General features: G+C 38.9%; 2 long non-coding RNA genes across 2 annotated transcripts; both read left to right on the top strand.

The window, feature by feature from the left end:
* The first annotated feature begins 13,036 nt into the window (after positions 1-13,036).
* LOC115426445 (uncharacterized) lies at positions 13,037-20,410 on the top strand. The gene is made up of 3 exons (XR_003936345.1): positions 13,037-13,047; positions 19,242-19,247; positions 20,274-20,410. It is a non-coding gene; the product is annotated as an uncharacterized LOC115426445 (long non-coding RNA).
* A 7,939-nt stretch (positions 20,411-28,349) lies between these two features.
* On the top strand, positions 28,350-42,092 carry LOC115426180 (uncharacterized). Its single transcript, XR_003936318.1, has 3 exons — positions 28,350-28,360; positions 33,292-33,296; positions 41,963-42,092. It is a non-coding gene; the product is annotated as an uncharacterized LOC115426180 (long non-coding RNA).
* The last annotated feature ends 28,142 nt before the right edge of the window (positions 42,093-70,234 follow it).

Below are 70,234 nucleotides of genomic sequence, written 5' to 3'. Positions count from 1 at the left end.
AAGTGTGTGTGTGTGTGTGTGTGTGTGTGTGTGTGTGTGTGTGTGTGTGTGTGTGTGTGTGTGTGTGTGAGTGAGTGTCTCTGGCATCACACAAAATTCGGACAGAGCTGACTGCTGCAGTTTGGCATACATATATATTTTGGGTCAAGGAACAGACTAGTGAAAATGGCAAGTTAATAGGACCAATATTTTGGGAGATATTACAAATTCTGGAATATAATAGCCTTATAATCATGTTGCTATGCCCAGAATCACGTGAACACTTTGTCAGTGACTGCTGGACAAATGTGGTACAGCATGCATGAATACACAACAAATATCTGGGGGACTGGGATGTTGCCCCTCAGGGTCGGGATGTGGATTTTTAAAACACCCCCCTTTTCGCACCCCACCTTCGGTATTGACAATGGTGAAGTCCAGGATCTAGAACCCATGGTTCCCTAAGGGTCTTGTAGTTCTAGTTGTAATTCAAGTGGTCTGAGTGGACATGAAACAAGAGACTTTAACATATCCTTGTTTTTTAATTGATCTTATGTAATATTTTAATTTTCGGTAAGCCATAAACATCAAAATTTCAAGAAATAAAGGCTTGAAATATTTCACTCTATGTCCAGTGCGTCTATATAATATATGGGTTTCACTTTCTGAAATGAATGACAAAAAACATTGAACTTTTTTAGGATATTGTAATTTTTTGAGATGTACCTGTAGTAATAAGACTCTCCAAACATCAATCAAAAACCCACTTACAGGTTATATTTGAGCTGTGTAACATCTCAACCACAGTGTTCATTCATTCATTCATTTTCCGAGGGGTCATGGGGGTGCTGGCGGTGCAGGTGGGGTACACCCTGGATGTGTCACCAGTTCATCATAGGGCTGATATATAGAGGAGCAACCATTCTCACATTCACAGCTATAAGCAATATAGAATGAGTTATGAATGTGTATGTCTTTAGATGGTGTGAGGAGGCCGGAGTACAAGGGAAAAACCCAAGCAGACATGTGGAGAACATGCAGACTCCACACACAAATATATAGTTCCATACAGATTGTTTCTCTATTTAATGTCTTTTGATCCAGCATGAAATACATATCTTTTTTATTTGGATTTCTTCAATGTAAGTACCCAAATCAACAAAATATATATCACAGACTTAGTTGTTTTAAGATATCCCGATGATATCCCCACTCAAAGGCCTTTGCTGCTTCTGAGCTCATTTTCTCACATTATGGGGACTTTACGTGATTTACTCAGATTTCCAGATACACCCAAATACACACCCAATACAATTCATCTGGACCCCTGTGTATTATGCTCATCATAAACAATCACACACTTGCGGCCAAAAACATGAAGTGTAATGTTAGACAATCGACAAAAGAAATGAGACAAAACACAAAGGGCAAAATAATTGACAATGCATGGATTTGTGACTCTTCTAACATGTGCTTTTATTCAGGCTGATGAAAAATCTCAAGTGCGGCACCGTAGTGTGACAAGATTTTCACATGGATCCTATCAAATTAGCAGGATGCAGTCAATTCTACATTTTTGAGCTCTCTTCAAAAAACGCACAGCAAACACATTAGATCTCACGGCGACATACGTGTCAAAGGAAGCGGGGCTCGTGACAGCTCGTGTTTTGTGCTGACCAGAATGAAGAGAACCTCAATGTGACTTTAATTAAGAGCCTTTGGGTTGTTTCCTGTAACAGTCACTTGAGAGAAAAAGTTGGCTGAACAGGATGGAAGAGCAGATGAAGAACAGTTAACATGCAGCACCAATGCACCATCTTTTAAAAAGCTGCAAGGAAACATGCGTGGCCAGCCTCATGTCACTCCCTAAGCTTTATGCAATTAAACCCATGGGTCTAATGCCTAATAATAATCCAATTATAAAGTGCTTTTTCTCCAAACTCGTCCATGAGAGCTGGCACATATTCAATTATGTCCCATGGTCTTTTGCAGAGGGGGCTTTCCTGAGTTTTAGTCTAGTGACCCAGGAGCTCACCAAAGAAGACCATTGTGTACGATACAATGGGGGCCTTTTGGAAATTACGGAGGAGTGGTTGTGTCAGGACCTCACATCAACATTTAGTAGCAGAGGCGCAGACAGAGATGCTCCAAAACACCCACGGATTTTGGCATGTGATCAAGGGAACACACTGCAGGGCTTAAACAAGTTTTATTTATGTTTTTTTTTTTTTTTTATTCCTTCATATGTCATCCCGGTGACATATTGAACTCATACGTTTGCTGCAATTTGATCTGAATATAATAAAGTCTTTCAGATGAAGTGATCAGATAGGAGATACTCTGGCAAATGCAGCTTGCCTTAAATATAACCTCAAATGGAATTTAATGCACCTTTCCAAAATAGATAAAAGATATCATTTTATATTTTGGCAAAGACTATGCTCCATCTGTTCACTTGGCGGCAGGAGGGTAAATCTGTCAACAAGCAGGAACAATAGAGCTATGGTGCATCTGCAGACTGGGATGGACGTAGGGCTTTATTTCATAATGATGGAATGAGTAGATACATAAATTTAGTGCTTGTTATTCACTGTTATATAGTACCACCAGTTAAAACACGGCAGTAAATGGCGAGACAGTGTCTCTATCAATGTGGAGCTGTAGTAAAAGTGTTGACCTGTTGTCTTTCTTGATTGGTTGTTTTCCATAAGTCCTGTGACAGTAGACCCTTATAATTATGGTTGCATACTTAAAATGCCAATACCAGTGTTATGAGGATTGGTTTTACAGTATATTTCACTCCAAATTGTGCAATAGAGACCCTTAAATGTCATTTGTAACATTCTATACTTTCATTATTTTAATTACTTCATCATTGTAATCGGCAGTGTCAGTGAATGTGGCGTTGTGTTGCCTAATATGAAGGAGTGACTGTACAGATGTGCATTATATCGAAACACACAAGCATTATAATACTATGGCAGCAACAAGGATGAAGACCCCACGTTTCCTTGACTTCTTATTTTCCAAAGCATCAAGTTAAAGTAAAAACAGTTAACAAAGATGAAAATAAAGCAAATCCATGTTTCCACAGTGGAACATTGTGCTTTCACAGTTTCCAAAGGGCATTTTATCACCTTGGAACTAATTTGCTTAAAATAAAAAAAGGAAACAGAGAAGGCAGTTTTTAACTTTTTTGTTTGTACACAGAAGAAAATGAGTGAAAAAAAATGTACTCTACATACATGATAATACTATGAATATTAAATGCATCCTCTTGTGTTTGAATATGGAGGTTATAAAACATGTATAGTTTACTATAATGCAGAATTATTTTAAATCAGTAGTGAGAGAAATACTGATGCCTCTTAAACTGCTAGTGCAGAATGTGTTTAAGTAATACATGAACTGTAATGAAAAAAAAACACTTATATTTTGCATTTTAAACACGTGTATTATGTTGCTCAGTGTTAACTACTGAGTGTAAAGATGGACATGATAATAGCATATGAACTGACATCCTGCAGAATGTCACTCAAAATTGGTTTGTTCCACTAAACACCTTAATATTTTCCACCTAGTTTGGTTGATATGTGATGAGATTCCTGAACGATTTCATCAAGATGTTGTTGAAATTCAATCCAGGAACTAAAGTGCCTCAGCTCAAACATGATAGTGATTACTGTCAGTTTCCACAATACACATGAACAAGAGACAGAGTCTGAAACATTTTGGAACAATTTAGACCCAAGCTAATGGGCTCTGACACTTAAATGTAAACATCCAGCCCTGTGAAGAATGAACCTATTATTCGTAATTTTGACCAATTTAACACATTTTATCTTCAAAATCTAAATCTAAAATAAAAGGTGTTGGTGCAAGATTGGTAAATTGTTTTTTTACCCAACATATAACTCCAAACCCTGATGCGCTGGAGAAATTCTGATTCCATATTCCGAATCAGCACACCCCGTTTAGTTAAGATCAAATGATTTTGTTGTTGTTGACCAGTGTTCTCAGCTGATCATCTGATGGATTCTGGACAGGGATTGGTTATTACAGCTGTCAATCACCCATATTTGCAATAGCAAGTAACAAACTGATGAGAAAAATGAGGATTTCAAAAAACATCTGTCTCGTGAATTTTACTTAAAAAGACAAAAGCCCTAAACCTTGAGGGAAATATTTGTTGGGAGTGTAATTTGACGTTTTAGTTTGGCCAAAGTTCCACAGAAAAACAGATCTGGGATTTATGACCCACACTGCAGCCACCGGGGGAGAACTTCGAAGTTTAGGCTTCAAATGAAGTGAAGCTGAAGAAAGTATATGTGTCATCTTTATATCTGTGTATAGACTTTACATACGTTCCGTGGTACTGATCATCACTCTAGGTCTCATTGTAACCATTGTTCTCTGAGTGCAGAGATTATCTCCACCCAATTAAATATTCCATATGGAGTTTGGGTGGAGTGATCTCAATAAATTAGAGGATTCTCCTGTTACTCACTGCTACTGCTACTATGTGATGAAGTCAGAGTCAAGAGGCCAAATGTTTATGTTGTAAATTGTCTGAACTTATATTATATTCTGTGATCTCACCTATTTGATGATGCACATCCACTTGTCCAAAATGACAACGGAGACTTCGGATCCACAGCCAGATGCTGACGTATGGATGCAGTCAGTTCGTTAGAAGCTCAAACAGGGAGAAAGAAGAAAACCTAGACCGAAACCATCATCTTTGGTTTCATTCGTTGTTGAGTTTGCCTGTTCTGGTTGTGTTGTCTGGGTCTACATAAAAAAAAGATATACATATGTAGAGACCGAATTTCCCTGTTGGGATATTAAAGAGAGCAAATCTTTTAACCTTTAGTATCATATCTAAGCTTTACTGATAATATATATTTACTGGTACTGATAATAAAGTGAGTTCACCTCAACGTTTCCTTATGAAAGTAAGAAGTGGTAATGAGAGTTTACAAGGCAACCACACACAGCGTTAGTGTAAGTGTATAACTGTAACAGGCTTCTATTTTGCCAAATCTGTTTTTTGGGTTTGGTCATAATTTGTTGTGGTTATACATATCCTTATCTATGTGTCTATTACATGTGACCACTGACCCTTCAGGTACTATCTGTGGATCTGCACAATTCTCCTCATTCGGTTTCCAGATTACGTGAGGAGAGGTAAGACTTATGAGTGTTCCTGCTTAAAAGGTGTTAAAATAGGACATGCTTTTTTATGTGCTTTATACAGATAATCCCGCCCCCCATATGCAAAACAGAAGTCCTTCTTGTCTCATTCCTAATCATTCACAACCACAAATCAAAGCATTTACAACATTAGTGCCTTGCACCCATGCCAGGTGCTCTTTGGAGGACCAGCTCAAAAAAAAAAGGCTCTTCAGTGAGACAGTCTTTTCCCAGAGGATGCTGCAAGACTCTGCTCGGTTACAATTTTGTGATCCCAGTGAGTATGCTTGGGTTAAGATAATTCTTTCAATGCATCATGGATATGACATTAAAGGCTGAAAGATTAACTCACCTTACTATCCCTGTAGGTAAATGCTGTACAACAGCCGCTTGGCTTGAATTACATCCTGCTCAGTCATTTGCATCTGTCATTGTCACTCACTTGCACACTTGTAAAAAGTCACCTACTACCCACTTGCTACTTTATCATTATTATTGCTACGTTTTGTCACTTTAGTCACTTTAGCAAATTTGTTTATCTTTTTTTTTTTGTCTTTTTTATTTTTCTGTTGTATTTGATGCGTATTGTCTTGTGCTGTTGTACACACTTAAATTTCCCCCTTGGGGATCAATAAAGTATATCTTATCTTATCTTAACTTATCTTAAAATACGGTTTGTGCACTCTACCCATCAGAATAGACCCACAGTACCTAGCATTAACATTAGCACATTAGGAGCAGTGAGCTGCCAGTGAAGATGTATATCCCAGTTTTTGATGGTTAGGGAAATATGACGTGGAAAGAACATGCAAACTCAGCTTCCCATGGGATGTAACATACAACAATGTTGGTTAAAGTTAGTGAAAATTCATACTTTCAGTAAAGTAATAAATCCATCAGTTTTTACCCCGAGGGGTATTATAATCGTTTTGTTGTCTGTCCATCTGTCTGTCCATTCAACAATATAATTGCATTATCTGAAGAATGCACTAAGACATCTGCACCAAATTTATACTGTGGATGCATGTTGGCATGGAGCAGAAGCCTATTGAAAATCAGTGACCTTGACCTACTTTTTTTAAGGTCAATGACGATATGTCTTTTTAATGATACTTAAAATGCCAATACCAGTGTTATAAGGATTGGTTTTACTGAATAGTTCACTACATATTGTGCAATAGAGACCCTTAAATGTCATTTGTAACATTCTATACTTCCATTATTTTAATACTTCATCATTGTAATCAACAGTGTCAGTGAATGTGGCATTGTGTTGCCTAATGTGGACCAATCCCAGGAGTCACTGCACAGATGTACATTATATGGAAACACAAAAGCATTATGATACTTTGGCAGCAACAAGGATGAAGACCCCATGGTTCCTTGACTTCTTATTTTCCAAAGCAATGACATAATCGTATTATCCGAAGAATGCATTGACGTATCTGCACCATATTTATTCTGTGGATGCGTCTTGGCATGGAGCTGAAGCCTTTTGAAAGTCAGTGACCTTGAGCTACTTTTTCAAGGTCAAATGTCCTTGTGCCTTGTGCAGTTAAAATATCTGAGTACTTTCACATGTAAATATGTATGTAATAAGTTTTACACAAAGACACTCTAATCTAAATTATAGAGCAGTAACTTTCAACAGAATCTTACAGTATATTTGGCTGAGGGGGATTAAAAGTGCGCAGCATGTTACGTTTAATATATGTATAATGGTCACTGCATAGACCTGCATGTCTTTCAGGCCTGTTTATCCAGGGTTTCTTTATGTTTCTGTGCATGTTGAATTGTAGGCTGTGCTACATTTAATATCCTCCCATCTGTTCTGTTATTACTGTTGTGTTTTTTGTTCTGCTCCAGCAATGACCCATCTTCCCCACAGCAAGGTTTCAATTTTCATCCTAGCCCATCAGCTCACTACAAGACAAGTCTAAATGTTTTCTTTATGGGCGTCTCAGTTGCTGAGTAAACACGCACACACATTACCCAGAAAGTGATAAATTGGTCTCTCTCTGATAGTGGAATCGCTTTGTCTAAATTTTCCAAGATTTCTCTGTCTGCACAAAACAACAGTGATGACTCTTACACCAAACAGCTCCCAGGAGAGACAGAAACATGGACTTCTCCAAAGAGAAACCCATCACTAAAAAGGTACAGATTACTTCCAGACTGCATTTACATTGGCAACACCCTCCTCTCTTATTTTTGAGAAGCAACAGAATAAATAAAGATGTCTGTATACGTGTTTCTGGGTTCAGCATTTGAATGTGTTGGGATGAGAAACCTGACAGTGGATGTTGTGTTTTAAGGAAAAGGGGAGATATTCTTGGTTTTATGCCAATAACAATGCACTGCAGGATTCAGAGATGAACCACCCAAAAGAAAAGGCCTTAATACAACTCCACGCAGCAACATGGCCCATCCAAACAGCTGCCCTTGGCTGGCACAAATGGAACTATGGCACCAGAGCGACTTCAGCCTCAGTCAGACCCGTCATCCGTCACGCCGCCCCGCCTGATGCCAGACGCCAGCTCCACTGAGGCCACTCTGCAGCTGTTGGGGGGGTAAGGGAGTGTTGAGGTGAGGAAATGGGATTGAATTGTTTCTAAATGTCAGGAAATTCAGTACAGCTGTCGAACAAATGAAGGCAGTGGACATAGGAGGGGGTATTCCAGGCTAATTAAAGCTGGGCTTATTGTGGAAAGCCTGACTTCATTACAGTTGACTCAGGTTTAGGACGTTTTATAAAAACAACTCCAAGCTAACATGAACAGAACTGAGTCGACACACATCATGTTCACAAAGATTGTGTTGGACAGCCTGTGTATTCACAGCCAGAGGTTATTAAAATGATGGAAAAACTGTAAATAAAAAAAATAAATCACAACAAACAAAATTTCCAGTACAGAATTTTATCAAACAGACATTACAGAGCAAAAACACTAATGATTTTTTTGTTCCAATTGTAAAAACACGTAGACTCAAGGATCTCAGGAAGAGACTGTTGTTCCAATATTTTTCATATTTGTTCCACCGGAAGTGTAACCTTCGCTACTTTAGGAAACGTCTGCGTGATGCAAAGGACAAAATGGTGTCTCTTTATCTGCCCAGGAGACCCATAGAATCTAAGGAGCCAGGGTTAAAACCCCAACTGCTGGGAATGGGGGGTACCCCACAATTTAAAAGGACTTACCACTTGAAGTCAGTGTCGGGGAAACACAACAGGAGAATGAAGAAAAAGTCACCAAGAGAAGGGTTGAGTTTTAAAAAAGTTTAGTACAAAATCTGGTTTATTAAAACAGCAAAAGTTTACAAAAAAACAAAACTTGTGAATTATCAGAGAAGGCAGTTTACCACTAGTATCTCTATAAAACACACACTTGTCAAAACAAGAAAACCCCCCAGGGCGTCTCCTTCATTACGTTTTATAGTCTTTAGTGATTGTTGGAGACTCCCCTTTCTCTGTGACCTCATTAATACAAGACTCACAATTGGTTAATAATAACACATGGGCAAAGCATATCCGTTATACGTCATTTGTTCAGCATTATTTCTAAGAAAAGCTTATAACAAAAGTTCATCTAAGTTCAGCTTGTGCTGTGTACGCCTGTCAATCAACTTTGGTTAGGCATCTAAGCCCAAAACATAAAATAACTCTCTTTCTACATAGTCTAACTGCATGCGATCTAAGTCTCAACACCTGCACTGTTAGGCTAGCATGTCTTGACCACAAAAATCGCCTAGTTCGTATTCAGTTTTTTCCGCTCTGTACTCTCTTTACCACAACTACTTTCTAAAGATGTAAAAATAGATCTTTTAGGTAGAATCTGACCTCTGCTCTTAGTTCATCGCAGGCAGGTGTTAGTTCAATCAAAACCACACACACACACACACACACACACACACACAAATCAAACCTGACTGTTCAGTACCTCTTAAAATAAAAATACAACATATAGTTGGAAAATATAACTCAGAATATAACTGAAGACTTGCAAAAATAAAAAGACTCTTCAAGCAAAACAACTTTGTAATGTAAAGATTAAGCAGACAACTAATGATGTTACTTTTCCTCTCCTCAATTTTGGTTCATGATGCATGATGTATGATATGCACCTGACATTAAAATTAAAAAATTAAAAATTAAAAATTTAAAGTCACATTCAACTACCATTTAAAACGATCCGTTTAACACAATGTGCTGATGCTTTTATTCAAGTAATTTTTCAAGCAATATATTAAACCTTTCATACGTCTCCTTAAAACCTTGAACCATGTATCTATGTATAAATATCCCTTCTGGCATAAAAAACCAAAAAAAAAAAAAAAAGGTACACTAATCATCAAATAATGTTTCAGCAAGAAAAAAAAAATGTAGATTTGTGGTTTAAAAGGACTCATTTGTGGAGCTACATCATCTAATATCACACACATACTAACATATCATATGTTTAATACAATTTACATTAAACACCATTTTTTCCAATGTCATTCAGTGTTTAAAGTCCATAGATAAATAATTGTGATCTTTTTTAATGGAGTAAAATTACCATGCTGTACACACTACTGTCAAATGTTGAAGTCAAATGTGAATTAATGCAGGTTCATACTTTTGATCTAAGACATCCCCGAGGCAAATGTTACTCTTTTACATTTGCTACATTTGTCTGACAGCCGTAGTTACTTTTCACATTGCAATTTTTCATCCTTTTTCCATCCAGTGAAAACAGTGTTTCTCCAAATGTCTTGATTTTGAGTGTTTGTGATAAACTGAGGGAGTAAGGACTGACAGCTTTATGTGGTGTCAAAATTTCCCTCTCAAGATAAATTAACTTTTTAAATCCCTTTGGATTCGGTGGACTGTGCATTGTCACAAAGCTGGAAACAACCCTGTTTTTCTGAACTCATGAAAAGTTAACATTTTCAAGATACATGCAACAAATGTGATCACATAGAATATGCTAAATGTTTATAGTTGAAGCTCCTAACAGTATCTAAAGCAGTCCAAATAAACTCATTGCAATAAAATCCAGAAATTCACCAGTAACAAGCTTAAATACTATAATAAATAAACCACTAACATTATATATTCACTAAAGTAAGGCATTATATGCAGAACCTTTACTTACAGTAAAGTACATTATATTCAGTGCGGTATTTAGTCATTTCACTTTTCTAATCAAAAAATAGCACAAGCAATAATTATTATTGATAGTATACATAAGATGCTTCAGGGTTTATGAATTTATATTTATTACAGTTGACATTTGCACTTGTTGCAGAAATAACAGCCCTGAGATACATATAATGAGCTTCTGTTTTAGATTTAGCAAATTCAAGTAACTGCAGTTATTGATTTACTTTGAGTAATGGCCATATGGTGAAGAACAGGAGCAAAAAGTCAGAGGAAGTCACTTCTTCCATTCTGATAAGAAGATGCCCCCATTAATGAATCCCAATGGCTGAGACAAAGCCCTGACTCTGCAGGCCTTGTTTGTCAAAGTCTAGCAGAGCAGAAACTAAACTTTGTGTCTAGATATCACCGTCAGCAAGGTAGACAATACCGGATGCTCTTTGTTTGGATTTGGCTGAAGTTACCATTAAAGCAAAAATCCAAGCCAAACACCAAAAGCCATGTTTTCAAAGTCAGTTTCAGAAAATTAGAGTGATGATGATGATAATGAAAATATGAAAAAGGAGGAGAAAGAGGGGAGGAGAGGAGGGAGGGGGGAGGAGAGGAAGAAAAAGAAAGTAAAGGCTGTCACTTGGATTTGGGATTTTGCTTTTTTTTTGTCTCTCCTTTTCCCTTTTCCTTTCCTTTCTTTCTAGCCTCTTTTTTCCCTTAACCTTCTTTCTATACCATTATTTAAAACCCTTTACTGATTTTTCACTTTTGTCCCTTGTACTTACTAGATTGTTAATTTTGTTTTCATCTACTCTTCTGTCTCCACCTGAATATGCCCAACCAGCACAAAATAACCATAAATAATCACACACACACACGCACACACACACACACACACACACACACACACACACACACACAAGCACATGCAGGCACTCAAACACACCTGTAAATAGCCCTCTGTTTGCACCCATCTTTGTTTTGCCTAATGTCTTATGTCTTATGAACTTTTTTTTTTTTGTGGTCTGTTTGTTTGTTTTCATTACCCCTGTCACAATTACGGTGGCCCAGAGGTGCAACAGGCCAAAAAATTATCCACTAGACGAAAAAAATTATCTACTACAAGAAAAAAAAGAGAACAGCCTAAAAAAATTATCCACTAGATGAAAGAAATTATCTACAACAAGAAAAAAAAGAGAACAGCCTAAAAAAATTATCCACGAGATGAAAAAAATTATCTACTATAAGAAAAAAAAAAAGAGAAAAACAGACATAAAAAATTATCCACTATAAGGAAAAAAAAAGAGAACAGCCTAAAAAAATTATCCACTAGATGAAAAAAATTATCTACTACAAGAAAAAAAAAAAGAGAACAGCCTAAAAAAATTATCCACTAGATGAAAAAAATTATCTACTTCAAGAAAAAAAAGAGAACAGCCTAAAAAAATTATCCACTATAAGAAAAAAAGAGAACAGCCTAAAAAAAAATTATCCACTACATGAAAAAAATTATCTACTACAAGAAAAAAAAAGAGAACAGCCTAAAAAAATTATCCACTAGATGAAAAAAATTATCTCCTACAAGAAAAAAAAGAGAACAGCCCAAAAAAAATTATCCACTGTAAGAAAAAAAAAGAGAACAGCCTAAAATAAATTATCCACTAGATGAAAAAAAAAATCCCCTATAAGAAAAAAAAAGAGACCAGCCAAAAAAATTATCCACTAAAAGAAAAAAAAGAGAACAGGCAAAAAAAAATTATCTACTAGCCCAAAAAATTATTCACTATAAGAAAATAAAAGAACAGGTGAAAAAATGTATCTACTATGAGAAAAAAAAGAGAGCAGCCCAAAAAAATATCCACTATAAGAAAAAAAAAACATCATCCACCTTTTCAATTACGGGGGCGCTGTTTACCCGAAAGGTGTCTTGCTTTAAAATTAAGACCACCACAAAAAATAAAAGGATAGGCTGAAAAATTTTAAGGCTTTCGGCTAATGTGGCTAATGCTAAGGAAGTACCCCACCGGAAGTGGAGGTCGTGCGCTAAAAAATAAAGTTATTTTAAAATATAGATATTTCCATTAATATAGTTTGCAAAGCAGTTAAATGATTAAATACGGTTCCAGTGTCTGCTCAAGGTTAGGCATGGGCGTTAAATGGTTAAGGTTAGGGTTAGGGTATGGTTGGGGTTAGTTTTCAGTGGTAATGGCCCTTGTGTGCACTGTGTGAAGGTTCGTTGCTAAGCTAATGCTAACGCGAAAAGTTGACGGCAACTTTGTGAACTACCAGTGCGAGTAAACAATTGTGTGATTACGGTGTTGAATTGTTCAACTGCCTGACATTCAATATCATTTTTGATGAATATTCGCTACAAGAAGTTCTAAAATTATTTTATTTTGAGAGGAGGAGAAGAGGAGCTTCCTGTGGAGCTCCACTATCATGGCATCGCCCATTTGTTGAGAGACAGCAAGTGCATATTGCGGCACCGACACCTGGTGCCGTGGCACCTCGGCTGGTGCAGCGAGGTACCGTGGCACCTCGGCTGGTGCCGCGACGTACTGCGGTACCACGGCTCGGTGCCAGGTACCCCAGCACGGCACCGCGTACCATGGCTCGGTACCACAGCTCAGCTCGTTGCCAGGTGCCGAGGCACTGCGGTACCACGGCACACATCTTTATCTCCACAAAATGTCCTTCTTGATCTAGTGTTAGTGAAGACACTCCGTTTGAGTTGAGGAGGAGAGGTCTACCTGCAAACAAATGGGCAATGCCATGATAGTGGAGCTCCACAGGAAGCTCCTCTTCTCCTCCTCTCAAAATAAAATAACACAAAGTTGCCGTCAACTTTTCGCGTTAGCATTAGCTTAGCAACGAACCTTCACACAGTGCACACAAGGGCCATTTACCACTGAAAACTAACCCCAACCATACCCTAACCCTAACCATAACCATTTAACGCCCATGCCTAACCTTGAGCAGACACTGGAACCGTATTTAATCATTTAACTGCTTTGCAAACTATATTAATGGAAATACCTATATTTTAAAATAATTTTATTTTTTAGCGCACGACCTCCACTTCCGGTGGGGTACTTCCTTAGCATTAGCCACATTAGCCGAAAGCCTTAAAATTTTTCAGCCTATCCTTTTATTTTTTGTGGTGGTCTTAATTTTAAAGCAAGGCACCTTTCGGGTAAACAGCGCCCCTGTAATTGAAAAGGTGGATGATGTTTTTTTTTTTCTTATAGTGGATATTTTTTTGGGCTGCTCTCTTTTTTTTCTCATAGTAGATACATTTTTTCACCTGTTCTTTTTTTTTTTCTTATAGTGAATAATTTTTTGGGCTAGTAGATAATTTTTTTTGCCTGTTCTCTTTTTTTTTCTTTTAGTGGATATTTTTTTTGGCTGGTCTCTTTTTTTCTTATAGGGGATTTTTTTTTTTCATCTAGTGGATAATTTATTTTAGGCTGTTCTCTTTTTTTTTTCTTACAGTGGATAATTTTTTTTAGGCTGTTCTCTTTTTTTTCTTGTAGTAGATAATTTTTTTCATCTAGTGGATAATTTTTTTAGGCTGTTCTCTTTTTTTTTCTTGTAGTAGATAATTTTTTTCATCTAGTGGATAATTTTTTTTAGGCTGTTCTCTTTTTTTTCTTATAGTGGATAATTTTTTTAGGCTGTTCTCTTTTTTTTCTTGAAGTAGATAATTTTTTTCATCTAGTGGATAATTTTTTTAGGCTGTTCTCTTTTTTTTCTTGTAGTAGATAATTTTTTTCATCTAGTGGATAATTTTTTTAGGCTGTTCTCTTTTTTTTCTTATAGTGGATAATTTTTTTGGGCTGTTCTCTTTTTTTTCTTGTAGTAGATAATTTTTTTCATCTAGTGGATAATTTTTTTAGGCTGTTCTCTTTTTTTTTTCTTGTAGTAGATAATTTTTTTCGTCTAGTGGATAATTTTTTGGCCTGTTGCACCTCTGGGCCACCGTACACAATATTTGTCCAGAACTAGATAAATAAAAGTTGAAAAAAAAAAAGTCAGATAAGGGCAGAATTTTATCCACCGGAGACAATTACAGAACAATGCCATTTAGGGCTTGACCACGCTTTGCTTTGCAGAGGCTATAAACCTCCCCCTTCCCCTGAGTACAATGTAATACTAGTAAAAAAGAACATCGTGTTCAGTCAGATGCAACCACTATCCTTGAATCATAATCTGTCCATGCAGTTCTCTAAAATATAAGCCAACTTTACAAGTTGTACGATGCTGTACCAAATAAGTAGCAGCTACACATTATTCTTGTTAGCCAGTGATGAAAAAAGTATTCAGATCCTTTCCTTAAATCAGATGTGAACTGGATGTGGTTCTTCTACTCTGTATCTCGACATGGAAGTTGAAAAAGTGGCAAAAATGTTAATTTCATCTGTATTTATATTTAGTCTTATGATCTGGACTAAGAAGAAAGAGCTGCAGAAGGAATGTTTATATTCAACTTTTTTTCTTGCCTAATTTTAGTATTTAAAATTGAATATTAATAACACACAGTGAAAGTACAGTGATTAGTATGTTTCAGTTCTAACAAGTTCTTAAACCCTAACTGATGCAGCGAGTAGCTTTTCATTTCCGAAACACCACTGATTGTCAACTCGTATGCCCATGAGCAGGGCACAGACCCACAGCATTACTTCAGGGGAACTCCTCTGAGCTTTGTTGATCAAGACCTTTGTTGATGCTTCATGGAACCCCAGACATACTTGACATTCAGCACAAAGCCAGTTTCTCCCCTGGCCTTGAGGAATGCTGGCTGGGTGACAGCGGCCTGGATCTAGGCTAATAAAGAATGTGTCCATTGTAATAACAGTCAGATCTTCCTTTTCTGTGGAGCACCACCACCGCCTGCTCCACAGACAGCTGTTGTCTGGAGGCTAAAGGCTATGACACATTTTTCTCCTGCAGGAATCTACTCACACTGGCTTTATTCATGGGACAATGCTTGTGATTTCGGCAGCATTTGAATCAGTAATAGCCATGATGAGAAATCTCATAAGATAAGTGTTGTGTGCTTACATGCAGAGGGTGACCCATCTTCACTCAGTTCAAAACACTCTGTAACCTCTGCACAGTAACTTAAATAGGCCAGTGATCCAATCCAATCTGAACAAAAGAAGGAGGTTATTATCATGTCTGCCATCAGACAGGGACCAGCATGATGGGTGTCATGTGTTTGCTTCATCTCCGAATCCCAGCAAAAACAAAACACAAATTTCCTTTCAAAGCAAGAGTTTATCTTGACCAAGTCGTCATCATGCAGTACATTCAGTATACTGAAATTGATAATCATCTTCCATTTCCTTCTTTTTGTTTTCCAGAAGACAAGATGTATCCAAGAACAGATTTCATTTTGTTCAATGTGTGAAAACTGAGACGGACATTCATCCGCCTGGTGATCTGAAGTTTTCCAGAATAAACTCGATGATAGTTACCAGCGGAAAAGACCACAACAAAGAAAAGAAAACATCGATCAGTTTCCAGAAAGAAACTAATCTGTGACTAATTTAAGAAAGTCAATTTAAAAAAAAAATTATTTTTATATTTATTTTCATTGTCAGTCATGTGTACATTTATATTAATTGTGTTCAAATTGTGATTGAATTGGGGGTTTTTAAGATTCTGTTGCTGCCAAAGTTAATAACTTGCTAAAAACCACAGTGTGACATTTATTGCAGTTAAAGATGGAGATTACACTAACTCCAAACCAGAAATGCTTATTGGTGACTGTTTAGAGCCCACTTGGATAAACAACAGGCCAGAATCCAATGGTTGAAAAATGGAAAATAAAATTCAAGATGAAAGGTGTGATTTATCATCCAAACCATACCCATGATGACAAACAGTTCAGTACATTGAATAACATACATGCAAAAGCCTTTCCAAACATTCAAGCATTAATCTTATATAAAAACATTAAAGGATTCTAAACATTAGGATTCTATATCTGAGAGACTGTGGTGTTAAAATGGTGTGAGTCTGGAAAATGTAGAGATGCTAAGAGTTTCTCTTTGAAATAAGAGGGTCTTATTGTTTTTATCCAAGTTTATCTTAGATGATACTCAATGTAAGTGCATTTAAAGATTTTTTCATATATTAAAAAAAAAGGTCATGTAGGTAATTCTCCTGTCAGTGTCCCCTGACCACGGTGCTGACGAAGATCTGGAGTTGGTCTCCAAGTCCCCTTAATGTCAGCTCACTGCTCCTAATGTGCTAATTGCTAATGCTAGGTATTGTGTACATTAGGACGAGTAAAATGCAAAGAGTGAATTTCCCTACAGGGACAATAAAGTTAACCTTTAACCTTTGAAAGGGACCACTGAGTTATTTGTCTCTAAAATGCACCAGGCTCCACTGGTCCTAGTTTTGGATGCACTTCCTGTGGTCTGGTGACGTAGTTTCAAATGCTCTTTATGAGTTTTTCCTACATATATGAAACCACTTTGGCACTTGATGAGAATGATCATGTCTTGTAATCGCGTGTATGTGCTAGTCTTATCTGTAAAACAACAGTGAGTGCATGAACCACACTATCAAGTGAATTAAATCACCACAAACATGACTCCAATGAATGGGAATGTCAACCTGTGTTTGATGAATATGGAAATAGGGCCTGTTTGCATGCTTGACCTTATGGCTTGTTCTGCAGCTGCAATGTGGACAGAATTTAGCAATGCTTCATCTAATGATGAAGGTAGGAATTCACTGGACTGCATTGTTACTATTTAATATATTATATTTATCTTCTGAAATATAGTGAAATAGGTTGTTGCCCTTTTAAATGATGATATACAGACTGTGCTCTTGAGAATAGGTTTCTATATCTCATTCTAATTGTTCTTTGGCTTACAGTCTTTGTGATGTGAAAACATGAAAAAAAAACAAAAAAAAAAAAACATTGCTTGCAGGTGAATGGTAAATGGTCAGTACTTATATAGTGCTTTTCCACACTTTCATGGTGCCCAAAGCGCTTTACAAAGCCTCACATTCACCCATTCATGCACACACCAGTAGGCGGCTGCCCCCATGCAAGGCACTGCCAGACCCTACTGGGAGCAATTTAGGGTTCAGTGTGTTGCCCAAGGACACTTTGACATGTGGACAGTCAGAGGCATGATTCGAGCCGCCGACCCTTTGGTTATTGGACGAACCGCTCCTGCAGCTGAGCCACAGCCGCTGTGAACACTGCAGCGCTATGATATCGCCCTTGAGAATGACCCACATTTAAAGGGACTCACTTCTCCATCCAAGTGTGGTCACACTCCTGTCAACAAATGTGATGCATCGAAGCCAACTGCTGCTTAAATCAATTTCCCTCCGGTGTCCAAAGGGGAAAACCCTGTGTAATCCCCTCTGGCCAGTTCACACTAACACCCATCCAGTGGAACAGATCCATTTCACCTCTGGCTCTGTTGAGGTTTGGCATTTTTAATGCACTTAATACCTCCAGTTCCATAGGGACGTGTCAAATATTCAGCACCTAACCCTCCTCTCACACATGTCAAATTACCAGACCTCAAAGTGCAGAGCTGACAAAAGACAACAGAGTGTTATGAAACATGAGGTGAGCTTCATAATGACTCATGTTTTGTTGAATGGATGGTGGAGGCTGATGTATCTCACAGCCTCTCCTGCATCATGTTCCAAAAATATTGTTTACATTTGTCATCATCTGCGCTCAAGATGTGGTTAATTTGATTAGTAAGGAATGCAATTGACACCCTGAAAACACATATGGTGGGTTTTGAAAAACAAAGGAAATCTTATCTCTGCCCTTTTCAGGTGGCCTTGTGCACTGTCCTAAGAGAACAAGCATTCAGAACAAAGACAAAAGGCTTTGGTCACCTCACCAAGGCCTCAAAGCTTCCTCACAGTTTACACAAAATGCCAAATATTCCTGCTGTCAGCTTTTATGCACGGCTTCAGTGCAGGGGATAAAAGTGAACTGTAATTCTCTCTCTAGAGACAAGGGGACAAGAACAGAGACGCCCAGACTTCCACCATAGCAGTGATTTCACCCAGTGGCGTGGCCATGCCAAGGATATCAATGAAAGGAATCCAGATTCTGTGTTCTGCACTCCTTGGAGACAGAGATCATGTGGCGGATCACAGCACGCTGAATGATAAGGAGTGAAATATAAAAGTAGACTTACTGCCAGATGTTGGCAGAGAATGCTTCATTTCACTTGTAAAACAGAGAGGGGGAAGCAAAGTGAGCATGAAAGCATGAATAATTCCAGGACATTCTTTCTTGGGAATTGTCTGAAGTCTCTTATGAAAGAAGTGTGGATGTATCTGGACTCCTGAAAGCCTAAAATACTGTCTGGTGAGCAAGTGTATGACCACAGATAGTAAACTAAAACAATCTGACTTATTTATGGAACCTAATAAACATCACAGCTCATACAGAAGTTATTCTTCTTCAGCCTTTTTTTCCTATTCAGGTTTACAGGCAGTGTTGTGTTTGTGTTTCTTTGGTAACTTTTAAACACCAAAACCAAGGAGTAAAATGAAGCATTTTACACACTAAGCTTTACTGTATGTCCTGCTATTGAAACTCAACAGAAAACAGCAAAAGAGCTTTAAAAGTTGGCAAATTAATAGGTGGAAAATTTTAGCCTGTTTTTGTGACACATTGGATGTTTCCTCTGGCACTGCTTCTAAGCAACATTTATGTGTGTGGATTAAATTTATCATGGTTCAACACACAAAACAACTGCATAGCACTTTAATATTCTTTCACTCCATCAGTTATGTTGATGTTTCCTGGTAAAAGAAAACAGCGTCATCAGGGAGTATTAGCGAATTGTATAATGTAACACAAAGGGCAACAAACTGATAGTTTGCTGTTGTTCCATATCAGTAATAATGTCAAGTGCATCCCTTCCTGTAAAAGGAAATGGTCTGTAAAAGCCTCTCATGAACTCTTACTAGGTTCAGTTCTGCAGAACGGCATAAGTGAACGGCAGACACAGAGACAAAGTGGACATTTCTATGCTAAGGGGAATCAGAATCAGGTTTCAAGATCTGAGTTTGTTTTATTACCACATGACAAGGCTGCTGGGATTAATCACAGTGCAATGGGAACAGTTGTAATATAACACAACATATAACACTGGTGCAAACATTAGACATAACATGAGTGGAAAAGTAAGGACTAAAGTGCAAACAGTTAAAGTTACGTGATACATTACAATCAGTGATACACACATGCAGCATGGTCAGTGTAATCCATTGCGTGTGTTGTGCAAAGTGTGTGGATGTGGAGAAGATCATGCCGAGCAGTGAGTGTGGACAGCAGAATGGCCTCTGCTTAGAGCGAGTCTGCAGACCTGCAGCACAATCAGCACATGAAATCAGATACGGAGCACTGTTCAGAGTGAATGCCAGATCTGTGCTGTGTGCAGTATTAGCTCACATCAGGTACATGATGTGTTTTTAAATTGTATTAAACTTGATATTGGATACAGCAAGCAAAATGAGGAAACTTTATTTGTATAAAAGGTACATTTCAGAAATAGCAGCTGAACAAATTTTGAGGTACATAATAGTAAAGATAAAAGTATGAAAAACGTGTAACTCAACTAGGGATGCACCAATACCACTTCTTTCCAGACCAAGTACAAGTCCAAGTACTTACATTTGATTACTTGCTGATACCAAGTACCGACATGAGTTCTTAATAATACCATTACAGTTCTTAGTTACTTTTGAAAATGCACTTTATTGTCATTGTCATTAATCTTACTGTAACAAAGTGCTGCTACTGACATTTAAAGCGTTGGAATGAGCGTTTCTCAATCATTCCACCAGAGGGCGCTGCTCTTGATTAGCCATACTTGCTAAATACCACGAAGAGGAGTAAAGTTTGCGACAAATAAAAATAAAAACAAACATGGCGACGACAGAGGATGTAATACTAATGCAGATGCTAATGTTGATATTGATGAGGGTAGTTGTCATAAATAATTCAGTAGTTTTTCTCGAGCTCACACAGTCGCTCTCTGAAAAGATCCGCTACCACCACAGTTCCTGGTGGTACTGCTCCAAATTGTCCATCTGGGTACACATCTGCGAGCACCCGGAAAACGGACAGAATTGTGTACAGAATGTAAGCAGAGGATGAACATTATGCTCCATTCGTATCTGTCTGTCTTTAACCCATAAAGACCCAACGAGCCACTGACGACCAAAACCATCTACTGATCTAAAATATTTAATAACTTCTGAACCACTAATCCTATGAATCCATGTAAATAATTGGTGTACAATACAGTTTGTCATCTCTTCATGGTCATCAGATATGATCCAATTGAATGTTCAGAGGCTCCGTAGTGAATGTAGAAACATCGTCATCTTCTACAACATTGATTCACCAGTAAAACCCATGGAGTTAGATCAGTGACAGTGGATGGAGACACTTATTTTATGTTCAGTTAATGATCTATTTTGCTGAAAAATTGACCTTTTTCTTCAGTTTGCTCTGTTTTGGATATAACAATGCTTAAGTTTAATCTGAGCTTTAATGAACATTTACATGAACAGTGAATTCAGTATAGGAAAATACTGGATTTTCACTCAAAAATGCAAAATACAGAACACAATATTGGAGTAAATGGTGATAAATCCCTTAGGAAAGGTTAAAAATAGAGAAAAAATCATTTGGGAACATCCACAAAAGCAGCACTGGGTCTTTATGGGTTAACATAACTTTCAGTCACCGTTACTTTTGTCACCATTGTTTATATTGAAAAATCTCCACACTGCTGACATCACTCCTCCGCCATGGAGCTTCTGCACTTAATTGTGAATGACACGCTGCTGTAAAGTGGTATCAGTGTGTTTGCATTAGAGCACTTTTACAAGTACGAGTAGAAGTACATGCGCTCAGTATCGGACCGATACTCGATACTGGTATCAGCATCGTTGCATCCCCTAAACTCAACCCATTAATAAAATCTGTTAAAACTGACCAGTAAATATTGATGACATGAATCAAAACTAGAGAGATGGGTACAGGAGTAATACATTTGTGTGCACAGCCAAGTGTCTTTCAGGTCATTTTAATGTTTGACTAAACTCTAAATGGAAGTTCCCTCCCGTCTCCCTGGTGATAACCTATGACCTGTCCACTCACCCACAGCAAAGTTGTCACATGGCAGTCTAACGTTCCCCACATACCTGAATCAGCATCTGGTGATTGGCCTCATACTCCATTAAACAACAGTCTCACATGAAGGGACTAAAAACAGAGGTTTAATGAGCTGAGCAGGACAGGACTTTTTATCAGTGACGTTTGTAGCAGGTTAATTGTGTACTTTAAGTTCACTGTGCAGTCCTGACAGCATCACTCACTCAAGGTGATTTGGCAACTGAGTGAAAATTACTGAAAGAGAAAAAAAAGAAAAGGAAATGAAAGTGAGAACACCTAGGGTGCAAATGTTGAATCCTCAAAGTTTAGTGATTTGGTGAGTGGCCCCAGCAAAAGCTTTAGGAGCCAAATAAACACTCATTTGATCCCATGACCAGACGTGAACATATTCACACAGAAATCAAAACTGCAGCCCTCAATAGTTTTTAAGCATCATTGGGCAAAAATTCCACAACTCCCTTTCAATACATTTTAATTAACAGGGTCTAAGAGGATGAAAGGATGTCTGTATTTTCAGGGTACAGAAAATCTACCAAATGACAACACAATTTTAGCTCATTTTTTTTTCAGACATGTGGGTGGAGTTCATGGGAATCAGATTTTGTCAGATACCACCAGGACATGACTCTGTTGCTCTACGATTAGTCTTGGTACAAAAGCTTGGAAAAGTGGTTTCATTTTTACAAAAATGGCTTGAAAAAACATCCCCTTCTTCTGTATTTATATTCAGTCTTTTGATTTGGTCAGAGAAGAGAGAGCTGCAGAAAGAAGGTATATATTTCCAAAGTTTGTTTTTTTTTCTTCCTGATTTCAGTTCTTGAAGCTAGAATTAAGTGTAAAAGAAAATGAACATGTCAACAATGAATGCTGGCATGAAGTAGAAGGCACAGGATGAGTATTATCTATATCATAATACTGGAAGGTCTCAGAGTGTGTGTGTCGGCACAATTTTGACAAATTGCAACATTTTTACCTGGCAAGTTTAGTACCTACAGTTGAGGAATAGTCCCATCTCCACATTAAATATCTCGGCAAGTTGATAGGACCAATATTTTCGGAGATATTAGTCATTTTGGAATACAATCGCCTTACAGTCATGTGACTCGCTTGACGGGAAGTGCAGTACCACACTGCATGACGGGAAACAAAGTTAAAAACAGGAACAACGCATTTACTAACCCCAGTCCCTACATATCAGTATTAATATGACCCTGTGGTTCCCCACACGTCAACACGCTAGTATTACAATATTTCACATTTTTTCATTCAGAGATATATTTGCTATAATAGCATCATAAGAATTTCCCATCCAACAACATTAAGTGGGGCAGTGGTGAAGACTCCTGACAATAGACAAATAAAATACAATAATACATGTTTGATAGAACCAATAAATAATTCAGAAATCAAATAAATAAATAGAACACTGGGCACTTCTAACATAAGTTGACAGGATGTTCCAGTGGTTTGGGCATTAGGAAGTCTGCATTCATGGAGGCCTGGAGAACAACCAAACCGTTAATTCCAGATGACCTGAGGGGTCAGTTGTGTCACAGCTCACAAGTCAGAGAGATGATGGCATCCCAGACCATATGGAGGCTTAACATGGGCTTTAAGATGACTCATACAAATATTTACTGAGTAATTATAACACTTTCATGTCATTGTATGTGTAATCTTATGTAGTTTTTGATGGATTTATATGAAGTTTGGGGTAGTAGTATTATACCCTGCATGGTTTAGTTCTCTGTTTATTTTTTATTTCTTGGCAGAATATATGCACAATGGTGAACAACCAAAACAAAGGCGCTATCACTAGTTATTTATTGTTTTTATTTATTTTAATATGATAGACAATGAAGGAAATTTCTACGGTAAAGAATTTGACACAAAGTAAGGAAGGGGCAGGAGTAGATAAGCTTTTGCTTCTTTCGGTTCCTTCTCAAACTGCGTATTATGGGTTGATACATTTATGTTAAATTTATTCTATTTCATTGCTTTTTCTGTGATTAATGACCGTTGATGGGTGCATACATAATTGATTTCTTGCTTTTATTGTTTCTTTTTTTTTTTTACTTCAAAGTTTGAGACAAATGAACTAAACTAAACTTAACTAAGACTTATTTCTAAGATTTCCTGGAAAAAGTAGCGTGTAATACTTGAAGGAAGCGACATGATAAGAAACATCGATAAGGACCACAGACCTGCCAAGTATCAGCTTGGTCGAGGTTAGAACCAAATAAAGGACATGTGCAATAAATATGTTTATGCTCTCATCACACAATGGATAAGCCAACAGATATTTCCCAGAAATGTCACATATTAAATTACTTGTTAAGGGTTTGTTTGAGACATAGGACATCTGGATTGTCCCTCTGGAGTATCAGACCTCTGCCGTGGACACCAGTACGCACCACCAGGTTATAATTAGGTCCTGGAAACCCTTGGCGGAAGATCAGGTATAGAGCTAATTACTATGGAATTGTGTGAAAAAGCAAATAATAATAGTCTGCTCCAGCCTGCACGGTGTCAGAGCATAACAACATGGAATGATGCTAGAGCTGTTACACAAAGTGAGAGTGATTTTCTAATGGAGTCATTTCTCTTCTCCAGATACGGTCGGTAACAGGACATGAGGGAATGAGGGCTTTGTTTGTTAAGCCTGTGGAACCATTTGAAACCTATTATTGATTACTCAACCGTCAGCACTAACAACACACACTGAGCTGAACTTCAAGAGGTCTTCAGGTTCAGTTACTATAAACTGTAAGAGTCTAATGTCAGTAAGGGCATCTTAGCGTGCAGCATGTTGGAGTGTTGAGCTTTGTTATTTAGTAGCTCTAAATGAAGTGATAACATGCCAGCTCATGAGTAAACAGAGCGTGGAAGCAGACCAGAAAACTCATTACAACACAGTCAGAACGGTTCTGCAACCTACAGACAAATATGGTGTTAATATAATTTGTTGTTTAAAGACCTGCTTCTTTTTTGCAGGTATATCAAATGGATGGCAGACATTGCCACCAAATAACGGAGTTTATATCCCAGTTCCATAAGCTTTTAGATTTAGGCATTAAAAGCACTTTTGATAGAATGAGGGGAAAAAGTGTGTTTTGGTTTAAATATTATCATGTACATTATGAGTCCTTGTCACATCTTTGTGAACCAAGTCCTGGTGTGTTTCTTCAACTCCTGCTCTGTCTAGAATCCTTAAATATTTACAAATGAATATTAATGTCTGAGAGGCACCTGTGTAACAATACAGGCTGAGATCCAGACAAAAGGAATGATGTAAATCCACAGGCAAACTCTTTCATCCAGTGACCAGAAAAAAGGCCCAAAACATGGTCAATAAATATGAGGCAGGTAGAAGTACGAAATGGAGCAGGCAAAATGTCCAAAGTAAAATGAACCAAACTGATATGTAATGATTGGTCACAAATGCCCTTATGAACGATGGGTTTGTATGAATCTCCCAGTTTGTACAAAATCTGGAGTTCATAGACATTGGTGGAGACATTAGTTTCTTACGAAGTTGGTGCGTCTGCTTGTAAGTTTCTACAAATAACAGTTTTACTGAAAAAGTAACATACATACACACATACCTGCAGTGACCAAGACTGGACAATAAGTTCAAATAAGTAATCTACAACAACACTGTGTTGAAAACAGTTAGATTATATTATGGACTGTATTAAAATAAACTTGAAGTGAACATTATTCTTACCTGGCAGCACATTTCACGACAGGCATCAGAAGTTTGTCCATATTTTATATTTTTATCTGCCCTGTAATTGAGAATTTAGCTTTATTTATTCATGTTCCCCTTGGCCACGGCTATTATTAGAGATCCAGCCTGTAACTGGCTCCTGATTTTTTTTTTATTTGAGGAAATACAGGTATATTGTTTTGTGATTGGTAATGTACCTATTCTCTTGTTTAATTCGGGGGAGGTTGTCAGAACCAAGGTTGAAAAGTACCACGAGCAGTTATGTAGAAGGTAAAAAATGTTGATAAAAATACATTTTAGTTTTGGAAGCATTGAGATGTCATAAAATTACAATGGCAACATTTTATTCTTGCAATAGCGTTGACATCCTGGTGTGATTTCCAGACTTTTTGGTTTGGTCTGAACAATATTATTTAGTAACTCTAAGCAACGTGTTAATAACCCAGCACATGAGTAAACAGAGTGACGGAAACGGGGCAGTTAACAGGCCTGTTTCACTGCAAATGGCCTCCAGCTAACCCTGTACTTTTCATCAGCTGAAGCTCATGTTAAAATGAATAAACCTGGATTTCCTGATTGTGTATAAAGGTCTTAAGATGGCTTAAAACTAAACACCTCCTGTTACATTAACATTCCATTTTATCATGGCTAAGCTGTTTGCCACCAGGTCACCGTTACTTACAAACAAGTCAGGTTTGTATATTTTCTCTGCAAACATAACACAAAGTGCAAACACTTCCAGTAGCAAATGTTGTAGTCAGATGGTGAACTTCAGGGTGGGCTGTTGCGACACTGGTGCAGCTGTTGACTGTTTTCACAATCATTATCACTGTTTCAAAGCAGTATTAATACAGTGACCTGGTATTGTTGTATGGGAGAATTCATGGGATATTTGCTTATTTTCTGCGCTGAATCAAGCAAAGAACACAGTGAAATTTAGATTTCAGACTGAAATATGAAAAAGTGTGGATGTATTTCTCCCTGTGTGCTTGTTAGTTTAGGAAGCCTAGGTTCAGTGGGACATAAGTCGTTTTGTTTTGGGTTCCAGTTCAGTTTCAGACTCAAACACATTCTTCACAACTCACTCCTACTCTCCCTGCAGAATTGACCCGGCTGTAAAAAAGCAATAATGCTCTACAATTGGATATGAAATACAGGACTGCACCATGCAAAAGAATATTTTCCCAGAGCTCCTACTAAAGTGCAAAAGCTTCCCTTTGAAAAGCACCACGTGCAAACACGGTCTTTATGAGGAATCCATTTATGGGGTCAAAGCACATCATGGATTTTTATAACGCTCATGATTTCACACTAGCAGGAATGTGTGGAAATCCCAGCACTATGCTCCTCCCTGGAGAGATATCTTTCTCCACTGATAAAAACTTCAATCTGTCCTCGGTGAGAGCAGGTAACACCAAGAGGCCTGAACAATCTCACATTCCCACAGACTCCATCAACAGTCCTCTTCCCATGTGCTCTGTGCCCTGCAAGCCAGGACTCACTCAGACATTTGTGCAAAAAGCTGATTGTGAAACGTTTATTTTAACAGTTACTTGAGGACTGAAGCATGTAAAGCTCTGGTTGCATCATGCTCCTGACACACTTACATGTTACTTAATGTACCATGCACAGTGTGTAATGAGCGGTATTAATCACTAAATGTTGCATTTTATCTACAATTTACTTACGGTTTGTAGTTCAGCTAAATGACTGAAGTTTCAAGTACTTACATCCTTACAACCTTAGAGTATCTCTCATCATTTATAAAAGCCAGAACATTCACCAACACCTTGGGTTTTCTGTGCTACTGCCATAAATTTAACAATTGAGTAATTCCACAGGAAACACCAAAGCCAAATGGGTGGATTTGAATAACAGGTTATTCATATTTTTACAGGAACTGATCATGTTAATATGAAGATTCTGTTGCTTTATCTTTAGCACCACCCTCAGGATTTTTAAAAACATGTTAATTAATGAAGACAACTGGCTTATACCTTCATCTTCTTTGTTGGTACTGTTAGCATCAACAATCAACAACAATTTGCAGAGATCATTCTGCAACTACAGTAAACAAATAAAATTCAGCAGGTTCCCTCCCCTAACCTGGAACTGGCTGACGTGTTCACACCAAAAATCAGAGCGTTTGACAACTGAAAATTTGATTCCCAACGGGCACCAAGAAAAACATTGTTTTTCTAAGCAAACTGTAATGACATGAGTGGACGTCACCAGGTTGATCCGTGTTCATCTGCTGAGGTTCCATCTATGGATTTGGCGTCACTGCCTTCTTCTCCGCAGCAGATGTTGTAGCATGGCCTGGTGCAGATAAATAATCATCTGTATTAAGACTACAAATGCTTATAGGTAGTCGATGATGCCGTCCATAGCACTGTTGTAATTTTCTCTGCCATGAACACATCTGCTTTCGTATGGCCTTTTTTGTTTTTGGGTGGCGAAGCAACACCCTCTGTCGATGATGCACCAAGGGTTCGCCTAATGGTATGAACCCATTCACGGGCAAGCACTTCAGTTCCAGATGTAACTGGAACCGGCTCCGACACCAGGCAGGTCAGTCTTAAAACAGCTTAAGAGCCAGAAGAACTTAAAGCAGCATATGACATTCGTTATGTCATTAGTTTTCATCAAATCTATATAACCCCAGTGATAGCTTAAGTAACACAAATCTGTAAGTCTTTCTGTGCTTACCCACCTGACTCACTTCCCTCACAGTGAACAACTTTGATGTGTACTCCATCACAAGCAGTCCATTTGTTTACATACCAAACCGATATGTCACCTGGGCCTTTTTGGAAATTTTGTTGTGAAGCCCATTGTTGGAATGGGAATTCCACGCAGCCGCCGTAGCAACAAACACAGAAACATCTTCATTGCTTCTTGCTGCGTGGAATTCCGAAAAGGCCCGAGTGACAATTGGTTTTGGTTTGGTATGTAAACAAAAAAATGGCTTGTGATGGGGTACACTTCAAAGTTGTTCACCTTGAGGGAAGTGATTCAGGTGCGTAATCATGGAAAGACTAGCAGATTTGTGATACTTAGACTATCACTCGGGTTTTACATGTTTGATGAAAAATTGGTGATGAACGTCATATATATCATGATCTGTGCCGGTGTGACTCTTAGCTCCTCCCTCTGTCATGGTCTGTGCCTGTGTGGTCCTCGGCTCCTCCCTCTCCTCATCTCCTCATTTCATCATTATCAGACTCACCTGCTGGCGCTGCGTGGCTGCAGCCAATTACCTTCCAGCCTATTTAAGACTTAGGTTTGCAGCCATGCAGCGCTGGTCCATTCTGTCACAGTGGGGGAAAAGAGAGGACTCAAATGCGCAGTACTGAAGGGAAAAAACAACACGGGAGGAGAGCCCGGACTCAACATGGTCTGGGGCCCCACATGACATGGGAACGCTGGTAATACAAGGCAGGAAACAACAGGGGACAGAAATGCACCGGAAGGAAGAAACCGGGGTGTGCACCCGACGGCTCTGGGACCTCCCGAACCAACAGGCACGGAGGAGACCGAGCCGCCGGAGCTGCGGACAAGGGTGGAGACAAAGATAAGTCTCGGAAAAGCCAGATATGTAGCTAGGAGGCGCAGAGCGATGGTACAGAAGAGAACTAAGGAAAGACGAACGAAACCAGGAATAAAAAACTAAAACACGGAAAAACGAAAAAACGGGTCCCTTCAGTACCGGCTGAGTCCAGGTTTGGCTGGTCCATTCCTCTTCACTCCACTCCATAACCCGGACACTTGTTCATCTCCTCTACGGACTCTGGCCCAGGTTTTGTGTGTTTTTCTTTATTCATCTTTCTTTACGGACTCTGACCCCGGTTCTGTATTTTCCATTGTTTTGTTTTCTTTTGTGTTTAATAAACTTTTTTTTTTTTCCCTTCAGTACTGCGCATTTGAGTCCTCTCTTTTCCCCCATTGTGACAATATACTGCTTTAAGATGCAAGAACTACAGCCATGAAATACTATTGATCGCTTTATTTTTATCCAAGCATTTGCCCACGAGTTATTTCTGTTTATTGCTGTTTCAGAGGTAAAAAAAAAAGTTCCTCAATATTCACCAAATAATTGGAATATTACCCAATTAAGAATAAAAATGTCTTACATCTTGGTGTCCATTGTCAAGACTAGTGGTACTACTATTGCATCTTGTTTCCAGGATATTAGAGAAGTTGATGTAAATCCTAGTTATTGATAATTGATGTCATGGGCCAGGTGATGTTGTTAAGCAGCAAAACCTTTAGTAGCAGACAGATGTTATGGCAAAACAGTATGTTTACAGGAAACCATGTGTCTCATTTCATTCTGTTTATTTGTGCATTTTCTTTCATAGTCTTTCTTATATTTGACGTTCTGCAGACCCTGTTTTCCTAACCCTAACCAAGTTGTTTTCATGCTTAAATCTAAAAGACACATTGCCTTGTCTGAACATCCACTGGACTATCTCATGAGTCAGAAAATTATGCCTTCCCCTCCCATTGAAAAATAATTGTCCTCAGCTTTATTGTTATTCGATCAGTGGTACTTGACAGAATGAAGTATAATTACCCAGGTCTTGGTTTGTGGCATAGGAAGATCAAGTAGGGTAGAATAAAAACTACCATAAAACATGCAAAAAAATAAATAAAATAAAATAAATTCTTAATATATACAAAATTACACAGTATGCAGCAACAGCACAGTTTCATTTCCACTCATTCACCTTTTTTCATCACTCCTCACTCACCCACTCATCTTCATCACACACCTGTCCTTAATCACCACACACTATTTAAGTTTACTTTACCCTGCTCTCTTTGTCAGTTTGTTTTCCATTTCATCTCCAGCATTTTTCATCAGTGCATTCCTTTGCCTTATTCCTGTTCAGCCATGTCTCTACACCAGGGGTCAACAACCCTGGTCCTCGAGATCCACTGTCCTCCATGTTTTAGATGTTTCCCTCTTCCAGTACACCTGATGGTCATTATCAGGCTTCTGCAGCGCTTGATGATAGGTTTATCATTTGAATCAGGTGTGTTGGAAGAGGGACACATCTAAAACATGCAGGATAGTAGATCTGGAGGATCAGGATTGGTGACCTATGCTCTACATGTTACCTTTGTTTGTCAGCAACCCTGTGTTGCTTCTTAATCGTTCAACTTTGCAAGTCTCGCCATGCACCCTGTTTTTGTGTCTTACTCTGAGCCTTTTTGTTACACTATCGAGTAGGGATGGGAATCGAGAACCAGTTCTTTTTGAGAACCGGTTCCCAGTGGCTGGATTGCTTAGAATCATTTGCCTGCCTGCTTAACGATTCTGCTTATCGATTCCGCCTTCGTTGCGCATGTGTGACGACGTCATGTGCACGCTGCATTGTTTTGGTCAGGACATAGCCAACATGGTGTTGAGGCATAAACGGTCCAAAAAATGACACCAGGGCCACTTGTAACACTTGCAAAGCTTCCATTTCTTCAAAAGGGTGAAATCCATCCAATATGCTCAAACATTTGTCCACACACCATGTCATTCATTTACAGGAATGTCACATATTTGATACACTACTTACCGACACTTGTGAATCTAGTGGCAGAGTGAACACTAGGCCATCATCTGGACCCGGTTCTGGTGCAAGCAACAAGCGTTCTGCCCCCTCAAATACAAGTTTCCAAAGGTAGGGGAAAGGAAATGAGGTGAACAAGAACGGGAGACAAGCTGAGCCGAGCCGGATCCATGCAGTGGAAATGCACCTATAGAGGAATTAGTAAAGCGTCCGAACAGGGCCCGGCATCATTTGTTATTATTTGTGCATACTGTATGTTATATTTTCTGTGCAGAGATGGAAATATAAAATACAGTCAATGCAAACACACCAGTTTGTACTCTTTTATTTCTTCACTCAATGAGAATCGATAAGAGAATCGATAAGGAAATGGATCGATAAGCAAAATCAATTATGGACTTGGAATCGTTTAATTCTTATCGATTCCCATCCCTACTATTGAGTCTGCCTGGGGGTCCTTATTCAATGTGACATATGGTTAAAGTGATGGTGCATTTATCGGCAGCATGAGCAGCAGCAACAGTGAAATAATGTGGCAGTAGTGACTTTAGCAGCATCATGACCTGTTAAGGTGTGTAGTGGACGGTCTATGGGGGCAGTACATGGGGGGTGGAGCAGTTCAGCAGTCTGACTGCATGCGGGTAGAAGCTGTTTTTCAGTCTGTATGTTTTTGCCCAGTTTTTGCACAGCCTCCTGCCAGAGGGCAGCGGGGGTGGGGTCATGGAGGTTACTGTCTGGGTACCTGATCCAGATCCGCTCTGACCAAGCATCAGTATTTGGCAGTATTTGACAATTTGTGAGTGGGAATATGTTGCTCACTCAGAACAGACTGGACTGATCTGGGTTGAGAGCTGTGGTGAAAACCTTTGATAATCTGTTCCATAAAACAAATTAGCCCCTAATAACCATGTAAATACATAAAACCATAATTTCTCTGCAGTTGGAATAAATACATTGTATCTATGCATGTTTCCTCTGTGTGGGAGTAACGTTATTATGTTATTCTTCTGTCATATTTCCAGCAGGTTAGACATTTCACTGTGGGTGTAACCAAAAAAAGTTATATTATGATGAAATTCTTGGGGCATTTCAATACGCATAAAATTAGATCACTTTGTTTAATACCCATGTAAACAGTAAAGTTAGAATATCTAATCAGAATGATTTCAGCCAGTCTGAACAATTATTGTCAGTGTAACCACAGCAAATTTAACTGACACTTCACAATCCATATGAGGGATCAAGTCCAAATCATATCCAGAGCAGATCTATGAGAGACAGTGACACATTACAACTTATTATCTGACAGATGTTCATGGATGTTCAATTCCATGTCTACTTTGTATCTTCATTTTATTGTGTATTGCTGATATGTATATACTTTATAGTACAATTCAGTGCAGTTCACTTTACATATGTAGATTTTTATAGGATGTAGACATATCATATTACCACACAAACAGTATCTATATATGTAGCTTCTGTTTAATACTTGGTTTTGTGCATTGACTTAAAACATACTGTATGCTATTTTACTATTATTCAACATAATGCATAATGCAGCTACTTATGGGTATATATTAAAATTTTATTCTAAAGATTTGATTGATTACCTCCACCAGGAGGAATTGTGATCACTTTGCTTTGTGTGTTTGTTTGTTTGTGTGTTTGTTTGTTAGCAACTTTACAGGAAAACTATTACAACCATCTTTACCAAATTTTACCCACAGATAGGCCAAGGCCCTGGGATGAACTCATTAAATTTTGGGCCAAGCAGGCCAAAGTTCAAGGTCACAGCAAGGTCACAAAATCTCAGATTTTCCTATCTCTCATCATTGAGCAATTTTCGAAAATTCCTAAAAAATTCAAAACGACTCCGATTAGCCTCCAATTTGATCCACCCGTAGCTTATAACAATATCTTGTATCTGCAACAAAATTGTCCACATCCACTGTAGAATGTGGACTCAATTCAATTTAACATTGAAAATCCCATTTACAACACATATTTCATCATAACTCAACAAATATTGATTGGAATTTCATATAATTTGACATACACATGACTGGTACCAAGCTTAAACTTTTTCTGTTGTATGAAACAACTTGAAACTGTTTAATTTAAAAAGAAATAGTCGATCCACACATGCACATGCAGGTGCTTGGCGGAAGTTTGCGTTCTCTGAACATTTGTTTATTCTGAGCTTCCTGTACCAGTGCAGTGTTTCCCCTAGAAATTTTTGTAGTAGCAGTGCTGTGTCAGTAACCTAGCAACACTAGGGGAGTCCGAGGAAAATTTTGCAAAATAACCCTTTAAATTGTGACTTCTGGTGAGTTTTGTTGAAAGAAACTGACAAATTGCAACTTACCAATCACCATATTCAACTTATCTTGAACTAGTTACCTCATTTAAGTGCCATCAAAACCAGTTACCTCAGAATAAAAGTTGACTGCTAGAAGTTCTTTAGCTGTGTTCAGACCAGCCAGCCTGATGTCAGAGCCGGTTCCAGCACCAGTTACACTGGGAACCGAAGTGCTTGCCCATGAACAGCCCGAGTTCATTGCTACTGTTTTGTCCCTCGATGTAGTAGGACTGATGCATGATGGGATAGGTTGTAGGAGAAAAACTGCATGTCTGCAAGTGCATGTACGGGTGGGGATAAAGATGACACAGAACTCTCAAAAGATGTTTTTTATTTAATGCAACACAGAACATTACAACTCGGTTTCTCTGCCAAATTCTCAGTTCCCGAATGCTCTGACTTTCGGTGTGAACATGTCGGCCAGTTGAAGATTCAGTGTGGGAACTGGCACCGGCACAGTTCTCTGTCGATCTGAAAACGTCACTACAGTATACGCCTGGTTCTACAGTGTTTCTTTTCCATTCTATATGAATTCCAGATCATTTGCTTCAGTAGCATAGGCAGAGAGGGGAGGGAGGGAGGAAGTTGCGTTATTACGTATAAAGCAATAGCCAAGTTGGTTAACTAGCAGCTAACAACTTGTAATAAGATTTAGCAAATCACATTACTTCAAAGTCAGTGTTATTGTTTTTTTTGCAGTGGTGCTACAGAATGTACATAGGGAAAACCCTGGCCAGTGCAATATCTTTGTCTTTTTTCCATTGTTTGACATGAAATGTTTACATGTGTTTTATATATTTTTGTGTATTAATGCACATTCATAGTTAAGCAACTAATCGTTCCATTACTCAGTGCTGTGCACTGTACGTGGGGGAAAAAAAAAATCATTGATTTCATGGTTATTATTATTTTTATTTTTTTTTTTTACCATCTCAGCCCTTGAAGGTCTGGAACTATTTTGGTGGTGGCAAATGATTTTCCCTCCATGTCTAACCATTCCTAAGTGATTTATCACCATTTATTTTTTTGGCTGTATCATTTTTCAGTGAAATCAGGTAGTTTCCGGTATTTAACTTCTGACCATGTAGATGTTCATAAAAGCTGAGAGTAACAGAATAAATTGAAGCCAAACAGACATTTTCAGCAAAAATATCATTATCATTAGCTGAACATAAAAATGAGTATCTACAACTATTATTCACCATCATCATTATGTTGCAGAAAATGATGATGTTTCCATATTGACTATGGAGCTTCTGAACATCCAAATGTGTCATATCTCATGTCAGTAAGAAGCTTAGAAACTGCATTTAATTTGAATTCCTTAAATGTATTGACAGGATTAGGCGATCTTAAGTTAGTTATTTTAGACCAGTAGTTGCTTTTGGCCTCCAGTAGCTGTTGGAGGGATACTTTCCTTCCTCTGAATGTGTTTGGTGGACATGCAACACCAGAATTGCAAGGAAACATGGGCTAAATTTGTAGTGTCTGATTAGGAATCAGAGTTCACAGGACTCCTGTTTCTCTTTAAGTCTAAGACCCCATACACTAACCCATTCATGTTGTGTTTATGATATGTTTTAAGAGTAACACTTGATAAAGCTACAGTTGTTTAAGGCTTTGTGTGTCAGAAAAGTCCTCAGGCCTTTTGGGTGCTGGATGTATTTTAACACATTCAGTTTTGGTTCATTTAGGGTTTCTTGCAAATGAAAAAGCAACCTGCCCTATTTTTTTTTTTTTTTTTTGGACATTGTTTAGTGAAAGGCTCTCATGCCTGTAGCAGATCATGTGTGTTTCATCTGCATTCCGAGACTGCACTGTGTTAAAACACTCACTCATCACATATTCTGCTTCAGACTCGCAGCAGATTTCATGGTGCCGGATGCTGCTGCTTCATTACCAAAAACCTGCTGCAGCTGAGAGGGTGTAACAACGTGATGTGTCTCCCAGCTGAAGTCATGCAAACTCACATGAGGTGTAATGAAACACCTCATCAGCGTTCAGGAGATCCAAAAGGGATGGGTGGGAGTCTTGACCCTGTGAAGCTTCATTGCCCCCCACCCACAGAGAGCAAGACCAACATGCTGAGTCTGAGGAAACCACGATGATATCATGGTTAGGACCAGGAAAACCCCCCAGATTATGTTGAGAGGAACACAGCACGAAGATCCGTTAGACAAGAGCAGCAGTGTGGTGAAATATTTCCACATTTGCACACGTCAATTTACACTGGAGTTCTTTTCACGGAGAGACCGGTCAGCAGGGCCAAGATAATAAAGTATTTACATGGATTTTGCTGATCTAATCTGTTCCAGTAGTCGTCATCAGAATGAGTGGGCATCGGTAAGTGTTAGAAAAGAGGCCAGCTACGAAATATGTTGAGAGCAATGCAACTCAATATCAGGACAAATAATAAAAAAGCGGTCAATTGCCTCAGTGGAAATGTCTCCAGGACTACAGATGACCTACTTGTCAGGGGTCCGTGCATCACAAATCTGTTTTGGAGAGTTTGTTGCCAAGCATTTTTGTGTCAGTGGGAACTTCAGTGACATTTCCAAAGAACCGGGGGAGAGGCAACACTTATGATCTTTCACTGATGACCTTTAAATATCCAGAAAAAAACTAATGCAGACTATTAGCATAATTATTTGATGCTGTTTTATTTGAGGCACCACAACTTCAGACTCAAAGTTACTGAAATTTGCTCAAAGCTACATGATTAATCTTTCTAAATTTTGACAGTTTTAGGACATTCACCTTGCCCAGACACTGGTATTTTCACATTTTTTTTCAACAATTACATGAAGAAAAAACAAACAAAGTGTTTTGTTTTTGTTCCAGTCGATGCAATGTTAAATCCATCAGGCGTCATCTTGACTGGACTGGAACAAGACATTCTTGTCAAGACGTTGTTACTTCGACCCACTTTGGCACTATGAGAAATACACGTAACTCTCCTTTCCAAGATGTCAATAAGCAATTCAGTACATCTCTTATGTCTTCTAGTATGATATAATGCACCCCAGACAGGAGTGGTTTAGCTTGGCTGACGCTGACTTTTCTGACTCCCAAAGGTTAAAAAAAAATCTCCTTACAACTCCAGAACTTACTTATTTAGACATTACAGCATATCTTGTTTGTTTGATATTTATGTATATTTATATATAGTTTATAAACTGAATGCAAAAACAAGCTGCTGTTTTTCACTGTTGAATGAATGTAAAAATTCTAAGTGTATTTTTTTCCCCTTAGGACAGCTTAAAATTTTAAAATTGCATATTTGTTTAACTTTGGTTTATTGTTATCATTTTAATGTTAAAACATTTTGATATCAGTCCATAGTTATTAAAATAAATGTTAAATCATTGATTCTTGATAGTTTAACAGCTGATATATTTGGTCCTGATGGCCCGATATTTTGCAAAACTGATATTTTTCTCTATGGTCAGGCCTTGAGTCCACATGTAAATGGTGTTTTAGGTCACAAAAACATTTCCAAAGTATAGATTTTTACAATTACAGTTTGTGTGTATCTGTGTGTTAAGGGAAAATGTAGTGATGGACAAATCCCCATCATATAAAGAACACACTTCCACAACCAACACTCTAGGTAACACAAGTTTACAACTGAACTTATAGTTGCTGCTTCACCTTTATGACAGATTAGCTTCTGCATCTGCTACACCCAGTATTATCCACAGCGTTAGACAACAACAACAACTATGGTTTGTCTGAGCGTTTGACCCAGTTTGGAGTCAGTTTTGCAATGTCATGTAAAATGAAAATTGTGTGGACAGAATTTGACTATAAAAACAGACAGAGAGGGAAACATCTGTGTTAGTGTGGACAGGGTATCAGTGAAAGCTGAAGAAACTGGAAGTTTATATCTGGTTTTAAATCATTCATAAAAGAGGAAAACAACATATCAAGCCAAAAACACGCCAATAGTACCTCATGTTGTGATTTCCTGCCCATTCATTTTCTTTGTTTAAATTGTGATCACAAAGGTACAATCCCAATTCACCCCTGAGCTCTCCCTCTTACCCCTCCCCCTTGGCCCTTGCACTTGGCATTACCCCTTGAAATGGAGCTGCAAGGGGTAGGGGTTGAAACATTCCCCTATAAAATGGGACAACCCTTCACCACCTGTTACGTCATCAGCAGTCATCGATGCCGCTATTAATAGATGCAACAACTTGTTTCCAAAAGTATTAATCATGCCTTCAGTAGCTGTAACCATCTATTGCATGGGCTTTGGTCATCTTTTAGCGGCTATCAACTATAAACTGCAGAAATACGGCCTGTAACACATTGAAACAGCATTAAATGGTTGATCAAATGATTAAGTTGTTTGTGAAGAAAATTTGTAGATTTGTGTGTTTCTATCATCACACTGCTGCAATTTTGGCTGTATTTACTTCTATTTTGCCAACAGTTTGAACAGAATTATGGGAAATTTCTCCTACCCCTCCGTTTCAAGGGCTATACAGCCCTCCACCTTAGCCATTCCCCTTTGTCTAATTGAGAACCTGGACAACGCTGCTCCTTCACATGTACACGGAAAACTGAGGGGTAGGGGTAAAGGGGAGGGCCAAGGGGTGAATTGGGATTCAGCCAATATGTCACAGTCTGCCCTGCTGCTGTCTCCTCCCTCACCTTACCACACACCTCATCCTAATCAGTTCCTAATCAGCATGTGTATGTATCTGTGTGTGTGAATATATATACACTCAACAAAAATATAAACGCACCACTTTTGTTTTTGCTCCCATTTTTCATGAGCTGAACTCAAAGATCTAAAACTTTTTCTATGTACACTAAAGGCCTATTTCTCTCAAATATTGTTCATAAATTTGTCTAAATCTGTGTTAGTGAGCACTTCTCCTTTGTCCTTTGCTGAGATAATCCATCCTCCTCACAGGTGTGGCAGATCAAGATGCTGATTAGACAGCAGGATTATTGCACAGGTGTGATTTAGGCTGGCCACAATAAAAGGCCACTCCAAAATGTGCAGCTTTACTGTATTGGGTGGGCCAGGGGGGTCAGAAAACCAGTCAGTATTTGGTGTGACCACCATTTTCCTCGCACAGTCTTCTTCATGAATTCTCTGAAACAGCTTTGGAGATGGCTTATGGTAGAGAAATGAACATTCAATTCACAGGCAAAAGCTCTGGTGGAGATTCCTGAAGTCAGCATGCCAATTGCATATTCCCTCAAAACTTGTGACATCTGTGGTATTGTGCTGTGTGATAAAACTGCACATTTTGGAGTGGCCTTTTATTGTGGCCAGCCTAAGTCACACCTGTGCAAAAATCATGCTGTCTAATCAGCATCTTGATATGCCACACCTGTGAGGTGGATGGATTATCTCAGCAAAGAAGAAGTGTTCACTAACACAAATTTAGACAGATTTGTGAACAATATTTGAGCGAAATAAACCTTGTGTGTACACAGAAAAAGTTTTAGATCTTTGAGTTCAGCTCATGACAAATGGGAGCAAAAACAAAAGTGGTGTGTTTATATTTTTGTTGAGTGTATATGTGTGTGTGTGTGTATATATCTATATCTATATATATATATATATATATATATATATATATATATATATGTATATATATACATATATATATATCACTCCTTTTCAAATATGACTTTTTTTTTCTTTTTTTGTGTGTATTATTATTTTTTGCTTCCTTGAATTTTCATTTCTATATTATGTTGTGCAAAGAAATCAATTAGTAGCAATCAGGAAGCTTGTATCATTTCCATATTCGAAATAAATCTTTTTTTTTTTTTTTTTTAAAGTTCCACCTGTTGCTCACAGCTGTGCCTAATCAGCTGGCCAGTATATAAACTGCGCCGATTCATTCAACCAGTGCCAGACTGTTCTTGCAGCATGCCAGACTAGCCAGTGCTCTTTTCTTACATGAGTCCCCGGTTCTGATCCCGCCTGATCCTGACCCATGTGTCCTTGTCTCTGCCCCAGTGAACCGACCAGGCTTCTGCCTTTGACTATGAGATCGGCCTTTGTGAGTCCTGTTTCTTGTCTGCCTGTGACAGCCTGGCATTTGCCGGCCCAGCTTCACCTGACCTCTGCTTCATCTGTCAACGTCCGTGTCTCCTCCTTCGCCTCAGTGAGTTGTGATTCTTCAAACCCCCGCCTGTCTTGAACGCCACTTCACCCTGTTCCACTTTGGAATCATCCACGTCACTACACGCCTAAGTACTGGAAAGTCATAATCCACAAAGTTTGCCATCCATTCTGCCCCTCTGGACAAGCAGCAAAGTTCCCATCTGCCACGTGGGAAACCAGGGTTCAAATACCACACACCTGATCACAAGAGCTCCTCCACACCTCTGGAAGTTGCTGATAAATAACTATTGGAGACTGTATCTTTTTATTACTTGCAAGTCTGTACTGCATTTTTGTCCTCCCTCTACACTACCAGTTACAATATTGAGTAAAATTTAAGATAAACAATAAAAATTGTAATATAACAGAGAATCTGAACAAAATAAATACATGATGATAGTAAAAGGCAAAATATGAGAGATAAAGTATACTTAAACAGAAATAATCAGTTTTATGATGATTTCTTTTATCTATTTATGTATTTATTTTGCCAAGTTCTAGTTCAGATATTCATTTGTCGGTTTTACTGTTTTCTTGAATTATCTTCTACTGCTTTTACTGACATTTTGGATTTATTTTTCAATGTTTGTATCACTACTTAAACGTGCTGAACAGACTTTCTGCGTGATCTTGAATATAAGCTCTCTTTTCACACTAGTCCAACACAAACTCGGTTTTTAATCTTGTTTGGTTACTGCCATGGTTGTAATGCTACGATACAGAAACAAAACTTACCATCCTCCATTACAGAATTTAACGCAGTGGCGGAGTCGACACCACCCTCCCTCCCGTTGTTCGCCGGTCTATGGCCGTAGATGGAGTCCATCATGTCGAACCACTTCCACTTTTTTCTATGTGAACCACTGCTGCAATTGTGGTCCTTTATGGCACGATAATCACTTTTTAACTTAGTAAGTTTCTCCCGGAATTGTATGGATGCCCTTTGGTAACCGTGTTGAGTCATCTGCTCAGAGAGTTGCTGATAAACTCGTTTGTTGCGTGTTGCCCGTCAAGCTCATGCTGAATTTTTTCGTCGGCCACCAAGGACAGAAATGTCCAAAACTCCTCAATCGACCACGGTGTACTTTTGTGGACTGCCATCATATTGTTTTATGGACTGATTAACCTACCAGTATATTTGCTATAACCCACCAAACCTAGTTTTTTTTTTTTTTTTTTAAATGGCGGGTCGCACATTGATAACGCAATGACGCAGAGACAACTTGGCCAATCAGTGGTCTGCAGTGTTCACACCAGAGGTTGCGCTAGACATTTTTATTGTCCATCATTTTGACGGACAGGGTCGTAAAAATTCCGTCATAACATATTATTATCCGTCATTTCAAATTTTTATTTTTTAATGATAAAGAGGTATATGTAGTAGTATTTAATGTTCAAAAACATCACAATGATGCAGCAACTGTAGTTGCTGTTGGCTGATAAGCCAAGGTGATATCACGGCTCGCATAATTATATACACCACTTTTAATTGGTGTGTTATCATGCACTGAGGGTTAAGGTTCAGGTTATGTGAGAAAGAGATCTACGCACTAATTTCCTTGCCATCAAATAACACATGGAAGGTAGAAAATGTGTATATATGACACACCAAATGCCAAAAGAACTGGCGTATTCCTTGCTTGTCCGTCATCCTTCACCGCGTCAGTCCCTCTTTTTTTAACCGCGTTTATCAATGCCATCATATTTACTGGGCTTTTGAAAATAAGGAGACTCAGCTGTCTTCACAGTTTGCACTAGCAAAGTAGCATCTAATTTTGGCTAAAGTCAGCAAAATAACGACACAAAACTTGACACTGACTGATTAATATGCACACTCACCATCAACTGGATGGGGTGTCTACTACAGGTGAACTAACTGGACAGGGGGTCTACTACAGGTGAACTAACGGTGAGTCATGTGACTGAAGTACCGCTGTTGTATTCAGCGTAGTATTGAACAGTGCTGCTGTTGGTTCTATACAGGTAGGAGGCTGTTATGGACTGTTTGATGACTTGTTAAGAGACAGACAGACCAGTGATTCTGCGAACAGGTTCTGTTCACAGTGTTGTGTGAAAACTTTCTTTGGTAGTGTTATCAGATTGGTGTGTGTGTGTGTGTGTGTGTGTGTGTGTGTGTGTATAGTATGAGTGGTTGAGCAAGGTGAGGGAGCGGCAGTTGGGAGTATGAGTTTGTAAGAGGGACAGAAGGAAAAAGTGTACAAACATTGATATACTGTGCATAAAATAAAAGCTGCTGTCTTCCACTACTGGCAAGGGAGTTAACCCCGACATCTGCCCTGGAGGAAATCCGCCCTGTGCTCACTGACTACGGTCGGACAAGCCAAGCAGGAAAGGTTAACAGTAGATTACCCTCAGTATTTTAATCTGTCAAAATAACGGACGGCCTTCAGAATTTCCCGTCATTTAAAAAAAAAATCTGTCAATGACAGAATATTTTCGGTTAACGCGACCTCTGGTTCACACATCATGTTTTGGTATTGGTTCCCCCATTTTGGAACCTCAGTGGAGGTGATACCAAAAAACTAGCACCAGGTACCAGATTCCAGGGTCCTTTTCGTAATGGAAACGCAAAAAAAGCCGAGTCGAGTCGAGTTGAGCCAGTACCACATAGTGGAAACGCAGCGATAGTAAACGCTTCTGCATTAGCCACAGTACTAGCTCTGTGATGTGGGTAATCTGTTTTATCTGGAGCATTGTTTCAGTCCCAAACTAAGGGCTTTGGAAGGTGAGACTGAAATGGTTCTGTGTGGAGTTGAATGTTCATGCTGGGGCCTGGATACTAAACTGTCCTTCAGGAACAAGACAGTTATAACAGTAGAATACTGTGAATGCAGAAGGCTGAAGCAGCTAGAGCTGAACTGCTAATGCAGAATGATGAAGATGTTGAAAGAAGTCATTTATGAAAATGACTGAATACTTTGTGGAAAAGCTAGAGCAAATGTAAATTATTAGGACACATCTTAAACACCGGTCTGTGTATAACATTTCAGAGCTCCGGAGTAAAAGAGACAAAGAAGCAGGAGTCGGACTTCCAGTTTGGTTTCACCTTTGTGTTCACGTCAGTTACTAAACTACACTACAAACAAACTTTATGAAGTTTGCTTGTCTCGTTTCAAACGTCACTTTGCACCTGCAAGTTACTGTCTGGAAAAAAGAAATGCAGAGCTGTAAAGAGGATCCACTCTTCAGTCATTAGCTTCAAAACGCCTTGGCCAGAGTTATGCCCTTATGACAGTAGGTGCTAGTGCTTATGGGAAGTGGAGTCTTTGTCCCTTAAAAACACCACCAATTCCAGCCAAAGGTGTCACTGCAATGCACTTTAAACGAATTCTTTGTTCAAGACCTTTAAATGGTCTTGCATATAAGTCCTCTATGTTAATACATTATGAGATTAAGTGAAGGTTACTGATTGATTAAATGAAGCTAGCCAGCTGCTAGATGCTAAAGCCATTACTATTGACTTTTGACAATGGCTCAGTTTTTTTTGTTTTTTTTTTCATAAGTACTCTATAATAATGGTTTTCCACTAGTTCAACTCGGCTCATTCTGAGGCTGACATGTTTATGCACCACTGCCAGGGTTGTGCTCACTAACAGAGCTGAGAATGTGGCCAATTATGCTGTCAAGTAGAAAGACCCCATCATGTCATCAGGTGTGACTCCACCCTTTTCCATGCCAACCCTTAGCAGCGAAGCATGGACAGTGCATTGGAAAAAGTGTCAAACTGTGTCATTATGTGAGATATTACAACCAGCATTAAAGACCGTAAAACTAAGCCCATACAATAAAATGGATTTAGTGGATGTCTTTCCTCTAATGGCAACAAAAAGATGTCAATTCAGGCAAGAAACAGAAACATAGGACTCTTAATTTACCCCATTAACCTTCAGATAAGGTAGTGGTGTATGGTGTCTTATTGAGCACAGTGTTCCAGGGATCTTGTCTTAACAACAGGAAAAACACCCGATCCGTGTTGTGTGTGTATATGAGCAGATCCTGCGTCTGTTTGACAAAGGGTGGATGTTTCAGTAACAGGCTGATGAGACATTCACTGCCAGGAACTTTTATTCTGGAGTATAAATGGAAATGAAGGGGCTTCACCTCACTCTGCTGACAGTGAATAGCACATTTTTCCTCTTCCCTCTATAAAGATCCACCCATATTAACAGGCAGGGTGTAAACACTCGACTTGTACCAAAGGGACCAGATGTTACCAATAACATCTGGTCTATATCTGTATGTAGTCAGAGTGTCTTTACACCATCTGAATGTGTTTTTATGTCTGATATTAAGATATATGGGTACACATGTATCATAATTGCAATTCTGCTGCTAAACTGTCTTATTGTATCTACAGCTTTGAATCACAAATGTCATTGGCTAATGAAAATATGCTATTAGCACCAATTTGTCATTAGTCAACCATACATTTTAAACAAGGGTTTGCATAGGCTATTGTCTGATATTTGTATACTTTTGGCAGAAAGTCTTTCTAACATTGTGAAAGGTTGCATTTTATCCTACATCTTTCCACTCTAATTTTAAACCTAACCAAACTACCTTGATATTTACATTTTATAAATGACTGACTGAAAACTAGGGGGAAAAAGTAATCTCCTCACTATGTGTCAGGATGACTCTTCAGTTTGCCAAATGGGAGTCCAAATGATGAATCCAGTTACCCATAATGCTACTCAGTCATCCACAGACATTGCTGTTCATTGCATTGAAAATTATTTTATATGGCAGTAAATCAGTCTCATAAAACTTTGAATTATAAAAGCCATGAATTTCTAGCACTGAAATTAAGTATTTGAATTTTTTGTCTGTGAATTCAACTCTTCATATTTTTAGTACCCCATTTTTACTTTTATTTTTCAATGTTCATAAATTCAGAAAAAAAAAAAAAAATCACATATAAAAAATTTAAGTAATATAAATTCAAGTTAGTCAAACTCAATAGGCCAAATCCAGATGCCAAAATTCAAGGTCTAAAATTCAGATGAAACGTCTGAGAAACCAAGGATAAGCAATCAATTCTACCTCAAGTTGAACCAGCAGCCAGCCAATCAAGTTACATTAGGTTGGTCATGTGATGCCGATGCAGGAAGGCAGACAGCTAGTGGGTCCGCTACCCCCTGCCAGAGCTGAGAGAGGTTGTCCTTCAATGGCTCTGCCCCCCCCGACACAAATTTACGAAATGCAGGATGGTAGGTTGAAGGTACCACCTTTCTTGTCTTTGATTGGCTAGAAAGACTCTTCTCCAATTGGCTACATTATCTGGCAGTTAACTCATGTGCAGGGCAGGCTGTCAGCTGCCACTCAAGCTGTCAGGCGCAAGTAGTGCATCCCTCATCACTCAGCAGAGGTTAATGATTATAATAATGATAATAATAATATTCTGTAACTGGTTGTTGTTTGATTCTATTTTACCTTCATACACTACAAGGTAGTCAACTAACATTCTGAGTCAATTCTCACGTACAACACTAATTCAATTTAAAATCAAATTCAAAGTTCCCATGTTATGGAATGCAAACCCTCCATGATCAAAACTGGCACCCTTATCTGATTATTCAAATATAGACACAAATTCTTTCTGCTAAAGAAGTAATATTACATTTCATATCACTATGCTGTTCATTTTAAACATTTTTCATGATTGTGAAATTGAAATCCTATATAAAGATGTGTATATACAGTATATTATGGTATGGTATGTATATTGTTTTTTTGTTTTTTTTTTGTTATATATCAAAATTATCAATGCTGATGGAAACTTACTGTGTCTCTAAAACATTGTCTTGACTGTTTGTTTTCACAGTAATAAAATATTGTGTGTTTAATCTGTATACTTGTGTTTTTTTATTATTATTACTATGCTTTACTCACACAGGACAGTGACATGTTAGGGCCAGCTCGTTGAGACTGAAACATAAAGAGGCACACGGACAACAGGGTTTGAAGTTTTAAATCAAATACCTTAAGGAACATGGATGGTACTTGAAAATGAAAACAGTTGTGTTACAAACACATGGAGATGATCCAACATAAATCAAATCAATTTGTATTTATATAAAACAAAATCATAACAAAAGTCCTCTCAAGGCACTTTGCAAATAGAGCAGGTTGAAGACCAGACTCTCTTGGTCATAGCCTTAATTTAGCCAAAATTGGACTGTGTCTTTAAAAGATGTTTTTTCAATTACCTCAAAATGACAGCTTGTCTCTTTTCAACCAAATCAAGACACTGTTTGGACATTTGGTAATGATATCAATATAGTCAATGAATCTTTATTAAAGTTACTAATGTTACTGTATTTATGCCTAAGTAAGACTTGATGGCTTTAACTTGTAATTTGAACATACATGTTAAAGGTATTTTTGCTATCTTGACAGTTAAGCATCAATAATGAAACAACCATGTTTCCATTTTCTTCTTCATAGGCTGGTTAGCCATCAGTGACCCCACCAAGGCCATATCTCAGTGTGCGGACCATTTCCTCCATATTCATGAAGCGGAGAGTCCTTTACTTCTCAGCATGGACATCAGGAGAAGTCCTGCTGAAAAGGACATGGCCCTTATCTCGTTTTACAAGCGACCTAATGTGGAATGGGGAGAGCCCCTGAATTGCTAATAGTTGTCAAACCTTATATTATGTTACAGGAGATACTGCTATGACAGAGGGTAACTCCCCTTTTTTTGTCAACATGCATGGAAAAGCTGAAGTCTAGGTTTTGCTTCAATTTTGGTATGTATGTTAATTGTATGGCATTCTTGCAAATGCTGTTCTTTTAGTAAGCTTAAAGATATTTTTAAATAATGTGTCTATACAAGTTTATTGTATCTTTTCATATGTTTGTCTGAAAGTTCAAAAGATTCTACTGAATGTATAATGCCTATACTGTTGAGAACTGGGGTGTCCAGTCCATCACAGAACTAACACATACCGTCTGACAAACATTCACACTCACATTCATACCTACTGTAGAAGCAGTTAAAAGCAATCAGGGGTGGGCCGTCAGGGCCTGCAAGGCCTTCTCTGCTTGCCTAACAAAATATCTGAATCACAGACTGATGTTAATTATATTTTGTCCATGAATACTCATTAAATAATTCTAAATGGTCTGTCTGCTTCCTTTCATAGCTTTTCCCCTGGTTGTGCTGCTTCCACACATGTATTTTCATATTAAAGCATTTAGCCAATCACATTTCAGCCATCATTTGTTGCCAGGCAGGGTCAGAGTCAGCGTAATCTGCCTGGTGGGTTTCACAATCTGTTCTGCAGGCCCTCAAAGCAAAGCATAAGTCTCGATGACGCTGTTGCTTCAACCAATCAGATTTTGAGTTGGCGACACCAAGGCCCTCTAGCAGGCATACGTAACGTTAGCATATTCACACCCTGTGACTGGATAGTCAGAGAGTGTACTAGCCAAAGCTAGCAAACTGCAGCTGTAGCGAGCTGCACCAACAGAAATATAGTTGTGTTGGTTTCATAGCTGTTTTGTCAAAACACAATGGCTGAAGGAGGAGAAGAAATGGATTTGGATACAGATTTATTGTCAAAACCATTTTCAAGACCGACTTTTCCAGAAAAGCTGGACATCGTTAAGAAAGGTCAGACAATTCTGGAGCGAGCAAGCTGGTCACAACCAGGAAAAGGATTTGTCCGTCACTTTCACTCCACTAACTACAACCGGTACCCCCAGTACCGATAATCTGTACAGATACTCTGTACAACAGAGTAGTTGAACTCTTTATGAAGAAAGAAAGGAGGATGGATTTTGTGTACAAATCACAATTTTTGGTTAGTAAAACGTTGCTATTTTCCTAAATAATATTGCGAGTTAATGAGGTTATTATTGATGCTTCGTGAAGCCTTAGTCACAAAGCGTCATTTGTACGAATCTCCCGGTTCATATGAGTTCTGGAGTTCGTAGACATTCGTGGAGGCAGCAGTAGTTTCTTACAGCCGTCTTATGAAGTCGGTACAGCTGCCGTTCAAAATGCAGGAGCATCTTGATGCCGCCGTGAGAAAATGACGTGATTTTGAGTCATCTCTGCAGATTTGTTTCAAGTTTATTTTTCTGTTAAGACTTTATTCTTTATATGTTCTGCACCGTGTGTTTGAGACCAGTCATTCACTCTGTCTTGACAGTTTGTATTTGTATATATAATGGTCCATAAATTGTTCGCACAGTGTTCATAGCCATTTGTAACGGCATTTGTGACTGAGGCTTCATGTGTGTTGTAGTTGTAGCGACTGTAGAAACAGACTTGTGCACCCCAGGTTTGTTTATTCAGTAAAGGCATTTATTGTGGCTACACGAATTATCTAACTGCAATGCAACGGCTCTTTATACTGCATTTCTGCATAATAAGATGGCTTTTATAACCATAAAATAGTTATTGAGGGGTGGATTGATTCAGACGAAGCACTGTTGAAGGCCTAGATGTGAAATGCACGGTCTGCCACTGAAAGCAATATACCCTCAATGTCTTTGTACTTTGGAACAAAGCCTATTACTTTTTTTGTTGTCATTTAATGTTTTTAATGTCTTAAACAGCAAACTTCAATGTTGCACGGCTTTTTGAGGGAGAGCCTGAATGGAGAGTCATTTAGTCCCTTCAGCATCTCATTTTCTTGTGGAAAGTGATATACTCATGATGATGTGTGTACACAATAAATGAACATGGTTGTTTTTCATGAACCTCACAGTATATCAGAATACAGTATATGGATTTTATTATTATTATTATTATTTTTTTAGATCTAACCTTAATAACTAATTGCATGTTATTACCTCTTCGTGTGTTGTCTAGATGAACTGTCCTACAGCCCAACCCTGACTGCGTATGGACTATTTGTTCCCTCTCTTTGGAGTTTTGTCACACTGCTTTGGCAGCAAATAGAAAACCACGTCAAGTGGTTTAAGTCTCTTGGCAGGAACAACATTTGCTGCAGGAAAGCGCCTCTTTCCTCTAGCCTTAGTAAAAATGCCTGGGATGGGCCTATAGAAAATAAGTGTTTAAACATGAACTAACACATTACTTTTTTTTTTTTTGTTACTACTCTAGAAGATCACAATGGTACAGACAAATATGAACATTGTTTTGCATGACATAGATGAATGTAGAAAACATGGCACTCTATTGGAACCCAGTGAGAATATACAGTAAAGTGCAGTGGGCCATCATTTAGACCTTCAATACCTTTTTTTTTCTTTTACATAAACAAATTTCACACTAGCCTTAAGTGAAACAGGTCTTTATAAATTTTACTGAATGGTCACAAAACGTCAGACACTTTCTTCCAGGGTTTACTAATTTAGATTTTAATGTCTGCAGTACTGGTAAAAAGCAGAGCATGCAACAATACTATGTCTATCATTACCTAGTGTAAGTAGCAGGAAGAATTTTCCCTTTGCCAAATTCTGCAAACACAAGACTAGCATTAAAATAGCAAACGTATCCTGTAAGTCTTTACCTGGTCATTTTCATTTGAAGTGTGGGTCTTTCTCACAGAAGGGTTATACTAGTGACTCTATACTAGTGACTACTAGTGACCTCCCTGCCTCTGTTCAGCTCAGTTTATTGTCATTGCCATAAAAGAGACAACAAGATGTCATTAGACCACCCAACAGTTGGCATCACACCCCAGTGCAACCAGTGCAAAAGCTCATCCCTAAGTGCACACCCTCACAGCACTGGTCAATAACCAGCCAACATAGTACATTCAAAGTGCATGTACTGCTACGATATACAGTCAGCTGTTCAGCACTAACACCATACAACCACACAGTCCACATTTCCGTCACAAGAGGTGTCGTCGTAACATGACTGTTAGAACAATGCAAGCCCAGTCCGTGTTTGTTGCAGTCTAATAGCATACGGGAAGTGTTGTTGAGACAGGGCAAAAGGACTGTGTGTGTGTGTGTGTGTGTGTGTGTGTGTGTGTGTGTGTGTGTGTGTAGAGGTTCTTGTTCAACACACTGACTGCTTGGGGCTATAAGCTGTGGGTGAGCCTGGATGTTTTGGCTCATATGGATCTGTGTCTCCTCCTGGAGGGGAAGTAGGTAGAACAGATGGTGTGCTGGGTGTGACGGGTCCTGGATGATGTTTTGGACTCTGCACCGACAGTGGGAAGTGAAGACAGTTGATAGCAATGGGAGACTTTTCCCAATGATTGGTGCAGCTAAAAACCACACCAGTAGTCCATAGGTCAGCACACTTTCCACAGCACAGTGGTAGAAGGTCAGCATTAGTCTCTGGGGGAGTTTAGCCCATTTAAGCTTCCTTAGGAAGAATAGATGTTGCTGTGCCCTCTTATGCTGGGTTTCCACTATGTGGAAGTGGCTCAACGTGGGTACTATTCCTGGAGACCATTTCCATTACAGGATACCACTGACTTTAGAGTACCTGGATGTCATAGTGACGCTGCACATACCTTCCGTGATGTCTGCTCAGAGAGTTGCTGATACACTCGCTCATTGTGTGTTGCCTGTCACGCTATTGGTCAGCCACCAAGGACAGAAATGTCTGAATTTCCTTGACCTTGTGTAGTTTTGTAGGCTGTCATCATGTGGATTAACCTACTAGTATATTTACTGCAAACTTCTGCATCTGTTTTTTTTTTTTAAATGGCGGGTCGTAGATTGATAACACAATGATGAAGAGACAACTCCCTGACCAATCAATGGTCTGCAGTGTTTACACATCCCGTTTTAGTATCTCTTCCCCCGTCTTGGAACCTCGGCGGAGTAGATACCAAAAAACTAGTACCGGGTACTAGATTCCAGGTTCCTTTAAATAATGGAAACGCAAAAAGGTTATGTCGAGCCAAGCCGGTGCCACGTAGTGGAAACATGGCATTAATGGCCAGGGTAGTGTGTTTCCCCCAAGACAAGTCCTCTGTCACAGTCATCCCCAGGAATTTGAAGTCTGAGACCCTCTCCACCTCCTTGTTACCAATGAAAAGTGGGTGGTGGATAAGCTGTCTCGACTTGTGGAAATCTACTATTAGTTCTTTGGTCTTTTTTATGTTGAGAACCAGGTTATTGTTATTTCACCATGCTGCCTGCTGTTCAACTTCCTCCCTGTATGCAGTGTCATTGTTGTCAATAATGAGGCCGAGCACTGTTGTGTCGTCTACAAATTTGACTATGCAATTGGATGGAGAGCAGGGGGAGCAGTCATGTGTGAAAAGTGTGTATAATAGTGGACTAAGCACACAGCCCAAGGGGGCCCCAGTGTTAATGGTTAAGGAGGATGATGTTTGCCTGCCCACCTTAACACACTGTGCAATTTGTCAAAAAATCCAGGAACCAGTTACATAAAGAGGGGTTGAGACCAAGGTTGTGTAGTTTGTTATGGAGTTTGTTTGGCTGGATTGTATTGAAGGCCGAACTAAAATTAAAAAAAAAAGAAAAAGAAAAAAAAAACAGCCCTACATATGTGTTCCTATTCCTGCTCTACTAAGATACGTAATACAATGGCAACAGCATCTCCTGTAAGCAAACTGATACTGGTCTAGAGTAGGCGATATGGGATGTTTAATGTGTTTTATGACCAGTCTTTCAAAAGTCTTGGCAGGAATGGGAGTGAGTGGCACATGCCTGTAGTCATTCAGGCACGTGACCTTTGACTGCTCCAGGACAGGAACTATTTTAGATGTTTTAAAGCAAGCAGGGACCCAAGATGTGGCCAGTGACAGGTTGTAGATGGTAGTGAAGATGTCTGTCAGTTCAGCTCCACAGTCCTTAGCCATCCGTCCTTGTACTCCACCACCCTCTGGCCGTCTGACCCGAGCCGATCCCCCTCTGCAAACCTGGTCCTCTTTCGACCCTGTGACACTGGAGGACATCTCAGCACTTTTATCCAAAACAAAACCCTCCTCCAATTCTGCAGACATCCTCCCCCACAAGCTCCTTGTCAGTGTCTTTGACACTATTGGACCATGGGTCACAAAGCTTTTTAACCCGTCGCTCTCAACTGGTTTGTTTCCCAGCTCCTTCAAACAGGCCATCATAGAACCTAAACTAAAGAAAACCACACTGGACCCCACAGACTTCAAAAGCTACAGGCCCATTTCAAAGCTCCCCCTATTGGCCAAAATCCTTGAGAAGGCAGTGTCTAAACAACTTACAGCTTTTCTGGAGACACACCAGATCTATGACACTTTTCAGTCTGGGTTTAGACAACGCCACTCAACAGAAACCGCACTATTAAAAGTGTCTAGTGACATCCTGATGGTGGCTGACTCCGGGAAATCCACGGTCTTGGTCCTGCTAGATCTCTCCTCGGCCTTTGACACAGTGGACCATACCATAATGATCGAGAGACTGAGGGACCTGGTAGGGATGTCAGGTCCTGTGCTAGACTGGTTCTCCTCTTACCTGACCGGCAGAAGCTTCACTATGTCAATAAACAACTTCCAATCTGACTCAGCGGATCTACTGTGTGGTGTGCCCCAAGGCTCTGTCCTGGGACCAGTCCTATTCTTACTCTATGTCCTCCCACTTGGCCACATTATCCGACAGTATAGTGATGTCTCCTATCATCTATTCGCGGATGACATCCAGATATACTGCTCCTTTAACTCCTCTGAGCCCCACAAACTGAGTTCCTTAATCAACTGCTTGTCAGAGCTGAAGCAGTGGCTAAATGATAACAGCCTCCAGCTGAACTCCAGCAAAACTGAGACCCTCATCATTGCCCCGGATAGTGCAATCCCAGGGATCAAACATCACCTTGGAGACCTGAGTTCCTCTGTAAAGACCAAACTGAGGAATCTGGGTGTCATCTTTGACCAGGACATGTCTTTAGAATTCTACTCCAAACACCTAGTCAAAAACTGTTTCTTCCAACTCTGCAACATCTCCAAACTCAGATCTATGGTGTCCATAAATGAGCTCGAGATGATCGTTCACGCCTTTGTGTCTTCTCGCTTAGACTACTGCAACAGCCTGTTTACATGCTTAAACAAGAAGGAGCTGGCCCGTCTACAGTTTGTCCAGAACTCTGCTGCCAGGCTTCTGACCTGCACAAACAGGAGAACCCACATCACTCCCATTCTTAAATCTGTCCACTGGCTCCCTGTTCTATATCGTCTTCATTTCAAAATTCTTGCGCTAACTTTCCAGGCCCTACATGGCCAGGCCCCTGCATACATTGCTTCCCTGATCCAGCCCTACAGCTCGACTCGTAGCTTGAGGTCTTCAGGACAGCACCTGCTGATGGTTCCACGGACCTGTTTTAGCACACGCGGTGACAGGTCTTTTAAAGCTGTGGCACCACGTCTATGGAATGACCTGCCTCTACACCTACGGTCCATGGACTCTGTAGAGAGCTTTAAGAAACACCTCAAAACCCTCCTGTTCAAAAAGGCTTTTTAGTCTCCCACCTGACCCAGGACCACCACAAACTGATTACACTCTATGTATTCATCATAACGTACTCCATGTGTCACCCCCCCCCAGTCTCTCTATATCTCTATCGCTCTCTCTTTTCTCCTCCTTTACTCTCTCTCTCTCTCTTTAACCCCAACTGGTCTAGGCAGACAGCCATCCTTCAGGAGTCTGGGTCTGCTCGAGGTTTCTGCCCGTTAAAGGGAAGTTTTTCCTCGCCACTGTCACCAATCACAAAAGTTTGCTCCTGAAGGATTCTGTTGGGTCTCTGTAAACGTAATTTGATTCTGATTTGAATGATAAAGCACTTTGTGACTCTGTCTGTGAAAAGTGCTCTATAAATAAAATTTACTTACTTACTTACTTAGTCCATCTGGTCCTACTGCTTTTCTGGGGTTGATGTTCCACCGGCAGAGTGTAACCTCATGGGCGCTCAGGACCAGGTCTGCACCATCGGGGGGGGGGGGGGGGGGGGGCAGCAGACAGTCCCTGTTGTCTCTGTCGAACCAGGCATAATAGATGTTAAGGTCCTCAGCCAAGGAGGCACAGCTGTTGACAGTGGGAGACGAGGGTTTGTAATCAGTGATTTCCCTGATACCCTCCTAGACCTGCCAAGAGTTTGAGGAGATGCCAAAAAGGACTTCAATCCACCTTCTTTATGCTATTCTCTACAGGACTGAATCCAAGAATATTTATTAACCATAGATGAATCTAGAATTTATGAGTAAATCTAAGTAATATGTGTATGAATTTGTTTAATACTAAACTTCATATCTTGATTTGTGACATCACTGGATGTGTCCTGTTGTCTCTCCAATGATGATAGTAAGTGCAGTAAGCAGCTGGCTGCCTGCACAATGTTAACCTGACTTCCCTGTCAGCCACAATACAGCGCAAAAAAGGATATTACAAATTAATAGCGCAAAGATGAAGTTTTACACGGCTAAACGTTACTAAGCTTTAGTACCGTTAACTATAATGCAGTGGTTCTTAACCTTGTTGGAGGTACTGAACCCCACCAGTTTCATATGCGCATTCACCGAACCCTTCTTTAGTGATGGCCAAGCGGGGCGTGTCATCATGAATCATATGTAGGCCGTCAGGTCAACCCGATTTTCGTTTCATCTCGCTCCGAACTTTCCGAACCACGCAATTTTGACATTAAAAAAAAAGATAATTGCATGTAGTGTATCAAAAAAAAAGTTCTCGTTGTACTCCTTCAGTATTTTTGTGATTGTTGTTTTATTGCGGCACTAGCTCGGCTTTAGCGCAATACGATTTCTCCATTCGCGACGGTGCGTTAGTCGTCACATGATTGTAACTGACCAGTGCGGTGACCGAAAAATGTAAAAAAATGCTACACATGGCTGCCTCCGTGGTTATCAGGGAGTAACAAAAGTCATAAAAACGATGTGGAAAATACTCAAATAATTCATCGTCAGACGAGTGGAAGAGATTATAAACACTTCCAGATGAGTTGTAGTGCTATAAGCAACAACAATACACCGCGTATATTGGATGTCAATCAGAGAAAGAGTCTCCGAAGCCGTTTGTTTACATACACGGACCTAGCCCGACACACACACCCAACTAATGAGTCGAGTGTGTCTTGACCTCCGCCGAACCCCTGAGACTAACTCACCGAACCCCTAGGGTTCGATCGAACCCAGGTTAAGAACCACTGCTATAATACAACGTTTGGTTACAGATACATTACTGGCCGTCCATTTGTGCTTTTTAAAAACTGTTTTGGGTAAAGTGAAATGGCTGGTAACGTAACTACCCAGTGGTTGTTACTGTCAGTCAGATCTTTTCTTCTCAGTCAGATCACTGCCTTGTCTTACCTAGTGCGGGGGGCAGAGTTGTTGAAAGAGACCCTCTCTTGGCTCTGGCAGGGGGTAGCGGACCCACTAGTTGACCACCTTCTGGCCTCAGCGTCACATGACTAACCTTGCGTAACTTGACTGGCTGGCTGTTGGTTCGACTTGAGATAGAATCAATTGCTTATCCTTGGGTTCCCGGATGTTTGATCTGAATTTTATACCCTGAGTTTTGGCAGCTGAATTTAGCCTATTGAATCTGAGTAACTTGAATTTATATTATAACTTGAATTTTTTAAATGTGAATTTTTTATGAACATTGAAAAATAAAAGTGAAAATGGGGTATTGAAAATATGAAGAGTGGAAATCAGAGACAAAAAATTCAGATACTTAATTTCAGTGCAAAAAAATCAATGCTAGAAATTCAATGGCTTTTATAATTCAAAGTTTGATGAACCTGATTTACTTCTATAATTTTGGCATTAAAGAGCTGAATAGTTATAGTACGTGCACACTATATTAAAACTGTAATCCTTGATTGAGCACAAATTTTATGATTATCTCTAAGCAAATTGTAATTAAAGTGGTCTGTGAGGAAACAAGAATTCTGCCAACTTCTTTGGGCTCTTCACCCATTTCTAAGCTGTAACAAATCTACTCACTGACAGAGAACATAGACTGTATACACTACTCGACAAAGGACAGAGGTGACCATTTTGGATAAAATGATGGAACTACAGCAGGCTGAGGGCTCAGAGGTCAGCTAATGCTAAGTTCTAGCTTACTGACTCTGTAAAGGAGTAAAATTCATTCAGTATTGTTACCCCTTGGCCAACTTCAGGCCAAAGGGGTATTGTAATTGTTTTGTCATCTGTCCGTCTGTCTGTCCATTCTAGCTTAGGGGCATTAGTACACAGCACATTATGTTTTTAGTTTAAAGTAATATTACAGTCCTTGTAAGTGAAACCAGTTAACAACATCCATAGTGGAGCTGTCTGTCAGGAAAAATGTATTTTGTTAAATAAACCTGAGCTCTAAAAGTCAGAGTGAGCTGTCATACAGACCTGTCAATCAAAACTCAATACAGCAGATAAAACAGATGTCTGCTGAGTAACATTTTTGAGAACTGACTAACAGAGGAAAAATGTAATGATTATTTATTAGAAGGCTGGAATAAAACAAATGAGAGTAGAATGACTCCTGGAAATCATTCAAGGTACTTTCTACAGGAACGCCATTGCCAACAGGCTCTTCATCCAGGTTTATTTTTCTGGGTTTTATTTTGTTTGTTTGTTTGCTTGTTTTTTACATTGTATATAGTTTTTGAACATTGATTTTTGATTATTTGTTACAGTATTTGTGCTTGATGAGAGCCTGAATCCTTTATTCATTCATTCCATTTTTCACTTCTGACCCAGTGTAGGACCCACTCCTAATGTTTCATTTATTCATATTTTTCTTTCATTTGGAGTAAGAGGAGAGAACTGTAGAAGGATAGTCAAATATCATCAGGTCTATAACAGATCACCTGAGGGAAGGAATAAATAGGCTAAGTAAAGGGTCTTGACTGTAATGAAGCTGTTTCATACAACTAAACAGAGAGAAATGAGGAAACCTATTTGTTCACACTGTTTATTATTGCAACAACCAAAATTCCCCACTGGGAACATTAAAGTTTCCTCTTAACAGATTATGGTTGCGCAAATAAACAAAAGATTCATGCTTTTAAAACCAGTTTGTGATGCCTCCTCCCTCGAGATATGCATTAACTTGACTCTTTCGGTGCATTTTTCGAAGTGAAGCTGCTCAACATCCAACTGACTAAACCAGTTAGAAATAAGAAACAGTGCAGAGCTTCATGGTAATGACGGGTCTGGTGAAAGGTCATGTGAAACACTGTCCTCAGAGGCCGGTGCGAAGTATACACACACATGCTTTCTATTAAAATCATGTACATGAGGCTCATTTTCTAATGTGTCAAACATATACATTCTTAGTGAATCTGTTCCAAAACTGTGTGTCCTCTGCTTTTTACCCCTCTGCCAACTCTGGGCCGAAGGAGTATTGTAATCGTTTTGTTGTCCGCCCGTCTGTCCTTTCAATGACGTAATCGCATTATCTGAAGAATGCATTGAGATATCTGCACTAAATTCATACTGTGGATGCATCTTAGCATGAAGCAGAAACCTATTGAAAATAGGTCACCTTGACCCACTTTTCAAGGTCAAATGGCAACATATCCTTTCAACAAGGTAATCGCATTATCTGAAGAATGTTTTCAGATTTCCAGACCAAATTTACACAAAGCCAATCTAATGTAAATTATAGGGCAGTAACTTTCAACAGAATCTTACATTATATCTGGCCAAGGGGCATTAGAAGTGTGCAGCATGTTGTGTTTGTTAAATGAGCTCTAAGACCTGCTGGTGCCTTTTAGAGGCTACAGCGTTCATTACACCCAAGAACATGCATACTGATACTGAATTCTACTGTTAATGACACGTGGAACTAAACAAGATGATTTAGAAAAGGTAATGTCGTCAAACTATGCAGAAGCAAAACAAAATGATGACATAACAGAGATGTAAAGACATGTTTGTTCATTGTGAAACTATTTTGCTTGATATACCTCTGAAACGTTAACTCCCAGTGTACATGAAGACTCTGAAATGCATGGATGATATTCAAATTAATACATGTGCATTGTTCTCAAAAGACAAACAGTTAAAGCGGTGACATAAAACTCCAACTAAAAACAAAGAAATTGTCCCAGAAGGTCTGTTGGTGTAAATACATTCAGTTCTTATTTGCTCCAAACCTTTGTAGACGTCTTGCGTTTGTTCACATTTAAGGCTTGATTCCTCAGCTCTGGGTGCATTATGGGATTTGGGAATTTTTTTATATCAAATTACAGTTATTGCCTGTTAGGCACCCCCATTCTGTATTAGTATCATCAGTTAGTATATGTTTCCCCCTTTTATTTTCTGTAATTGTCACCTGTGTTGTTTGAATTAACACCTGTCTTATATTTTCTTGACTTCTTTTAAGAGCCCTGTAACTCTTTGTATGCTTTCAATGTACTTTTTGTCTCTTCTTTAATCAAGCTGCATGGCCCGTAACATCCTTCAATAATCTTATAAAACTGTTGGAACAAATGAAATAGCAAAGGTTAGTAAAAGTAATGAATAGAATAAATTAGGTGAATTACGAAATCATCAATAAATAGGTTAAATAAAATTTAATTGAAGGATTTTTTTTTTTTATAACTGTATCTACTTTCATTCAAAGGTATAAAGAGTAATGAATTATTTTATTGGAGTAAAAGTACTGTTACTTTTGTGGTTCTACACCACACAACCTTCGGTAGGCAAACTCCAAATTTACACCAGTCCTAAACTCTCGGAACAGTTTATAGTCAGAAGGCATAACCAATAAAAGACTTATGGCTATTTTTCTGATTCTTTCTGATTCTGTCACCGTCATATGATGTTGAGGTTACGATATGGTCGACATCTAATGAACAGACCTGCTGAAAGGGATCAGAACAGAATTTTCGTGATGACACAGAACAGTGGGACCTAACTTTTTTCTGCTTTTTACAAAAAACTGCTTGTTACAGTAATCAGATATTGCTTTTACATTATCAGTATCACCAAACTGCCCTGATATTAAATTATTTCTAATGCACAGACCATGAATTAATGGGGTAGTTGCATTTATTTGACATGAATGTGTGGACAGAAAATGTTTGGAACCACTGGACAAATGTCTGGGGAGAACACATGTTCTGCAAATGACCATGGAAATCACTTCATTACAGTAGATATATAAATTTCTGTGCTTGGACAGTAATGGTGGTGCAGAAAAGGTCAGTTGTTTTCACTAGGGATATACATCAGAAGTAGAGGCCAATAGTGGAGGAGATACTGAAACTGTTCTTGACTAAAGCACATGTTTGACCCTGAATTCTTCTTAAATATGGGAAAAGAATGCCAGAGAATGAAAGTGGGACAACAGAGTGCAGCTCCTGTAGTACAGATATGGGGGATTAGCATATCCATGAATAACCAGAGGTCAGATATTAAGCCGGTGGCTGTCCTGTCAGTTCAGCTGCTGTTGTACCCTGCAGATCTCACCTGGACACCATCAAACAGCTACCTCTCTTAGCTAAACGGTACATAAATGAAAGCAGGCAATAATCCTCCACAGCCGCAAAAAACCCTGCTGCTGGAATCAATCCCAAGCGAAGGTGAAAGTGAAGACAGACGCGGTACAGACCACATGAATTCCTTCTGCACCTGTCTTCCTTTTAAGTTCAACAACTATGAGACCAAATCCACCGAGTAATGTTAAACCGGCTCCTCACGCATGACCTTTCGCATTCAGTCGTCTTTGAATTATTACTCACGGCTGATAAGAACCCGGGTTCATAATGCAGCGTCTTGTCTACAGAGTCACTACGGAGCAAACGTGGATATGGATGTGGATTTTACAGGCTCCACTCCCTGTCGGAGCTTCGCAGTTGGTTCACACATGTCCTCAGAACAGCTGGAGCCACTGTGGAGCCTGATGGCCCACTGGAGATTTGGGTTCTCAGAAATAGAACCGGGTCTTAATATTAAACCACCCACTCTGATCTGTATGTAAACTAAAATAAACAAGTGTATAATAATAGCATAAGATGACATGGGATTTATTGCTGTTACATGATACATATGTCAAACAAATGTATTATTTTATACTTTTTAACTGAAGTCAGTTCCAGTTGAGTTGAGCTAATCTTAAAGTTTCCCTATGAACTTTTCTTAAAAATAAACAAATAGTTGTGTTATTTTCAGTGTTTCTCAGCAAACTCAGATTACAGTTTATACTCAACTATACAACTGAAACATCTATAAATGTGTACGGTAATTAAATGCAACTTCATACATATAGTTTCTGGTGAAATGTGGTAGAGTTATCTTGATTCTTTCAGCTGGATCATGATGAAAAGCTTACAGTACATTTCAAAACATATTACAAGAATTGTCCTGTCCATGCTAACACAAATAGCTTTCTGTCCATTTGTTTAAAAAAATTCTGCTTCTACTACAATGCAAAAATGACTCCAACCTGGTCCAAACACTCAGACACACCATAGTTGTTGTTGTCCAGCCTGAGGACACTGTGGACAATACTGGACATAGCAGATGCAGAGGTTTTAATCTGTCATGAAGGTAAAGCAACAGTAAGTTCAGTTGTAAACCTATTTAACCGTTTAAATACAGTACATCAGCGTTTCCTTATCTGTATCTCAGAGGACTGTGTTTTAAAGAAATCAGAAGAAAATTTTGACAATTTTTAATCCATTTCAAACTGTCATGAGGGTTGTAAAATAGTACCTTAAATAGGTGAAGCAGCCACTTGAAGGAAACATTTGTTTGATTGATGACACCTTATTTTTAGTGCACGTTAGCACGACCATACCAAAATATAGGCAAGCGGTCAAAAATAACAGGCTTACACAGAAGGAATACTTGACAAAATATATGTTTTTAGGTGGAGTTAACAGCCTGTCATTTCTTTACTCTGCTGCTTCTTGTTGAAAGTTGTTTGAAAGATTAAAAATGCAAATTTATTTGTGAACGGATGCTGTATATTGTTAAGTAAAATTAGGTTTTAACCCATAAAGACCCAGTGCTACTTCTGTGGCAGTTCCTAAATGAATTTTTCTCTCTACTTAAACTTTCTTAAGTGATTTATCACCATTTATTCTAATATTATCCTCTGTATTTTATGTTTCTTCAGTGAAAATTAGGTATTTTCCAATATTTAATTTACTGATCATGTTGATGATCATAAAAGCTCAGATTGAAGTTGATGATTATTATGTCAGAAACAGAGACAGTTTTAATAAAAGTGACTTTTTCAGCAAATTTATCAATAACTAAACATGCATCTCCACCTACTGTCATTTATCAGACTCCATGGGTTTTACTGGGAATCAGTGTTGCGGAAGATGAACAGTGTTTCCACATTCACTACAGAGCCTCTGAACGTCCAAATGGGTCATATCTGATGACCATGAAAAGATGGCAAACTGCATTTTAGCATTTTACCTCAATTATTTAAAAATTTTGATAGGTGTAGTGATTCAGAAGTTATTAAACCTATTACATAAGTAGATTCATTCATTTATTATCTGAACCCGCTTTATCCTCACTAGGGTCACGGGGGTCGCTTGGAGCCTATCCCAGCTACATAGGGGTGAAGGTGATTTTGTTTGCCAATACCTATTTGGGTCCTTGAGGGTTAAGAATTTTTAAGCTTTATTGCTTCATATTTGATAGAAAGGTAATCAGAAAGTGATCAGATGTTGTCAGATGCATGACTTTGTTGCAGTAATTTAACTTTTTTTTTGCCTGTGACATCTCTGGAGTATCCTTAACATCATTGTAATCCAGCTCGTGTAATAATTCTTCTCTAGTGTCAGTATTAAATATGACAGATAAAGAAAAGGAACACGAACATTGGTTCAGACTAGATTTGTAATTTCATACATGTCTTACACAAGCAACTGCATCCTTTCTACTTATTAACCATGAAACCTTTGTGGGGATTTAATGACACCTGGTTTGGATTTCGTTCTCCTACTTTACAACCTGCACCACAGCTCTTTTGGCACATGACGGACAGGCATTTCAAAGTGTTTATTTCCTGCTGCCATGTTTCCAGCGGCCGCCTTTCCACCAAATGACCCAAAGTAAAGGAGGAAACGTATCAGAGGTCAAATAAACCTCTCAAACTGTGTGAGAACTTAGATCCACTCCATCGGCTGTTTTCAGTCCATTGTCAGACTGGAATCAACAAGGTTACATCTCTTGAAAGCCTCGTTAAAATGTCACCCATAATGCCACTGGGTCACACAAACCAAGGCCTGTAACTATGACAATAGACAACTCTAACACCTTACCCCCTTAATACCCCTGCCAACAGCAAACAAACCCAGAGAGTGAGCTCATGGTCCCTTAGCAACAGCAAAGTCAATCTACAGGAACAACCCGGCTGCTAAATACAGCGTTTGGGTGTGGATCCAGATTCAGAGAAACATTACAAAATGGGACTGTATTCAAGGATTCCTGAGGGAGGGCTGGCAAAAGACATGAATGTCTGAATGAGAGCAGGTAAGAGCACTTACAGAACTTTTGGCGTTGCGTGTGGGGGGGGAGTTGTTGAAAGGCAGCGTAATGAAGTGTAACCCTAACCACACACACATGCTTTCTGTTAAAGTCCCGATGATAACCTGGCTTGTCCAAGTTTACTGAAACTAAACTGTCAAATCAGTTCCAGAGGTGTGCGCCTCCTGTTTTTCTTTAAAATGTGTCAGGCTGTAAAATTGGGCTTGTTAAAAGCGTTGGCTGTGTGAACTGCTGTCCCAGGACAGAAGGTAACTCACAGAATACACACTGTATCATCCAAAAAAATCAATCAGGAAATCTATAATGTACTAACAGTAATTGACGCCACAACACTTTTCTGTTTGGCAGTAATGTTTGATTTGTCACACAATCTCACAATAACAATTCTGAGTGGCTCTTGATTGAAAACTTTTCTCAGCTAATGTGTTGTTCTTATCACGATTTTATCAAGTCTTTAGAATTTTTCCTCCACAACCATTTAACAAACTGTAAGAAGGCATATTGTGATTTAAAATGTTTGCAGTATACTGTAGGTTCATGATTTACAGTGTTTTGGCCCCATTCATTTGTTCTCAGGACAAACAGTTGTATAGATGTAAACTCTGGATTCACAATGCAAAAAATCTGAACTCTTCTGAGTTCTTTAGGATATGAATATTGGATGTTTTATTGATAACCAGTCCATTGATTAGAAATTGTTGAGTGGTAACAGATGCTAGCAGGGTTGCCAGACAGATGTTGTCAAATTCATCCAATGTTTCAGACATTTAGCAAAAAAAGAAAGGTGTTAACCCTAACCCTGAGTCCAGCTGAGAAGGTAGTCCTGGGTACGGACTGCGTGGATTCCAATACGGAACGTTGCATTATGACAGTAATCTGTACCCGAGACCGGAAGTGTCCTAATCACCACTCCGCCAACAGAAGTGACCTAATCACCACAAGACCATAGACAGAACTCCTGCTGTCTCCTGAAAAAACCTTGGATCAGTGCAGCATGGTCTCGCCTTACGACCGAACCACTTGGTGATATATCAGGGACAATGAAGGTCGGCCTTCTTCTCTTTACCACAAACAGGCTAACAGAGAGACAAGTGTTGCCTGTCTTGCCGCCATTGTAGACAAATGAACAGAACAGTCACTCAGTTAATGAGGTAAGGGTTTGTCATGTCTGCGTTTGTTGGATAGCTACAGAATTCCTTCCACACTGCCACCTACTGTTTGGGCCCTGTAACACCCACTCATTCTCAGGCAGGGGCTGCAGGACGTAGTTGTGAATGCAGCATCTCCGGGAAAGGTGTGATCGTTTCCAGGTACAGCAAGGATCCGGATACTCAGTCTGAAAATGCCCTGAGAACCCGGGGGAAACCTGCAGAGAAAACAGGCGAACTCAATGCAGAAAAGGCAGTGGTTAGATCATCTAGCTATGAAGCAAAAATGCTAAGCACTATGCCACCGCGTTGCCCCAGAAGATGTGATAAGGAGTTGATAGATGAAATCTTGTCCTTTCTGGCTGAACCCCATGGGACCGTACTTTAGAAACACAAAAACTGTACAGTCAATGGTGAGAGACAAGTCATGTTTTGATTTCATTTGATCTCACAATATCATAAAATGTTTGTCAATTTCAAAGATAATTTTACATGTCAAGAAAGACACAGGTCATTGTCAAACTGTTAACACATTGTCGGCACGTCACATATTTAATTCTTTTTCAGAACCTATGAGGCAAGAGATTCTACCATAAGTTGTTTGTTTAGTGAATAACAGCGGCTTCATTTGCACAAATTGCTGACTGACCCAAACACAACCTGCCTGGGGTTAAAAAAACAAACACACACCTCCTCATTAAATTTTTTTTTTTTTTTTTCATTGTGGTTACTTATTTACAACAGTTGCATTGTGTTATTTTCCTGCTGAACCTGTTTTGAGTTAGAGATCATTTGCAAACAAAAGGGTAGAACATGTGTACGGCTAAGATGAATAGAGTAAGAATGTATTATTTTTTAACATATTCAGTCGAATCAGATATATTTGAATTTGATATATTCTCTTGTCTCATCATAACACTAAACTGGCAACATACTGACATGTTATCCAGTCAGTAACTTTAATCCCCTTATCCTGCACAACCCACACTGTTTTCACTGCCCTTGACATTTTGTGGTGTGGACGTTTATACACTGACTTCAGTGTTTTTGTCTTATTTTTAAGAACCACTGGCTGTAATAATAAAAAGATCTCCACAGATTTCAGAAGTCACTTGCTGCTTCAGCACTTTATGGTGTGTAAACTTAATATCAGTTCGATAATGACCCTCCTCCACCCACAAACACTGCTGATTGGTTGTGATAACACCATGCATGTGCAAAAACACAGCCACTTTGGGGTTTTGTTGTAAAATTAAAAACAAAAACACTATATTGCCACTATATTTTTATTTGAAGTACTTATGTTAATTGTTACAGAGGGAATTTGTGGACCACTAAGTTGAATTTTTGGACAATAGCAGCCAAAAGTGAGGAAAAGGTGCAAAGTTCAGTTCAGTTCTAGTTAGTTTAACTTATAAATGCTGATCATAATGCATGATTATCTCAAGGCTCTTCACAAATTCTGGTCAAGACCTTAACACTTTCAGTGCCATGGGCCGATTAAATCGGCTTTACGAAAACGACCTGTAAAGTGCCACGGGCCGATCAGATCGGCTTTGGAGAACACGCCATATTTGTGTACAAACAAACCATCCACCCCCATTTCTTTCTCACATTTCGATGACGTTCTTTCTGTGTCCCCCTTTTGAGACCAAGCAGACGGGAATTTGAGGTCACGCGACCGAATAATATTTTTATATCTTTTTAATGTTTCTTATTCTCCGGTGTTTCATCAGAGGGAGCCCTCCATGCCGGGGGGCGGCTGTGGACTCCGGGGGCTGTGGCGCCTTCTCTCACTGGGGTCCGCTCCTTTCTGGTGGGTGGGGGTCCCAGTTGGCCCTCTCCCACTAGTTGGGATGCGGGGCTGTGTTGCTGGTGCCTGGTCGCCGGGGTCGGCAGCTGCCTCCTGGTGCGGATGGCTCCCTGAGACAGCGCCTCCTAAATTGATGTTTTACTTTTACTTGTACATTTTTGTTCTGGTCTACCCGTGCTCAGTCAGTCTTCTTAAGTATGTGTGAGCTTGTGGGTTTGCATGTATATGTGTGTGTGTGTGTGTGTGTGCGCGGGTGAGTGGGTGGGTGTGGGTGGGGGGCGGTACTGATTTTTAAACTGATATGTAAAGCACTTTGTGCTACAGTTTTTAATGTATGAAAAGTGCTATATAAATAAAGATTATTATCATTATTATTATTATTATTATTATTATTATTATTATTATTATTATTATGAATTATGCAAATTACGATCAATAATGAATCGGCTGCGTCCGGTGCGTTTTGAATCTAATTAGCAATCGGTCGGATGTTACCGAGCGGTTTCCTGCAGGATTCTTCAAATATTATAAAAACAACGCGAAATACTGAAAAACGGCCCAATTCTGTGGCACTTTTAAGGCTTATTAGCCCCTTAACTGTCTGGCACTTAAAGAGTTAACAAATTCTTGTAGTGGTAATAAAAACATTTCAGTTCCTAGAACTATTGTACTATCTTCTAAATTAATTTTTATCTACATTTATCCTTTCCTAAGTTTCTACCATTTATTATGATTACATTATTCTATGCGTTTTGCATTTTTCAATAAAAATCAAATATCAAAATTGAAAAAAATAGATAGAAAGGGAATTTTTGCACAACCTACATGGGTTTCACTGGTGAATCAGTGCTGTGGAGGATGACAGTGTTTCCATGTTCACTACAGATCATCTGAATGTTCAAATGGGTCATATCTGATGACCATGAAAAGATGACGAACTACATTTTAAACCAATTATTTACATGTATTAATAGGATTAGTTCAAAGGTTATTAAACATTTTACATCAGTAGGTGCTTTTGGTGGCTGTTTAGGTCATTTACAGTAAATGAATTTCATTAGTTTAGTCACTCTAATAATTTGGCCTTCACATCATGATCGGTCCAGTATGAGTTTAGCCTGACTATTTGAGGCTGCATCTCATTTGGAACTGTATGTTGTTTTTGTTTAACACATCTTTTCTTTTGTGTTTGTTTTGTTTTTCTATATACTTTCTTTCTCTTGAAGATATGTTTTTCTCTTCTTTATAATTCTATGTAAATCCCATGTCATCATGTCTTGCAATTTACATTCTAATTTTAAAAAATGTCAGTATTCGTACATATTTCAAACATATATTTAGCAAATCAGCTCAGCTACTGCATGTACAGTAGCTGGAATTTGGCTAGCTGTAAAGTTGTATACAGGTCTATATAAATATTCAGGGGCCAGTGTTAGTGGGTAGAATGTCATACAATGTTAAGGAGGATGAACACTGTCCTGGCAGCTCAAGAACGCAACATAATTTTTGTTGCCCACCTCTATGAACTCTGCAAACTATATTTAGCAGTGAGAGCTTCTTGAGTGCAGAGTAAAGAATAATCAGACACTAACACTGTGTATGTACTGAACCCATCCTGGTTTCACTTAGTGGATGACGCTTCACAACTTCAACAAACATCATTTGTGATGGATGATGTGTATTTTTCTTTGTGTTTTCATTTCACAAGCCAAATCCTAAAAACCCTGGGAACACCCATTTATGAAATATCATCATCATTTGAGGCCTTCAGATTCATACCAATGAAATGTTTTGCTTTTCACAAACAAACCCATAGACCCTTTTGACAAGTTTTGTATTTCTGAATGGAAATTCGCAATCTTTACACAATTCTACTTCCTTGCCTATCAGGGCAACTATGGCGCAAGCGAAGAACAAGAGTTTTTGTAGTGTTCCAGGTTGCTCTTGTTATGTCTGAAAGCAGCAGTATCTGTCTTTTCATTCTCTTCCTGTGGACAGTGAGGTTTGGCAGAAATGGATTTCGGCGATCCGGCAGGACGAGAGACCAAAGTTTGTGATTAAAAAGGGCAGTACATATGTCTGCAGCAGACATTTCATGTCCGATGATTACATGCTCGGGGCTGTTCCTAGCCTTTTCTAATGGAACAGCTTCATCTCTGTTCAGAAAAGTACATAAACAAAAACGTTACCCGAAAAAAACTGATCATAACGCTCGGCTAACATTACTGCCACTACATAGAAGACGTCCACTTGGACAACCCTAAACAGCACAAACTGATGCCATAATGCTTCATTCCAAGCAGACTATGATAGTAAGGTCGACTGTACCATCCGTCCATCTTCTACCACTTATCCGGAGCCGGGTCATGAAGGCAACAGTCTAAGCCGGGATACACTGATTTCCCTCTCCCTAGACACCTCCTCTAGCTCTTCCAGGGGGATCCTGAAAAGTCCCCCGAGAGACATACTCTCCAGCATGTCCTAGGTCTTCCCCGAGGCATCCTTTTGGCAGGACATGCCCAGAACACCTCCCCAGGGAGGTGTCCAGGAGGCATCCAAAACAGATGCCCGGGCCACCTCAGTTGGCGATGTGGAGGAACAGCGGCTCTAATCTGAGCTCCTCCCTGGTGGCTGAGCTCCTCACCCTATCGCTAAGGGTACGCCCTGCCACCCTACGGAGGAAACTCATTTTGATCGCTTGTATCCGGGATCTTGTCCTTTCGGTCATGACCCAAAGCTCATGACCCGTAGGTATGGTCATGGTCAACTGTACATTATACATGAATTATGTCTAAGAAAACATGCTCATGACTTGTCATTCTAACCAGCAGTTCAGTAACAGCCTGATCGCTCTCTACTTACCTTGATATTTATGGACAAATTCCTTGTGGAAAAATTTTTTAACTTTTATTGATTTTGTTCTTTTTGGTTGTGGAGTTTTCCTCATGAACCTTGCAACATGTAATATTTGGCAAATCGATCAGGCAGATTGCGCACACTTGCTTATCCATTTTGTCTTACTGTGTCAGGAATTCCTTTACTGTGACAATTACATATTTTCGGGAAGAGTGAAAAAAGTCAATTAAAGCACATGTAGGAGTGACGGCATGTTGTGAACTATGACTGTATCATGTGTCTCTGCAGTGAAACATGGTAGATGTGATGAATGAGAGGAGGAAGCATCGGGAGGGGTGTGCAGCAGATGAAAGCATATATGATCACAGTGACCGCAGGAGGAACCATCAGTCCAGAGCCTTCAAAGTGAACACAGCATTCACATTACTTCCACAAAGACCAGTGTCCTGTGTGGACTCGAAGCTTTCCTCCAGACACTCTGAGATGCTGAGTCTACAAGGTGAAAACATGTTACACACAAACACTCTTAACCCTTAAAGATCTACAACTGTTTTTGTGGTGACTTACAAATTAATTTTTCACATATTTAACCTTTCCTAAGTCATTTGTCACCATTTATTATAACATTATCCTATATTTTACAGTTCAAATCAAGTATTTTCCTGTATTTAATTCACTAATCATGGAGATGTTCATGAAAGTTCAATGTAAATTCAGTAGATATTATATCAAAACAGACACAAATGACAGCCAAAAGTGTTGTCAGTTTTATGAAAATACATATATATAAGTGCCGATTGCAATACAAGATTATTTCAAGGTCCTTCATAAATTCAGGTCAACACCTTAACAAATACTAGTATTGGTAATAAAAATTTTCCAGTTTACAATTTAAGATATAGAACCTAATTTTGTACCAACATCCACATTAATCTTTCTCTGCATTTATCCTTTCCTAAGCAATTTATCTCCACTTATTATAATATTTTCTGCATTTTACAATTTTCAGTGAAAATGAAAATTGAAAATGGAAAAAAAAAACATGAGGAAAAACTTTTTCAACCAAATATATGATTGAGCATAAAAGCAAGTGTCTACAACCACTGTCAGTTGTCAATTTAGATGGGTTTTATTGGTGAATTTATGTTACTTTCAGAAGTAGGTGTTTTGACGTTCACTCGGAGCCTCTGAACGTCCAAATGGGTCATATCTGATGACCATGAAAAGCAGAGAAACTGCATTGTACCTGAACTATTTACACGTATTGATAGGATTAGTGGATCAGACTTGATTAAACATTTTAGATCAATAGATGGTTTTGGTCACAGGCGGCTTTTTAGGTCTTTTAGGGTTAATTTACTATTAAGATCTATGAAATGGCAAACTGCTTAGTGTTGCATATTATTGCACAATGTGTGGGTTTGATGATGTTGATGACAATACATCACATTATGTTAAATTACCCTCTCTTGCATTACATCACACTCTTTTATATGATATTATATTAAATCATGTTGGCTGTGATCATTTAAGTTGGTCTTTATGTTCCTTTTTGTCCTGCTGAGTTATGTTTTACTTCTTTACATGATGTTGTGTTACATTATTTTACTTCACAATATGTTATGTTCCATTCTGTCATACATGAGTGGAGCCAGACACTGTAAACATTTGGAATTCAGCCCAGACGCAGGGAGATTTCCCCCAGATATATGTACTGTTTTCAAACTGTTTGATTTGATAATTGAATGCTTAAAAATCAGTACGTCATTTGGGAAAAACACAATAGTTGCCCAGAAAAACACTGACCCTGCAGAGCTTACATTGTATTTTATCTTCATCATTCTGAAACCACAAAGTAAAAGTGTTGAGGACTAAATTACCAATTTTCTATGTCTGCTATGTAGAAAGACACATGAAATGTCTGATGTTACTATTTTTAACTTATGTGAAATGTTAGAAGATGAATTTACTGAATTTATTGACTTTCCCTCAGGGATTAATAAAGTTGCAGCAGTTATGAATGTGTGTCCAGAGGCACAACTTTTATCATTTCAGCCAGCAGATAATACTTGTTGATTACACATGAATCGGTAATGTTTGACTAAAGTTCACCTACATTTTAAAGTTCAGTTTGCAAAAACATAAATACATAAACACATTATTGCCTCATTTACCTCACTGGATAAAAAGTGTCCCAGGTGGTAGATCCATAAAATGTCCAAAGGGCCCTACTTTACTACATATTTGAATACCCAAGTGGTTTTTGTATTATATTCCATTGAAAAACTGTGCGTGTAAAACCCAGAGGTGGAGGTGAATGAAAAGGAGGTTTAACAGGACAAAACCTGATATTTGGAGGAGGCTAATCATCTGTTTTACATCCATTCTGGAGTACTGAATGTTACTCAACACACATTAGATTTTATACGATGATAAAACATGAACAAATTGTATATTTTTATCTCACACTATTTATTTTGTTCTCCTTTCCTTCTCAGCTTCTTTCACTCTGTCAGCTCCATTCATTTATCTTTGGAAATGTGATCCGCTGAGGGGAAATGACACCAATTTAAAGTTATTTTAACAACCTGAAAGGTTCAGGGCTTTAGAGAAAACATTAGTGGCTGGAGCCCCAGACGTCACCCCCCACTCAGCAGTTTCTGTCACATTATGTTCTGTTCTAATGTGCTTTTTTACATTC

This window comes from Sphaeramia orbicularis, chromosome 9 (genome assembly GCF_902148855.1).
Source record: "Sphaeramia orbicularis chromosome 9, fSphaOr1.1, whole genome shotgun sequence".
Taxonomy (NCBI): domain Eukaryota; kingdom Metazoa; phylum Chordata; class Actinopteri; order Kurtiformes; family Apogonidae; genus Sphaeramia; species Sphaeramia orbicularis.
The sequence above is the reverse complement of the archived record's forward strand: the minus strand, read 5'-3'. Positions and strand labels throughout refer to the sequence as shown.